Source organism: Anas platyrhynchos, chromosome 1 (genome assembly GCF_047663525.1).
Source record: "Anas platyrhynchos isolate ZD024472 breed Pekin duck chromosome 1, IASCAAS_PekinDuck_T2T, whole genome shotgun sequence".
Lineage (NCBI taxonomy): Eukaryota > Metazoa > Chordata > Aves > Anseriformes > Anatidae > Anas > Anas platyrhynchos.
Window position 1 is genome coordinate 116555080 of NC_092587.1, and position 69442 is coordinate 116624521.

The window sequence follows — 69442 nt, forward strand, 5'->3', positions numbered from 1 at the left end:
TTGTGGTTGCTCATATTTTATTGCTTAGAAAGTCAAGTCTAATTTTTAAAATGAATCCATCTTGTTTAAACTTCCAGCTATTAATTTTGGTTATGTCTTTGTCTAGACTAAAATGACCTCTTACCAGAAAAGCACTACCTAATTCATCTATCTCTGTTTTGTTGTTTTTTATGTTTGTCTGCTTCTGCTGTTACTAAACAGCAGAATATTTTTTAAGCTTTTAAATCACTTTTCTGATTCTTTGTGCTCTCTCTGGTTTTCAGTCTATTTAGACTTTAAGCAGGTATAAACTCACCTTATTTCTACAATGTATCAATGATCTTTTTTAAGTCCCGGCTGTACTCCAGACTCTTCTTGAGGTGTCTTGGAATTGCGTTCCTTCAGTCTTTTTTGAACTCTCTGCTTTTCAGGATTCAGTAATATCTTCTAGGTACATGACTTGTATTCATTAATCCTAGATAGGTAATTTTGCGTTTGGACATGTTAAGACAAATTATTTAATGTCCCATTTATAGAGTAATCCAGCCTACATGACTGCTCTGCATTATTGTCTTTTCCTCCTCCTCATTACTTACCCACTCCACCATCTTTGTCACAAGTAGCAACTTCTAGACCATGGATGGAGCTGTTGGGACAGATAACCATAACTAAGGCTCCACTTCTATGAGCAATCCAACTGATTCATTACTTCTCCCGATCTGTCAGTCCATTAGCTTTTAAACCATTTAACCTGTTACACTAAGTGAGACTCACTGGTGCACAGTGTGAAGCACTTTACCGAAGTCTACTCTGTCTACACAGTTTTGTGCTCAGGCTTCTCACCTATGCAAGTAATGAAACTCAGTATATTTGCCGAGATCTTTTTTTTTTTTTTCTTTTCTTTTTTTTTTTTTCCTTAAACCACACTTACTGGTGTTTGTTATATTCTTATCCTTTCATTCTTTATCAAATAACTCCTGTGTTTTCTGTTCTGTTATTTTAATGAGGACTGATTTTAACATGACGGGCTGGTTTATTAGTACCTGACTCAGCCAAATGGGGACTGGCCCTGATACCACACTTTCTGATATTGCTCAAATCTTTTAAGATTTGCATTTATTATTGTAAATGGATCAGCTATCTCCTCTGCTGACAAAGGAAGGCAGGAATATATTTTGAAGAATGTACCACTCTACACTTGCCCTACCCTTTTACTTCTCACTAGACATTTTCTACCGATTACTGTCCAGAAACACTTTATGAGGTCTAACAGACTTTTGGTCAGGCAGCCTTTCCTTTGTTACGTTCACTTTTAAGATTTCAGAGCTATGTGGACCTACTGATTAAATAATATCAGTAGAACAACTGATTATCACTCATACTTCCTTCATTTTCAGACATACTTTTACAAGGAATACTTTCAGTATTACTGTCCCAAATAACGCTATGCATGAAAAAAGCTCCTCGTAGAGTTGTAGTTTTACTATAAACCACCACTTTGGTTGACATGATTTATGCCCAATCCTTTCTTCCAGAGTAAAATAATTCTAATGAAGCAACTAGCCTTGCTGGGAAACCTGTCCCAGCAAAAGTTCCCAATTTAAATCTTGCATGACTGCTTTTACACTGAAAATTGCTTTATTTAATCCACATAGACTACAAATGCATTTGGTTATTTCTCCTACTTGAAAAATGGAAACACTTATTCAATTGAAAAAACACTCTTTCATCTACTGAAAGAAACATACCTTTGCTAAAACCTATTGTTCCTAACACATCACAAAGCTCTTTGTCCTCCACTTTCCTTGTCAGGGCCAGTTTTAGTGGTGGTAATAAGCAATTTAAAAACAAGAACACTAAATACTCAGCTGTTTGGAATTTTTTGAAATCCACATTTGTTTCAAATGGATGTAGTCTTTGCTGCGTATCATGTGTTGCTTGGGTGAATAGCTGAGATATTACTAATAAAGGTTAATTCATTTTTCCTGCAATTCTCTAAAAGTTTAGCAGATAGTAGTATCACAAGTACTCTGTTTTTCAGCCTCGGAATCACATGTGCAAGTTTTTGTATTTAATTACATCAAACTTCTTGTGGGTAAAAGTTAAGGACCAAACCAATAAAGGCCACCTTGTGGCTGGGGTCTGCTACAGGCCACCTGATCAAGGCAAGCCTGTTGATGAGGCCTTCATACTTCAACTACAAGAAGCGTCACACTCACACGCTCTCATCCTGATGAGGGACTTCAACCACCCGGATGTCTGCTGGGAAAGCAAAACCTGAGGCTCTAGGTAATCCACAAGACTCCTGGAGTGCCTTGAGGACAACTTCCTGGCCCAGGTATTAGACAAAACAACCAGAGAAGTGTGACTGGACCTGGTGCTCACCAGTACAGATGAACTCATTAAAGAGGTTAAGATCAGAGGCAGACTTGCCTGCAGTGATCACACCATGGCTGAGTTTGTGATCTTGAGGAATATGGGCCTGGTGAAGAGCAAAGTCATGGCCCTGAACTTCTGAAGAGTGAACTTTGAGCTATTTAAAAACCTAGTGGATGACATCCCCTGTCATTTGGGACAAAGGAGCTGAGCAGAGCTGGCAACTCGTTAAGGATGTTTTCCTTAGAGCACAGGAGCTCTCCATCTCCTGTGCAAGAAAGTGGGCAGGGAGGGCAGGAAACCACAATGGCTGAGCAAGGACCTGCTGGTCAAACTGAGGCACAAGAAGGAAATGCCAGGCAGTAGAAGCAGGGAAGAGCACCTGGAAAGAGTGCAGGGATGCTGTCTGGATGTGCAGGGATGGGATCAGGAAAGCCAAGGCCCAGACAGAACTGAGCTTGGCACGGGATACAAGGAATGACAAGAAGGGTTTCTATAGGTACACTGGCCAGCAAGGAAAGGTCAAGGAGAGTGTGCCCCCTCTGATAAATGAGAAAGGTGAACTGGCAGTGGCAGACATGAGAAGGGCTGAGGTACTTGACAACTTCTTTGCCTCAGCCGTCACTGGCATTCAGGCTGCCCACATCTCTCGTTGCCCTGCACCTGTAAGCGAGGGCTGGGGGAGCAAGGTCCCTCCCACTATAAATGAAGAGCAGGTTTGAGACCACCTGATGAAGGTGAACAGGGACAAGCCCATGGGGCCTGATGCCATGCATCCCAGGGTCCTAAGGGAAGTGGCTGACAGAGTTGTCAAGCCTCTCTCCATCATATTTCAAAAGTCCTGGCACGCAGGTGAAGTCCCTGGTGACTGGAAAAAGGGGAACATCACTCCCATTCTAAAAAACGGTTGAAAGGAGGATATGGGGAACTACAGACCGGTGAGCCTCACCTTTGTGCCTGGAAAGATCATGGAAGAGATCCTCCTGGAAGCAATGTCAAGGCACATGTGCTTTTCAATACTTGGAGGGGTCTTATAAAAAAAAGAGAGCAATTTTTTACTCAGGCAGATAATGACAGAATGAGGGTGAATGGTTTAAAACTAAAAGACAAGAAATTTAGGTTAGATGTTAGGAGGAAATTCTTCACTCAGAGGGTGGCAAGGCACTGGCACAGGCTGCCCAGAGAAGCTGTGGATGCCCCATCACTGTTCAAGGCCAGGCTGGATGGGGCTTTGGGCAACCTGATCTAGTGGGAGGTGTCCCTGCCCATGGCAGTGGGTTGGAGCCAGGTGATCTTTACGGTCCCTCCAACCCGAGCTGTTCCATGATTCTAATAGGTATGCACTTAGTTTCAGAGGTGGACCACAGCCAGCTAAAATGAAAATGTTTTTTTGTTTTTTTCCCAATTCTTTCTTTCGGTACGTTAGCAACTACCATAATTATGAAGTAAACCTTTTTACTACTGCTGTGAGCAATCTTCTTAATCCTCCTTAGTTGCTTCTTTTTAATCAAATAATTGCAGGTAAGTAATGAAGCATAAGCAATGCTATTAGTAACTAAAATAGAAAAATGTGTGACAGTTTAGACGCTTGGATAAGACAACTGTACTTCCTTTTTATGAAGCAGCTTCAAATGGAAGCAGGACAACAGAAAACTTATCTGTAATTTTTTGGTGAATACATATTAACTATTCTGGGAGAAACTGGAACCGCCCTCACCCATTCCCTTCTTACCCAGCCTCTGATTTCTCTCTCTCACTGTGGCTGCATAGGAAAAAAACTTGAACATATCATGTCAAAACACTGAGAATTTTAACTGTATAGTATTTTATTTAACTCAGTGACCACTTGTCACCAGCTGACAGGTTTGTCCAGGTTGAAAAACTGCTCCTGTTAAAGGAAACATGATGATACAACTGTCCAGTAAAATTACTCAGTACGGCTGTAGATCGAGAAGCGAACAGATCTATGTGGAAAGTCCTACAAAACAGCCAACACAGAGCTGATGACTCTCAACTTAGCATCCCATTTCTACAACCTAGAGCAGTTAGCAATGGAGGAGCTAGAGCTTCAGCAATTTGGCAGTGTTACTTGGCACACGTGTGTTTGCTATGCATGCTGGCGATAAGCAGGAAGGGTGCTAATTAAGACATTAAATAGGAAGGAACTGAGACTGAAAATGGCTTTTTCTTAATTTTTAGAATTTGTTTGCATATAAATTATCAGAAAGACAGATGCAAACATTATTAGCCATTCTGACCTACAGCCACACCAGGTCTTCCTGACTTGAGGGACACACACAGCTGGTATTATACAGATTGACTCTTTCTAAGAAAACTTAGATGGAACCTTGATAACCAATGCCAAGTAAGAAATTACTAGCATGTATCTTTGGATCTAACCCAGTGACGGCTGAATTTGAGTAGAATTTAGCAGGACATTTCAGCAAAAGCCACGGGCTCAGTTTGCTCTTGTGAGGATGAAGTCGGATACAGCAAGGTTACCTACTGCTGAGGGACAGACACTAGGACAAGGTCCAGGGGAAAAACAAACAAACAAAACAAACCAAAACAACAACAACAACAAAAAACACTGGACCACAGGTAAAACTAGTATCAGAAGGGCTCTCTTCACAGGACTGTGGAACAATTAAGCTATGAAACCTTACACGCAAGCTATATTCTGTCTCTGTATTAAATCTGACCTCAACTAATCTCTAATTAAGGTCTGAAATCCTATTGCTTACAATGTATTTTTTTCTTTTACCATTTGTGTACTCTACGCCAAAAAGTGCAAGTCACAAAAACATTTCTGCAAACACGTGAACCTGTGTTTCTACAAGGTGGTGCAAGTACATTTATTTTATCTGCAGTTTTCAAGCGTGTTCTGCCCTTGGACTCCCCTGCTAGATGTGAGAGCAGAAATGTCTGTGAGTATCAGTTGTAAACATGGCTTCCTTTCTGGCAGCTCAGCAGATGGGAGTTCCCCTCTTCCTGACCATAGCAGGGTGTTTGTGGCCTATTGGTCGGCGTCAGAAACGTTCGTGGTTGGGGATAACACTTAGATCATGGCCGTATTGAGACAAATTGTTTCTCCTTAACTCAAAAGCTGTTGGTATCTGGCTCCTGAGCAGCAGGGAACTAGGGGATAAAAGTGCAGTGGTTATATGCAGGCAGGGTAAATGACCAACAGCGACCAGACAAGAAGTTGAGTCAGACTTTCACAGAACATCTGGGCATACGCCTTTCAACGACATTATGGCTCTCCTGATGTCTCTCCTTGCAGTGACCTAACACATGGACGTGCTGCGTTTTCAAGGGTAATGCTCTGTGTATTCAGGACTTCCGTTCCACATGTGAATGACTGATTTAATTAATCGGAACCAAAAAGCTTACAGTGTACCGTGCTGTTCATTATAAACACTTTAAACTTGTTGGAAAAACTCCTTAAAAACACAGAATCACTGAAGCTGGAAGGTATTCTGCAGATCTTCTGGTCCAACTCCTACTCAGCACAGGGTCAGATACAGCAGGTTGCTCGTGGCTGTGTCCGGTTAGGTTCTGAGCATCTCCAAAGATGGAGAACTCACAGTCTCTCTGAGCAACCTGTTCCACTGTCTGATCAACCTCAACCTCACAGCCATTTTTCTTTTCATGCTTAAATCGAATTTCCAGTATTTCAATTTGTGCCACTGACTCTCCTCGTGTCACTGAATGCTACTTCATGACTGGCTCCCTCGTCTTTACTCCCCTCATCAGGGACTTCTATATAAGCATAACATCCCCCTGAGTCTCCTTTTCTCCAGCCATTCCTTCTGAGCAGCCTCAGCTCTTTGACTTTCCTCATGTATCAGATGCTCCAGTCCTGTAAGCACTTCAGTGGCCTAGCTCCTGTGAAAGCATTGCATAATATGAACGATCAGAGGCATGTTCCAGCCAAGGAACTCACCAACGCGTAAGGAAAAACAGCAATTTGAACATATTTTTTTCACTTTTCTATACGAGATCTACCTTGCTGTTGATTATGAATTAAGGTATTTTTTTCTGCTCTTGTTCCTTTGGCTTCTTCCATTCTAACAAGAATATTAACTTATTTTATAGTAATATCATAGTTATGGTCAAGATTAATAACTGCTTTTAAGGTAAATATTTTAGGACCCCCTCCTGCAGTACAGCTTGGGCTGATTCTACAGTAGTTTAACTACGACCTTCATAAAACGAAATAAAATAGATTAACTTTTGAAGTATCATGGTCAAAATTTGCACAGTTCAGGGTACACGTTTATCATATAGTACACCAAAATAAACTATAAGCGTTTCACAAGAATCGACCAAATTACTTTTTAAACTTGTGTGTTAAGATGGGAAACTAGTGTGTAAAATTGCAGCTGAGTCAAAACTGAACCCCAAGGCTCATTCTCAGCATAAACACTGCACGGGTGCTGTTCAGGGCCAGATAAGTGACATTGGCCTGCGTTGATAAGTGCAACAGTCCGTTTACTTCCAGTTTACTTAAATGGCTAACACAGCTCAAGAAGCAGTCCCTTCGAGCCCTGACCCCACAACTAGGTGAGAACTCCAACCGCGTTGGATGTACCTACTCATCGCCATGAGGTTGCTCATGGTACGTGATTTCTGGTGCCTTCAACGCTTTAGGCTGCATCTTTTGTGGGTCAACAGTGATTATTTTCTTTAAAAAAATAAAATGAAATGGGGTTAAGTTTTGGGGCGAGGAGCAGGAGGCACTGCCAGCCAAGCGCGCTGGATGTGCCAGTACCTCCTTCTCCCCAGTTCTGTGCAGTCTATGCGAGCAGACCTCCCCCCCCCCTTTATTTTATTCGCTTTTTTTTTTGTTTGTTTGCTCGGCAGGAGCGGCGCCGGGCGGGCCGGGGCGCCATGGCGGCCTCTTACATAAGCGCCAGCGGCCCTGGGGGCAGCGCCGGCCCCGCCAGGCGTGCGGGAACCGCTGCTCCGAGCCGCAAACGTGGGGCTCGGGCCGCTTTGTGCTGTGTTACCCCCGGCCCCGCTGCTCCTGCTGCTGTAGTTGTCTTTCTGCTGTAGCTAATGGCGGGGGTGCTGCCAGGGGGAGCGGCGGCCTGCAGGCCCTGGGGCTCCCCCCTTGCCCTGAGCCCCCCGTGCCCGCGGCCCCGTCCCCCCCGCGGCTTCTCGCCGGGCACCCGCAGCCCCCGGGCCCGCACCACAGCGCCGGGCCGGGCCGGGCCGGGCCGGGGCCTGCCGGCCGCGGGAGGCCCGCCATGGAGGGGCCGGGCCGGGCCGGGCCGGAGGGCGGGCGGCGGGGTGCCGGGGGCCGCGGCTGGGCTCGGGGGGCTCGGGGCTCGCCGCGGCGGCGTCGGGAGGAGCCGCGGGGCGCGGAGCGGAGCGGGGCCGCCTGTCCTGTCCTGGCCCGGCCCGGCCCGGCCTCGCCTCGCCGCCCCCCCCCCGCCTCGCCCGGCCGAGGCCCCCGGCCCGCCCGGCGGCCCCGTCCCCGGCGGGCGGCCCCGGCGAGGCGGCGGCGTGCGGCTGCCTCCCTGCCCTGCCTGCCGCCTGCCTCCTGCCTCCCTGCCGCCGCCGCCTTCCTTTTCCTGGGTCTCTCTCTCGGGCAGTGACGTGACGTGCTGACGGCGGGCCCGGCCCGGCCCGGGGAGCTTGGCCGCTTCCACTCAGCTCCGAGCTCGGCCCCTCCCTCCCCTCCCGCCCGCCCGCCCCGCCGCAGCCGCCGCCGCCGCCGCTGCTGCCGCCGCCGCCGCCGCGCTCGGCCCCGCCGCGCCGACAGAGGCCGCGCCGCGCCCCGCGCCGCCGCCCGCCACCCGCACGGTAAGCAGCCCGCGGCGCGGCCCCGCCGCCCGGCCCGGCCCGGGCCTCCCCCTGCCCGCAGCAGGCCGCGGCGCAGGCCCCGAGGAGGCCGCAGCTAGGCCGCGACGCGGCTCCGCCGACCGGGCGGGCCGCAGGGGCCCAGCCGCCGAGCGCCGGCCGCCGGGAGCGGGGGGGGCGGCGGCGGAGGCGGCGGCGGCGGGGGGGGGGCTGCGGCGGGGCCGGGGGGAGGCGGGCGAGGCGGGCGGCGGGGCCCGGGCCCGGCCGCGGGGGGCTCGGAGAGCGGCTGGAGGAGGAGACAAAATGGCGGCCGCGCGGGGGGGGGGAGGCGGAGGGCGCCGGGCGCCATCTTGAATTAATCGCGCCCGCCGCCCGCGCCTGGCGCAGGCCGGGCCGGGCCGGAGGGGGGAGCCCCTGGCCCCGCTCTGCCGCCGGGCTGCGCGGACACGGGCCCCCGCCGCCGCCTCCTCGCTGCCGGCCGGCCCCGCGCTGCGCCGCCGGGGCTGCTCCGGGAGCCGGGGGAGGGCGGCAGGGAGGGAGGCAGGCAGGGAGGTGGCGGCCCCCGGCCCCTGAGGAGCCGCCTCAGGAGCACCCCCGGGAGCCCGCTGCCCCCCAGCCCCCCTGGGGGCTGCGCCCTCGCCCCGCTGCTGCCCGGCCGTAGCTTAGGCGCCGCCTAACAACAGCCCGACAGCTCTGCGAAACACCCCGAGAGGAGGCCTCTTTTCTTTTTTTTTTTAATTATTATTATTATTTATTTATTTATTTATTTCTCTAACCAGTTTCCACGAATGCCCACGGCACTGAACTACAACAAAGAGAGAGAGGAAAAAAAAAAACAAAACAAAAAAACAAAAAACAAACAAACAAAAAAGACTTGGTATTTTTCATTTTTCACCGCTCTCCCCCAAATCGCAGTGAAACCCCCGGCAGCGGCGCTGCGCCTCCTGCCACCGCGCAGGGGGGGGGGCGCGTAAAGAAATAAACGGCTCACTGATTGCACCCTCGCCTTTGTAACCTCGTTTTTATTCTTCCAACCTGTTCGCCCGGCGGTGCTGGGGGTCATCTCCAAGACGAGGGCCGGGCGCTGCAGGAGGACGATTTTTAACCTTGCACGCGCGTGTGACTGGGAGCAGCGTGCGCGGGTGCCCAGAAGTGGGTCATGCAGGGAGAGTTGTGACACTGCAGCCCTGGTGTGGGCTGAACCCGCAGCAGCCTCGCTGGCAGCCGCCACAAAGCTTCGGCTCGCTCGAGGCTCCAGCCCGCTCGGGACGTAGGAGGCGTGCTGCAGTGCTCGCTGTGGTGCAGCAAGGCATGACGGGGGGCTCTGCCGCGGCCCTGCTCTTCGGTGGTTTTAGTGGAGGTAGGGGCCGGGGCTGCTGGGCGAAAATGGGAAATTTCGCTGTTTTTATTTTACGCTGCTTTTGTTTTATGCCTCTGTTTGCAAACAAACACACACACTGTTCTTTCTTTAGGCAGGGGGAATGTATTTCTTTATCAAAAGCATGGCTTTTCTGAGGTTTCCCCTCTTTTCATTTCATTTTTCCCCCTTTTTTTTTTTGTGAGAAAGCGGAAAAAGTGATAATTTCTGTGGCGTATTAAAGATCCTTCTCTTAAGTAACTATTTTTAAAGTTGCTCTCTCTTTAAAATGCTCATCCGTTTCTTCTCATTTCATCTTGATTACCTTGCCAGGCCTAGTAAGTCAAGGATATTTGTGTGGCAAGACCGTTTCCAATGTCTGCATTGCTTTTCTTGACTGATTGTACTCAAGATCAGATTTATGGAAAATACCCTATTTTATTTTGGGAGGTTGCTCTGTTACTCCTAATGGCTTAATACTGTTTCTTCCACAAATACGTACATATATATATATATATATATATATATATATATATGTACGTATTTGTCCTTCCACTTAAAATATTGCCTTGACATTCATGAAATCACAACCAGCCAAGTCCCTGAACAAATACATAAAAATCAATTTGTAAGAGCTACCTTTGCCAATTGCATTGGGTGTATTTCAGGGTTGTATTAATTTTAAATCCACGTGAAGCTGACAGACCCAAACCAAGCAAAAGATGTAGGTGTTTAGGTCTTTGCAGAGATAAGAAACTGAGGGGACAGGTGCCTGGGCTTTTCCCATTCTAGTGGTAGTTAGAGGAGCAGTTCCCCAATTACAGCGATTCAAACAAAGAGCCATGTAGGTTTGGCCATTGAGAAAGGAATAAATGTAGTCCTTCTGGGCACCTGCTCCTCTTCAAGAGTTTTGGTTCCCAAACGAGAACTGGAAATTGCTTCACTGCCAGAACCAGCTCCTGAGGTAAGTGCCCACTAGAACATTTTGGAAGAACCGAGGGGAGGTTCTGCCCTTCTTCAAGTCTTGCAGGAAGACGAACTGCTGCTATTGCTTCTCAGGCTCTGTGATATCACAAGGTTATCACGACAGCTATCACAAAGACGTTTTGTGAGAAGCTTTGGTGTTTGTTGTGTCGCAGAAGAGTGGCTTCATCGCAGAGCTGCCGGCTGGTGCAGAGCCACTGGGCATAACTTCCTTTGTGTGGCTGAATCTGGGGCCGCTGTGCTGGTCCACTGATCAGAAGAGCAAGCAGGAAGAGATGCAGTGTTTTCTCATCTGCTGCTTAGAAAGTTCAAACCCTGAAATGCTTTCAGGAAATGTTTAAAGATTATTTTTCTCCATCCACAGAAAAATGCCCTAATGCTTTTTTAGGCTGCAGAGTTTGATTTAGGCACCTTTATCAATTTAAATGGTTTACTTAAATTGTGTTTTAAGTGCCTGCCTCTTTTGGTCTTCTTCCCTAATTACATTGCTGCATGAGGGAGGGGGTCTGTGCCCTAGTGGAGCAGTTTTACGGCTCTGCACATGTGTAGAGCTTTGTGTACGTGATTTTTTTTGGCAGGAACAGGGTACAAAAGTTCACTGAGAAACCTTATTTTGGAAGAAACTCATTCAGAATTTTTTTTCCTCGTTTTGAACAAGTACCAAAGCATAAATTCATCGCCTTCTAAAGACTCAGTCTTGAAAACTCACTTGCCTGGGAAGCTTCTCCAGTCATTTTTTGTAGAACACGAGCCTTCGCTTTGCATAACATTATGCCCCCGTAGGTGAAAAGAGCTGGCTAATACAGAAGAGACCACGCTGGTATGCAGAATACGCAGTTGAAGGTGTGCTGGGCTGTCTGTGCTGGTGGCAGCGTCTTTGTGAAGTTGCACCACCACGAGCACCACAGAGACTTGCTGGTTGTAGCAGCTGGCGCCTGGAATCTGGGCAGCAGCGAAGAAATGGTGTCAGCGGGCTCCTGCTGGATGCTGGGGCGTAGTGGTGGCAGCCTCCGGGTCTCACGGAGGAAGAGAGAGACAAAAGGAAGACGAGGGAGAGCCTCAGCAATAGGGAGAGTGAGGAATTTGGGGAGAGGTTAGGGTAGAGAAAGTGCATGCATGAATCATAAGAAGTAGGAATTTGTGGTGGCGTGCTGGTCAGGTGGGTGATGAAAGCAGGAAACAGAGAAAACGAATGCCAGTTCCTCCAGTGGCTCGTGGTGAACTGACACTTCAAGCTGGTTGGGTTCCAGCTGATCGGGGCCAACACGTGTGATAATGCAGTCCTCAAAAGCACAGGCAGAAACAGCGTCCTGGCTTTTCCCAGGAACCTGGACAGCGAGCGCTAGCTTCTGATGTGTGCCTGAGGAGAGGGGCAGTGCGTTTCCACACAGTCAGGCCTCCCGGTCTCTCCCAAAAAATCTGTGAAACTCTGGTGTAATCTTTGCTACACACTTTGGAGTAGCATGGTGTTAGGTAAATGATGAGAGCGTTCTGTAGCTGTAAGCTGGAAAGGTTAAACGAGTGGGTGAGAAGGTAATGAATGTCGTACAGGTACAGGGATGCGAGGAGTTGGAGTAACAGGAAAGCTAAACACTGACAACAACTCAAAAGACAACGTGATTAGAACAGAAATTTGTAATGGTTGACAAGGCGTCTGCTGAGCGGATAGAAGTAAACAAAGTTGGGCATGAATAATTCTTGCTTAAATGACTGTATTCATCCTTCGTACTCTGTTCTTGTTTCTCTGGCCTGGCAGAAGTTGATGGCCATCAGTCAAGCTATATCTTAAATCTCAGGCTAAGAAATGCTTATTTTCTGCTCTTAATACTTAAAAAAAACAAAACATCTGCATGAATAGATGCTCCTGTTCATAATAGCGAGTGCCTCTGACAGAAAAGGTTGACATCCAGAATAATGGCAAGGTGATTTATGTCCAGCTGCACACCACAGCGACCTGGTAGTACCCCAGGCCCTTCCAACTGAACGCCACACAAATACGGAAATCCCTGGAAAATTATTGTCCTGTGGCTGTTTTTCTGGTAGTTTGATATCTGGCTATATTTCGTGGTCACCTTTTGAGAAGTTGAGCTAGAAGAACGGTGAAGTCTAGAAAATACTTGCCACAGGTGACAGTTGTGCGCCTTGGCGTAGTTTTTGTGTTGTATGTAGCAGTGATCCCCATGAAAACACAATGCGGACGTCAGTTGGCACAGTTTTGGAAAGGGTATGATTCTTGTGGAAGCCTTGGCCAGAACCTTAATCTTTTTTTCTAGGCCTTTTATGAAGGCATCAAAGACATGGGGAGATTTCTGTCACTGAGAAATGGTCGGAGGAAGGAGAGACGCTGAAATCCGCATCGTCCGCTTGTACGGAAACTCGGGCAGCAGCGTTGAGCAGTGTGCTGTTGTTGCCTCTGGCTGGTTCAGCACTCAATAGCTCGTTGTCCTGAGCGCAAGGGACTAGTCCAAGTCCACCTTAGACCCCATTGTACCCAAGTGGGTTTGCCTTATCCTAATGATAATAGTTTTACACAAACAGCAAGATCTAGATTGGGGTTTCAGACCTATTTGGTATTTTGACTTTGTAGTATCGTTTGGTTCTTCTGTTGAGACGACTGAAAGCCTGCATGCTTTGAAGAAAAGTTGACATTCTGTCCATAGAAACTTGGTAGAACTTGGCAATTTGGTAATTGGAGAATATTTCAAGTATAAAAACAAATAGGTACTTTGTCTTGAGGTTGGTGTTTTTTAAATATTCACTATCATGAGATTTGAAAAACCTGTGGTGTTATATTCTGGAACCAGTTTGCACTGAGGATTTCAATCCCTCAGGTGGCATAGGAGTAACTTCCTCCTGACTGTCCGAGTTGATGAGCAGAGGGGCATCAAAAGTGATGCGTGTTTCAGATTGCTAGCTGCCTGCCCTTAGTTTAACCTTCTCAGGCTTTGTTGATTTGAGAACAATGTATCCCCTGACATCCAAAAGACTTGAGTGTGAACTTGCCTGGACTTTGTCTTTTTTTTTTTTTTTTCTTTGTGAGGAAATCACATTTCCATATCCCTTTATCAGCTTTTTCTGTGCTTTCTGTATTTATGGTGTTTTGACAAGTGGCCTGGGATAGTCAGAGGTTATGCTCCTCATACTTGGCCATGGGTGTTTGGTGATTTGGAATAGTATTTCTCGAATCCCAAATGGGTTTACTCTGAGTGATTTCTGGGCCATCTTCAAGTCAAGAGGTGTCCTCTGTTCACCTCCATATGCCCCAAATTCCAGCTTTTCCTACAATGAGTATTGTGAGGGCAGAGGCAACCTTGTCTGCATAATACTTGTGAGTTAAATAACCTTTCTTCTTTACCTTCTACAGACACTGTGACTGATGAGAGTTAAAGGCCATGGATGAAGATGGGCTTGAATTGCAGCCACATGAGCCAAATGCGTTTTTTGATCCAACAGGTCTGTCAGGAGATAATATGTAGATAAGACTGTACACATGAGATGCTGTGGACTGTCGTTTATGTTGCCTTTGTTTCAAGGTGCTATGCTACATTGATGCTTTTTGTATAGAGTAGTCACCTCAGATTTCCAGCTGTTTTCATTACTCAGAACAATACAAATGAGCTACCATTCTGTGAAGTAAAAGTTGTTTGGATATTGGGGGAGATCCTAAAAATTGGTAGCCTTTTGTTCGCTGTGTTGTTCATCTTAGTTATGTTAGTATCTACTGACAACATGCTTTATCAGCTCCTGTTTATCTGCCTGTCTTAATTGCTTATGGGCTCTTACGATGGCTTTGCTAAACGGCTGCATAGTGTAAAAGTTGAAGTAAAATAGACGTAATTTCAATATTAACCACTTCACGTGAGTTCGTTCTACGATTTAAACGTTGTTTTGATTATGTTTTTCAGGAGCTGATGCAGCACATATGGACGGAGATCAGATTGTTGTGGAAGTACAGGAAACAGTATTTGTTTCAGATGTAGTCGACTCAGATATAACCGTGCATAATTTTGTTCCTGATGATCCAGATTCTGTAGTAATCCAAGATGTCATTGAGGATGTTGTTATCGAGGATGTTCAGTGCCCAGATATTATGGAGGAGCCAGACGTATCTGAAACTGTCATTATTCCTGAACAAGTGCTGGACACAGACGTAGCTGAAGAGGTCTCTTTGGCTCATTGCACTGTCCCAGATGATGTTCTAGCTTCTGACATAACAGCAGAAGCAATGTCAATACCAGAACATGTACTGACGAGCGAGTCAATGCATGTACCTGAAGTTGGACACGTAGAACATGTAGTTCATGATAATGTGGAAGAAACAGATATTGTCACCGATACTCTGGGAACAGATGTTGTTTCTGAAGAAGTCTTGGTGGCAGACTGTGCATCAGAAGCAGTGATTGATGCCAATGGGATCCCTGTGGAACACCAAGATGAGAAGGGCAACTGTGAAGATTACCTGATGATTTCTTGTAAGTGCCTGGGGAAAGCCATCAAAGTTCTTATGATATGGGTTTGGGTGATGCTTGAAATATCCAGGCAAAGGCTTACAACAGAACCAGAAACAGGTTTTCTATATTTACTGGAGTGCCAGTCTCCCAAATGTACTCAGATGGGGGTATCTTTAGGAACGTGTACCAGCTGAAAATTCTGGTGAAGCTAATGGAGAGAACTACTGGCAGATGCATGTCTGATTATAAGCTATTTCTGTAGCATTTTGCGGCGTATAAATAACAGAGCAGGATTCCAGTAAAGTGAATGCCATATACTTACTAAGAAGTGAAAGAAAATAAACGTGACATTGTATGAAAATGCATTTATATGCAGGTTACTAAAATTACTGCCGAGCCATTAAGAAAACCAAGCGCTTACTTCATGGAAAAGGGAGTCCAAAAATTGTTTTTTGGAAGCCTAAATGACAATTCGTTGTCTTTGTCTTGGTATTTTGTGAAGGCTCTCCCCTTCATGCCCTGCATAAATACAGACAACAGCATATTTTTCTATATTGTTTTTTAAGATGTCTTCTTTTCTTGATTAAGTAAAGGACAGAGGTGTGCTGCTAATAAAAAGAGTAGCTGATGCTGCTTGTAGCTGAGAAGCAATTGTGAATATCTTAGTCTTCCCTAGAAACAGTGGCACAATCCATTTGAATCCTATTTCAGAAGGCTTAAAGTAGAGGGAGGGTGGGGAAAAAACACAGCATATTATCAGTCCTTTTTCCACTGAGGATATCCATTAGTGTGAAGTGGAGCTTATTCTAAGTGTGTTACATATTTGAAGTATGTTACCTATTGTAATGTTGACTCGGTGCAGCACCTGGGAACATCAGAGTGTCACTGCTGAACGTTTGTTTGTCATAGAAATAGAAAAGCTTTGTTAGTCTGATTTGTTTAATTGCCATTTCAGACACTTCAGTTTTGTCTAGCATTAAATGACTCCATTGATGAGCCATACTTTATGCTCTGCTTCAGTTACCTGTTTTTTCCCCATGTTTTTCTTTTGCTTTGGACGCTTCTTTTGAAATGTATGATAATTTGTTTTAATTTTATATTCTGTGCTTATGGATTTTAATGTTGCTTCTCCTTACCTAGGATCACTGCATTTCTTAATTTATCATCTCTTGAGTTCCTTGCGTAACCTTGTGCAGCCATGTTTTGAGTTTATATGAGGTACAGTTAATTCTCTATTATCTGGGAAAACAATGACATGGGATAATGCAAAATATGGATATCACGATAATATGGGTAACGCAAAATACTGTAAAACTCAGCAGCAGGAACGTACTGAGGTGGAATAGAGAGAGGAGGGCTCGGGGATGCTGCTCCCTGAGGTGATATTTCTTCAGACTAATAACTGCTCTCTGTGCAGCTTGGTACCTCTGTAACTTTGCCATTCTGGTCCCCACTTAGGTCAGATGAAAGCAGCCCAAACACCTGCAAGCACCTGCAGCATAGTTAGGCAACGGAGTGGATAATCCACCCATGGAATTGGGACCTGACTGTGTAAGGGCTCTGCTGGTGCTCCTTAACCTGTTCCTTATCCTTGACTGTAGCTCTTTAAAATGCTGCTGCTGCTTCTCTGCTCACCCTCCCCCTGCAGGTTAGCATCCTGCAGCACGGAGGCTGCTGTGGCAGGATCCCTTCACAACCTGTGGCCTGCATAAATTTAAGGGAGAGGGCCGGGCAGATACGCAGCCCTTCAGCCACCGCCAGCATAGCCTCTCGCAGAGGGACGGGGACTGAAGCTGTCATTTGCATGATCCCTAAAAAGCCCGGCCAGCTAGGAGGTCTTCTTAGACGTGGTAGCCACTGCCAGCAGGCGGTAGCTGACCGAAAACAGGAGAAAGTGAGTGTTCAGCTGTGCAGGGAAGAGTCTCCATTTTCAGTCTCGTGCTCCTGCACATGCATTGCTGCAGTGTGGTACCTCCTTTAGCATCAAACTCCCCCTGACCGTCTTGCAGAGTACTTTCTCTAGATCCAGGGCCTTGGACAAGCCAGCATTTGAAACATTCATTTTGTTACCAGAGGCGCGCCTTCGCTATTTGTGTTTAAAATGGTAAATTGCGTGCTGCAGTTGGTTGGAGAGGGAAGTTCCCTGTTGCCACCTACTGCGTGCGCAGCCTGCGCAACGAGTTCTACTGGTTGCGAAGGCAGGGGCTGGTGCCTTCCTGTCAGGCAGAGGCAGGCTTCCCAAATAGTCCCTTCCTTGTGGGGAAAGGATCATCTGAACTCATTTCCATTATTTTTGCATCAGCAGTGCGTGTGTTTATTGATCTTTCCTGTTGACTGTCTCAGTTGTTCAGTTGCCCTCGGTAGTAGGTGGTTTTTTCAAAGGAAGGAAAATCAACACGGCGTTTGATTTTTCCATCTTAACCTGTGCGCTCATGCTCGGTCCTGGCAAAGCTCCTGTGGCTGCTGGGGCGGATGTCGGAGCGTACTTCTGTCTGCTGTTACAGCAGCCACGCGGAGCTGCTTCCCAGTCTGGGGCTTAGACTCTGTTCTTCGGGATGGTTTATCTTTTATCTCGTCGCTGGGAAGGCGGGCCATCACACCTCACATTCTTTCTGTGGCCATGGGTTTCTCAGCCTGTACTCTTCTGTGGAAAGCAGGCGAAACCTTTTTGCTCTCTTCTTCCTATCTTTTGACTTTCTTTACATGTTGGCATTTTTGTTCCTGATGTATGGAGCCTACACAGACTTTTTTCAAACAGGGTCATTTCTGTAGTTTTATCCCGCAAATACCTGTTTTGAAATGACTAATATATCCCTACTTTCTTAAATACTGTCTTTCTGCCTCCCTGGTTTCACACTGTTTGGTCTCTTCAGTGAGTACCGTCACTTTGACTTCCATTCTGGGACTTTCCTTCAAGACACTCGGTAGTTTCATGTTCCTTTTCCTGTTCAGATTTAATTTAGTTTCTACGTTTATATATCTTTGCTTCTTTTTTTTTTTTTTCAAGATACTGTTGGCTCAGCCTATATTATCGCTTGTCATCTGAAACACTCTCCTTTTTTCTTGCATACTTTGTCTTTGCCCTCAAGCTTCTGTTTTTTTGGTCTGTGGTGGACTTGGGACACTTGGAGCAGGGCTGAGGCGGGCATTTGTTCACTCAACAGAGACTGCAAACTGCTACTAATGAGTAGCTTGAAAAGGTTTGAAGGAGGTTTGATAAATTGGCTCTTCTTTCACGTAAGCGATAACAAGCCAGTTGGTGGGGATTGCCCACAACCTTTGGGCAGGAAATGATGAATTGTGTTCTGGCTCACACTGTTCCCAAATGTTGGGTAGCAAATCCTAAGGCTCATAAAATCATTTCTCCTAAATGAAATGGTAATGGTGAGATTAGCTAATATTTAGCAAAACCAGGAAAAAACAGGACTTGCTAATGAAGGAGAGTGGTGCCATATGATGGAAACTGAGATTTTTGCTTGTCTGATTTTTTTTTCAGTTTGGCAAAATGAGGTGTACTCTCTGGCATGAACGAGTCCCATAAAACAAAGAAGTTGTACTCCAGTGTTTTTGTGTTTAATTGAAGTAAAAACAGTGAGGCACAGAGGAGGTTTGATAAGTGGAGTCTGGAGAGAGGGAAGGGTAGCCTGGCAAAGTTCAAGCTGGAGTTTTAGGAAGTTATGTGATGTTCCCAGACACAGGGGATGTGCCGTGTCCGTATCCTTACTGTGACTGAGTTAGACTTGTCTGTCCTTGTTGGACCTGAACTAACACTTTCCATTACAGGAGTCAAAACCTGGGCTACTCAAAGAGGTATAATTATAATAGTCTTTTCATAGGTCTAGGTGAAACATCTCTGTCCTCGTCCTTGGATAACATGATTAAGGTGAAAACGTTGGATCTGACCAGCAAAGCCGTAATGTTCGTGCCTTTGTTACAGCCATACAGTAGACTTTTAGTCAGGAAAACAAAATGCTTTTGTTTGCTCTTTTAGCGTAAGTAAATACCTCACTCTTTTCCCCTGGAGGTTCTTAAAGATGCAGGAAATCACGTTTTCCCTTCTGTGAGGCAGAGCGTGTTGCTGTGCCTTCTGCTCAACCATCAGAAGGGCACCAACAGCTAGTGCAGCCAAAACTGCCCAGGCAGTCACCGTGAGAGGGGAGGGAGAGGAGAGTTCCCTTGGTCTGGGAATGAGCTGGTCTCAGAGCAGTCCCTTGTGTGGTCTGGGGAGAGCAGAATGAGAAGGATGGGTGTTAAACACTGAGGAAATGCTCCACTGATTGCTACCCTGAGGGGCATTCCCTCTCTAATGGGAATGGCATTAAAATCAAAATAGAACAGATTTCTGTTTTCCCACAGGTTAGGAAACCTACTTGGCCATTAAAGAAATAACCCGCCAGTACAAATAACGTCTTTAGTGTACCAGGAATTCTTTGCCATCAAGTGAAGTACAAGTGAAATGTTTGTATCGCAGATAACTGAGCAGTCTGCCTGGGGAACACAGCGTGCTTTTAGGCTGCTGTAGCAAAAACAGGATACTAAGCAGTGTCCTTTCTCATTAGGAATGGTTACATAGGGTTGGTTCTTTTCTATGCAGACAAATACATTGGAATAGTGCTAGTCTGATTTTTTTTTTCCTAGTACTTGAAAAGTAATGGCCTCTTATAAGCTAAACTAATACTGTGAAGGTCGGTCAGGGTGGTTTTTTTTTGTGTGTGTTTTGTAGTTTCCAAGAGGAAGAATTTAAGAAAATGCCAGTTGTGCATGGGTGAGATGGGTTTCTGCGGGATCCCTCGATGGGCTGTGAATTTGAATGAAAACTTTGAACGTCACCAGAGTTGCAGTTTCAAACACTGATCAGTCAAAGAGTATTTAACTTATGCTGTTAAAGAGTATTTAAACTAACTTTGAAAATACAATTGGATATAGAGGGAAGTCAGAGATAAACAAACCAGAAATTGTATAAGGAATTTTTTAAATCGTGTTGTTTAAAAGTTGCCTTTGAATCTTGGAGAACTTATTTCAAAGGCTGGAGCATATTTTTAAGACCTGGAATTCTTCTGTTGTGTGAATGTTATCAATGGATACTTCAATACATACTCGGTTTTTGTTGAAAGAAACCAGCCCGTTTCATATGGTGCGTGTAGGTTTGTTTTGTCTTTAATTGCTTCAGCCGTAATTTTCCTTCCTTGAGCCTGTTCCAGCATCAGTTGAACTTGGCGGCAGACTTCCCCTTTGGCTTCAGCAGCGTAAAGTCAGTCTGCGCTGATTTGAAAGCCTTCCACGTACACGTGCGTGACGCTGGGAGCAGCCAAGTTGAAGGAGAACAACTCCACGCACCTAGAGCAGGAACCAGAGCAAGTTTTCGTTTTGTTCCAGTGACGTTTGGCCTTTCATGCCCGTGCCAAAGAATGTATGAAAGTCTGCTCAATAACTGAATACGCGTACTGTAGAGCTATGTTAATGCAACTCAAAATAACATCTGGAGGCTTTTGCTTTTGAAATATTTTGGGGTTCAGCTACAGGATGTTACGTTGTCCCTCGCCACAAAATCCTTCTCTAAGGATTGTACTCCTTCAGACATTCTGTGCAGCGGCCATTGATCGTGAACTTGGAACAAGCACATTCAAGTTTTTTCTGCTGCCGTTTTTATGAGGAGAGGGAGACTAATTTATTTTAGTGTTCATGAATTCATTTAATGTCATTCATATTTCTTTGTGAATAATGATGCCTCGTTGAGAAACGATACTTAAGTACGGTTGCGTTTCAGCCACGAGACAGAGCACATGCTAGCTTATCTAACTTAAAGGCTACTTTATTGACTTCCTGGCAGGAAAACAATTGTCATAATGTTCTGAGCTTGCATATTTTATTTTATTTTTAGGTAGATCCTCACGTAAATAGAAGAGTTGCCGAGTTACTGAGTTATACAAGCTGTGATGTAGTTATGAGGGTAGTTTAGTGAGTACCAGTACAGTGAGCATACTGCATTACTAATTTTGTATGTGTTAGGCATGGTAGTCAAAAATGCTTCAGTACTTACTGGACAGTTCTTACACTTCTCTTTAGTATACATTTGGCACGTCGTTCTTATGAATCCAAGTTAAACGTGGCTCTGATGGAGCCACACCAGCCTCCAAAAGTAACTCAAAGAAAGAACAATCAAGTGACAGATTTCAAAAGTGTGTTGTTGCATTACAAGTTCCTAAATAATCTCATCACTGTGAGAAAATTCTGGAGCTTTTGGAGTTGGAAGATTCTGTAAAGGTTTTGAAATACTGGAATTGATTTAGTCAAGTGCGTATTTAGTATTTTGTCTTGAAAACCCAGGCTTGGTAAAATCAGATGGTGTGTGTGTGTGTGTATGTGTGCACGTGCCTGCGTAGAATGTGTCTTATACCTCAGAAATGTGCTCCTTAGAAACCTGGCTGTTAGCCACGCTTCTGTGGGAGGCCCAGGCAAGTTGTGGCAATCCCAACTGAAGCTGGGTGTCAGAGCGCTTCTGAGAGGAAGAGAACAAAATTGGAGGTGATGGTCAGGAGAATGTATGGGCTACACTGTAAAATCCAGTGCACGTCCCTGTTGGGAAGGGTGCTGTGAGCAATTAATTGAGGAGGTTCGCCAGGGCTGCAACATCACAGCAGCGCTTTGGAGCTGTGAGTGGATGAGAAGAGGTGGAGGTTTTTCATCTGGGTTTCCCCTCTAGTCCGTAGGAAAAAGCATTAATAACACCACCTTGCAAGGAACCAGGTTGGCCTGGCGAGAATAGTACCACTTGCATTAGAGACAGGGGTCAACAGCAGATAATTGTTAGATGTGAAGGAGAAAAGCACTTAAAAGTGAGAACAAGTAAAATTATGCCGCAGAGTAAGTACTAACGTGCTGTTCCTTGCTACCACCATCTTGCTGCAGATCACTGTTTCCCTATTAGTGTTGCCTGGTGTGGTGCTCGTGCTTCTAGTCACATCACTGCAGCACTCCTGCACTTCCCCCTTAACTAGAAGATACGGCTTGAGTTTTATGTGTTTATTGGCCATGTCAGTGATATGAAAAAAGTATTTATGGGTAGGTTCTTTATCACAGTGTAACTTCAAACCGCTTCCAACTTTGAGTAATAAAGTAATAAAGCCTTTCATGGGTCTGTCTGTATATGACTGGGTAATTGTAATAACTTGTTTTTGTAGTGGATGATGCCGGTAAGATAGAACACGAGGGTTCTGCTGAAATTACCATGGAGGCAGAGTCAGAAAGTGGCTCTTGTAAAGTGGATGGCATTTGTCCAGAAGTCATCAAGGTCTATATATTCAAAGCAGATCCTGGAGAAGATGATTTAGGTAAGACGTGCTCATTTTAGAATACTCCAACCTGATACTTGAAATCTTGCCAAAGTAGAGATAGTGGTTTTATTCTCCAGTCATCCGAAAGAAGCTGTGGGTCTAAACGTTCAAGATGTGCAACCTTTTGGTTTTTGCAATTTAGAATAGAATTTGAACAAAATGTATTAAAATATTTTGTTCTGGTTTTCCTAACTAGGGGGCACGGTAGATGTTGTCGAGAGTGAGCCAGAGAATGATCACGCAGTTGGCTTACTTGATCAAAATAGCAGTATTCGTATTCCAAGGGAGAAAATGGTTTACATGACTGTAAATGATTCTCAGCATGAAGACGAAGATTTAAGTAAGTAGGTGGCTTTCATTTGGGAACGGGGATTTTCACTTTCAGCAGTGCAGTGTTCTTACTAATTTTTTCCTGATTTCTTTTTTTCCTAGATGTTGCGGAAATAGCTGATGAGGTTTATATGGAAGTGATCGTAGGAGAGGAGGATGCAGCAGTGGCCCATGAGCAGCAAATTGATGACAACGAAATTAAAACTTTCATGCCCATAGCATGGGCAGCAGCTTATGGTAGGTAACATTCAAAGACTTCTTCCTGGCAACACTGTAACAAAATGTTGGATTTTGTTTTTGGAGGGTAGAGTGCTTTTTGTGCTTGTGCGTCTCGTTTAAGAATGGTTTCTTGGCATAATGAGCCTTAAAATTAAAAAAGAGAAGAGGGGAGAAGCTGTAAAGCTGGCTTCTTTTTATTGCTATTTTACTAGGCATTTTCCTTCATAGTGTCAAGATGTGGAAGGGGAAGTACACAGGAATTCAGCTGAAAAATTGCATCTCAAGTACATTTGTCCTTCACAGTTTCAGGACACAGAGAGAGTTGGCTAGGGAATAGAGCTGAATATTTTTATTTGGAAAGAAAAAAGCAGATGGGAATCTGTAGGATTCAGTGTAACAGTGAAAAGCAACGCTGGCCTCTAGCTTGATTTAAGTGTTTTCTAGGAGGAACGTATACATGTGAGATTTCACTGATGGAAATAACTAATTAATGAAAAATAAGCTGGAGGGATAGATCTCAAAATTATAGAAGAACCTTGAGAATATTTCTAGCATGCGGAGCTGTTTTTCGTGAGCAGTAGTATCTGGGCACCAACTGGTGCACCAACTGGTTTCCAAACCCTACATAAGCTGGTAGAGCAAAATCTCATCTTAGAAATGTTTCTGTATTGCCGCCATCCTCCTTCTAAGCACACTCAGAGTAAGTGAAGCAGAAAAAAGAGTGGAGTGGGGGACAAAACCCAGGGTATGTGTCTGTATGATGTGAATTTTGGTAATGGTGCCAGTCAACAAAGGAGAGGGAAGTGCTGAGAATGCATCATGGGTCTCAAATCATAGACGTACGTGTAAGTCAAGGGAGGGCAAGATCTCAAGGAGCAGCGCGTGTTAGGAATTGCTTAGGGGCTGGATAGAGCCTCACCTTTGGCCATATACAGGTGAGCAGAGCTTCAGTGTAGGGGAAAGGACAGAAGGCAGGCTGAGTAGGAACACAACATGAAATTAAGAGGACAGTTGTAGACAGAATGTTCAGTGACTGTGGAGAAGGAGGGTAAAATGGAGCAGACGACTAAGAACAAAGAGGTAGAATCGCAAGTGGAATTTAAGAATGTGGGAAACAGCAGAGTGCTCGTATCATCAGAAGTAAGCAACCTTCCATGCAGCATGAGGGATGGTGGGGAATGGAAGAAGTAATGAAGCAATGAGGGCATGATAACGGCAAAAGTTTGGCAGAGGTTTGTTATTTGCACTTCTCAGAACTCTCCTCCACTTCAAGAGGTATTAAAGGCTGATAACAAGTGGGATCCTAAATGTTGAATGTGTTTTGTTGCTGTAATGTAGCAAAGCCCCGTTCCACCACTGGGCTTTATATTCCAGCAAGTTCTGCAGTTTTATTCCAGTATTATAAAATGTTTCAGGCCTGTTCTGAGTTACACTTAGGAGGACTTTTCATGCATCTGTTGCAAATTGTAACTGCTCTGTGTAAGATGTGAAATTTCTTTTTCCTTTTAACATTTGTGTCACTCACCATGTTTACTGTTCAACACCTGAGCTAGCACGTAGGTCAGAATCTCCAGGCTCTGCACATGTCTGTTCCTGGCTCTGACTCTCCTTACATTCAAGCATGAATATTCATTCACAGCACTCTGCAAAGGGAACAGCCATTGAGCTTCTTGCGCTGTCTTCCACTTGAGTCTTCTGTCTCGTTTGTGTGCTCTTCTTTGACTAGGAGCTGTTGTCTTCTGTTGATTCAAGTAAATACTTGTCCACAACATTTGTTGTTAACATTTACTTAGGCTCTTAAACCACTAATGTTAAACTAATTGCCAGTAAGTACCTTCCCAAGTATATGCATATATTTACTTGGAATTGTTGTGTTTGTTTTATGTCCTGTGATACCATTTGTGTATTAAACACAGAGCTCTGTGGGGTAAAGATTGTTTCCTTCTTTGTGTTAGACAATACCAAGAATGTTCTTTGTTGCCAGAGGAAATAATTAGTGTTAAAATTTTAGGTGTGCAAATAGTACGCAGTGTATAGTGTTTGTGTGCAAGTTTATGGGCTGTTCAGAAGAACTCATTGGTCACGGCTCCTGTTTTGAAATCTGGGGTGTGAGGAGCTTCAGTCAGGTGAATTCAGATGCCCAGAAGTGAATGAGAGCACACATGAATGTATTTCAGGGCTGAGAAGACCATCGGGCACCAGAAATATTGTGACATTCTTGTTTATTGATGTTAAATGCTTTGGGCCCAATTACCAGTCGAAGGAATGGATAAAGTGTTGCACTTAAACTCGTTGTGAAATAGAAAGCCATTTACTCCTATTAATTGTCTACTCCTGTAAATTACTTTTACAAGGCCAAGGCTACGGGGTTCGTAATATCAATTATTTGAAATTATAACAAAATCATCAGTTCCATACAAGGCAGGTTTTTCGACTCATCCTATATGTTGTTATGGTTTGATTAAATGTCAAGGCAATTGTTTATCGTTTTTTTAATTATCATTCTAGAGTTTGTTGCTCAGATAATCTCCACTGTGATGACAGGGGGGTAACTTTTTAACTTATCTCGTTAGGTAATAATAGTGATGGCATTGAAAGTCGGAATGGCACTGCAAGTGCTCTTTTGCACATAGATGAGTCAGCTGGACTTGGGAGACTGGCTAAGCAAAAACCAAAGAAGAAAAGGAGGCCTGAGTCTAGGCAGTATCAAACAGGTGAGTAGTGGCTGTCTGTGTTCTCATTCATGTAGGTGCTTACCCATAAACAAATGTGGTGTGCTGAGAGGGTGTGCAGTTTCTTTAAAAAATAAAAATAGAAATTGCAGATTGCTTTGTTGGCAACACTTCTACATCATAGATGTGTGTAAAAAAATAAAAAAAAAAATAGTTGGTGTGGATTGTGGGTTTAGGGTTGTTTTTTGCTGTTCGCTTCTTAGGGAAACTATGTCAAGGGACAAGAAAAACCCCAGTGTCATAGCAAAAGGTTAAAAACTGATAAACTTGACTTGCTACACTAATTTTAATGTTTGGTTAATATAACTTTTTTAAAAGTAAGGTTAGACAGATAAAACAGCACTCTGTAACAGTACTTTTAAAAAACTTTTTGTCTTTATTGAATTACGCAGAACAATATATTGCATTATAGCAGCTCAACTAGAAAATCTGAATGTTATATGTTTACATTAGCCAATGTGAATTCTGTGCCCTTTTAATTGTGAAATAAATTGTCCTGATGTTCACTCCAGCGTTCTGGCTTGCATCCATAAGCACAGATACGCTGTTTTGGCATTATTTGGTTTCTGCTGTTACTGTGTTATGGTCTGAAGGATTTATTTGGACTGATAAAGTTGAAAACACACCATTTTTTTTTAATAGCCCTGTTTTAAATTATACTAAAAGTTTCTTTCCAAATCATGACTTAACCGTAGGAGTTCTGTTTTGTCTAGCTCTGAACTAGTAAACCTGGCAAATTTTAATTTTAAAGTTTGCTTTTTCTGTTTCCAGCTACCTACTCAGTTCTCCTAAAACATTTTTGGATAAGAGAGCTTTTTAGCATGCCTAGACAAATTCAGGATAAACAAAACAGGCTGATGGATCAGTGCAAACAAGTTCCAAGGCTTTGAGGTGTCTGTGTGTGAAATGTGTTCTCATTGATGCCTGCTCTTCAGATCTGTAACTGTAATCTGCTCTTCAGATTGTAACTGTGACAGATGGCACAAGGAGGAGGTGTTAGTTTGGGGACATGTGAATTGTAGTCAGCGATAGGTGAATAAACTGCCAAATCAAACTTGATCTGCAGATTCATGGAAAGGCAAAGATGGTGATGCGGTACGCTTACTATATAATACTCAACAAGCATTCTTTGTGCTGGCGTAGGTTTCTGCATGAATTTTATGTGTGAGCTCAGAATTGTTCAAAGTAGAATTACTTGAGGTGAAGAACAGCTGGGTGATGCTTTGGTTGCCTCCATCTAAAATCAGTATTTTCTTTTTTCTGGTGATAATAATCGTAAATGAAAATACTAATTCTCTTCATTCTTTCTACCTAGGCCACTGACAAGCTTGGTTATTACATTGTGTAGTGTACGTGTCTGACTTGATCTCATGTAGCAATTCAGCTTAGTGTTAGGTTGAAATACAAAATTCACTGACGTATAATATTGATGAAAATGGTTTTTTGTTTGTTTGTTTTCCAGCAATAATCATTGGCCCCGATGGTCATCCATTGACAGTCTACCCCTGCATGATTTGTGGAAAGAAATTCAAGTCTAGAGGTTTCTTGAAAAGGCACATGAAAAACCACCCGGAGCACCTTCTTACTAAGAAAAAATACAGATGCACAGACTGTGATTACACTACGAATAAGAAAATAAGTTTACATAACCACTTGGAGAGTCATAAGCTGACCAACAAAACAGAAAAGCTTATTGAGCGTGATGAGTGTGGGAAAAGCTTCTCTCACGCGGGAGCTTTATTTACACACAAGATGGTGCACAGGGACAAAGGAGTTAATAAAATGCACAAGTGCAAATTCTGCGACTATGAGACAGCAGAACAAGGATTACTGAATCATCACCTTTTAGCTGTCCACAGCAAGAACTTTCCTCACATTTGCGTGGAGTGCGGCAAGGGATTTCGTCACCCGTCGGAGCTCAAGAAGCACATGCGCATCCACACTGGTGAAAAACCGTACCAGTGCCAATATTGTGAATACCGATCGGCCGACTCTTCTAACTTGAAAACTCACGTAAAGACTAAACACAGTAAGGAAACGTCGTCCAAGTGCGATATTTGTTTCCAGACTTTTACAGATACCAAAGAGCTACAGCAGCATACGCTTATGCATCAAGAAAGTAAAACACATCAGTGTTTGCATTGTGACCATAAGAGCTCAAACTCGAGTGATCTGAAACGACACATAATTTCAGTCCACACGAAAGACTATCCTCATAAGTGTGATATGTGTGATAAAGGCTTTCATAGGCCTTCGGAACTGAAAAAACACGTGGCAGCTCACAAGGGTAAAAAATTGCACCAATGCAGACATTGTGACTTTAAGATTGCAGATCCGTTTATTCTGAGTCGCCACATACTCTCAGTTCACACAAAGGATCTTCCATTCAGGTGCAAGAGATGTAGAAAGGGCTTTAGGCAACAAAACGAGCTGAAAAAACACATGAAAACACACAGTGGCAGGAAGGTTTATCAATGTGAGTACTGTGAGTATAGCACTACAGACGCCTCAGGCTTCAAACGGCATGTTATTTCCATTCATACAAAAGACTACCCTCACCGGTGTGAGTATTGCAAGAAAGGTTTCCGAAGGCCTTCAGAGAAGAACCAGCACATTATGCGGCATCATAAAGATGTTGGGCTGCCTTAAAGTCTCTTTCACAGACTTACGGCTGGAATTGTAAAGGAATTTTGCCTTTCAGGCAGTTAGCTTATTTTAAAGCCAATCACCTGCGATCACCCACCCACCCACCCACCCACAAAAAAACAAACAAACAAAACAAACAAACAAACAAAAAAAACAACAAAAAAAGCATACTGTGCATTTGATTTGTTGCTGTATAAAAATAGGATTATTGCTTCTAGTTGACTTTTATACCTTTTGTTCAATAGCGTGTTCTGAATTCTATTCAGTTTGTTTAATAAATGAAGAAAAGATGGCAACAATAAAGTTGCATTTAATAAAGTAAACCCCGTCTCTTAATGAATTTTTCAACCATAATAGTTTATTTAAATATATTTATCTTACTGACCTCATTGATACTCACAGTGTCCATGTTAATGCAGTTTTGTCGTGAATTTTAAAAATATTAAATTTCTCTTGCTAAAATTGTCGGAGGTGTGTATAAAATGGGGAATTGTGATGCTGAAGATAAAGTCACTAGGGCCCACCTAATTGTCTTGCTTTGACTATACAGACTGTGGCAAGTTCACTATTTTGCGTTCAAGGAGTTACACGTCTAACGTTATTGCGGAAAGCTATTCTGCATTTTAATTCAGGTTTCAAAGATAAAACTAAAAAAAAAAAAGTGGTTTGGGGCATTTTTTATCTTTGACAAATTTAAAAGTATGCTCAAATATGTTTATTGTTCTGTGCTTCTTTGTCTTTGAAAGGTTTTGTGTGTTACAAATGAGTTGGTTTTTCTTTTCAATTTACTTGATGTTGGAAGCATAAAATACTGTCGTTCCATTTGCAGAGTTGATAGATCACAACTGTCTGTACGTGCCGGTAAACGTACCTCAGATGTAATGGTTTTATGTATATTAGTATTTCTTCAAAAGAACAGTTTGTGGTTCAAGTCACATTTTTATTCTGAGTTGATTTAGAATAAAATTTGAGACCAAGAGGTGCCTCGATTTTGGAAACTAGATGCTGATGCTGAGAGCTTCGGAGGGGGTGGAATGGAGCAGTTGCGTTCATGAGGAGCAGAGATGTTTCACTGTAGATACCCCTAACGATAGTAGCATACCCTCATGATAGTAACAGAACTGTTTCTAAATTGAGTGTTTTTCCTGAGCCATTAGCAGCTGTGTTAAGCTGCTGTTTATTAATTAGTACAGTATCCAGAATTAACCCAGTTCTTGTAATCTGTTTATAAGCAGCTGGCAGAACATTACAATTATTATATACAATTTTGCCACCTGAAGACTATTATAAAGTAGTGCTGTATCATTTGCTAATTGCAGAATAAATGTACAAAGCATGAAGTCATGTACGTTAACGACAACTCTTGGGCAAAGAACCTCAGACAAGTACATGCCAGCTCGTAGGACCTGGCCCTGCTCCCCTGTCTCCAGTTCCCCCTGAAGCCACTGGTTGGCTGTGGATTGCAGCTTTCGGACCCACCCAACCAGCAGTCAGACGAGGATAGGTTTGTAACCAGCAGTTCCCTCACGGAAAAGGCTCAGAGCCTGTCCTGGTGCTTTCTCTCCTGCCTAGGCAGGTGACCGTCCACGCTGTCCTGTCCAACAGGAATCGCAGTAATGATTGCAGGTTTGGGGCCATAAAGGGACAAAGGTTTCCTCACAGATGTGCATCTTCCAAACGTTCTGTATTTGGTTTCGTTTCTGAGCCCCGCACCGGTTTGCTCAGCCCTTCTGTTTTGCTGTAAGCTTAAATACTTGTGTTCAGTTCGCTTCCACCCGTTGGGGAGAGCCCGATGCCATGCCACTTACCCCGCTCTGCCCTGCAGTGGTTTTCCTTCCGAAGCCTGCTTGCCCGTGCCCCCAGGCTCGCACAGCCCCGCTAGTGACCCTCCCGCGGAGATGCGCTGCTCCCTGCCGTCGCTGGAGCCCACGCTGCAGCCAGCGGATTTCCTACGTGGCCGCTGCCCGCCGCTTGCCAAAGCAGACGCATTTGTGCAGACGCCGTGGAGGTTTTTCCACGCGCGTCTTGCCGAGTACCCGCGCTCAACTTCTTTTCCCCCTTAAAACGTTCCAAACATTCTCTAACTGGAAACCTGAAAAGTGTACAAAATCTGCATTAATTCCCATAGCGTTGCTGAGGACTTTTAGCCATTTTTAACTTTATTTTTTTAAATAAGCTGAAAGACAAAGAACACAACTTTACACGTTTTCTTTCTCTTATGTAGCCTGGAATCATACCCACGCTTTCTTTCTTTCTTTTTTTTTTTTTTAAAGCACAATGTTGAATTTTTTTTTAATAACTGAGGGTTTGGTCAAGTGGATTTTGTAAAATGTATTTGTCTGTATAAAGAGAAAATGAAAATATAGTTATTGTTAATGTACTGACATTAGTTACAGGTTAGTTTTAATTCTTAAATAATTTGCTTAGCAAATGCTATGAAATGGATGTTTCAGTTTAATGTTTAAAAAAGGTACAGATTTTTACAAGGACATAATATAAATTATTGTTCTGTAGAAAATACCCTGTTAAATATTGTATACGTCCTTCCCTCTGTACACTTTGTAAAAAAGACAAAAGGAAAAAACAAAATACATAGAATCATATAGGGATGTGTGACATTATTGTAATTGTGTACTTGATAATAACGTGAAAAAATAAAATTCAAAGTATTTTCCTGTTAACGTTCAGTCTATTTGATGCCAGCACTGAGACTAAGCATTGTTCCGAGGGATACGTTCCTCCCGAAATCTAATGGAAGTTGAAATCTTTCGACTTTCCCGCTTTTTCAGCTCATTTTGTGTAGTACCGGGGTACGAGCCATTAAACCCTCGTTTGGTGAAATGCACTCTCACGAGCAAATCTATGGAAGCGAGAGGCGTAGGTGACAGGTCTTCGAAATCCATCTTTGTGCTTGTTCTTACACTGAAGGTTTAATGTCTGATGAACTTCTTATAACGCCTTAATCTTTTTCAGCAAGGTGGCTACCTACTAAGTGATACTACACTGTCTTAAAAAAAAAGAAAAAAAGAAAAAAAAAAAAACACAGGCTCTGCCTGGAGCCATCTTCTCCCTCCATCTTCCACACCTCTTCACGGCTGTGCCCCGCTCCTCATCCCGCTGCTCCTTGCAGGGCCGGTGCTGACTGGCACTGGGGATGAAGGATCGTGGCTGCCGAAAACAGGTTTCCCCACTGCTCCCTTAATGCTTAAGCCTGGCTAAATTAACCCGCACACATGCCATCCCCGGTGGCAGAGCTGTGCGGGCTGTCCCTGCCCTCCTCGCCCAGCTGAGACGGGAGGAGCTGGGGCGTGGAGGTGGCGGCTGCCAGCCAGGGATGTCCGGGGCACGCAGTCCAATGCATCGATACCTTTGGGAAATGCTTGCTCACCCACTCCTAGTCTTGGTGTATTACGCAGACAGACTTGCATTGGGCAACCCTTCCTAATAAGAAGCTGTCGCTCTGAGCTGCCTGCAGTCTGCTTTTCGTTTTGTGCTCTCCATCGACCTGGTGTTCCTCAGCGGCTTGTCGTGAGGCCGCGTGTCGAGTCCCAGAGGTGTTCAGGGCACGGGGGAATAAAAGCACCTACTTCTGGCCGCTGTGAGGAAGAGACAGGAGCAGTCACCGCTTCCCCTTGCTCCCGCAGCCTACCAAACCCTACCCTCCTCTCCGATTTATTTATAGCTGTGAAAGTCTCGCTGCTCCGCTGCCAGACCCTGCTGAAGACTTGCCAACTTGGTTAGGTGTCCACTGCTCGCATGGGTGACATCTCCCTCACCAGGCAAAGGCAGGCACCCGGTGGGTGCCAGGGGACAGAAGAGTCCGGATGGTGATGGAAGAGTTCTTTGAAAGCCTTAATTGCGAGCCAAAAGGCTGCCTCACTCTCATTAGGAAAATAAGCCAGCTAACAGGTCATTGTGGTTCACTGCCTTGTTAAAGGTAGTAATTAAAATTAAATTATATATGATTACCAAGAAACAATATGTTAACAATTAGGACAGGGAGAGGACTGATCCAGGTGTGGATGTCTGGACGCCAATCAGCAATAAGTCAACAGAGTGGTTCGGGGCAAGGAATCAGCCCCCAGCGAGCACTAAATGCACAGTGCGCATACACCAATACGCATACACACCAAAAGCTTTGCACTGGGTGGAAAAGCATTTTATTTATTTATTGGTTTATTTTAAATGCTGATGCAGATAAAGGAAGAGTTTCAGTATTTTTTTCTTTTCTAAAAGTAGCAGAAGTGTTTTGTATCAGGTGAAGCGGGGGATGTTTTCTCCCGACCTGTGGCAATCAAGACTGCAATTTATTCCTGTAGGCAACACGCATTTTACAGTCACAGAATCGTATACTCATAGAATAGCCCGGGTTGGAAGGCACCCACAAGGACCATCGAACCCAGCTCGATGCCTTGTGCACAAAGCAGTTCAGGGGCCATGTAGCATGTAGGCGTCTGTAATATTTGTGATATTTACTGGAATTCCAGAGAAGCTCCACAAATACTGCCGTGGTAGGGAAGGCAGCTCTGTCCGTGCCCTCTGCAGGGCAGCAGTGTGACAGAAGCCCCTTCTCTGCCCCACGCAGCCCAGAAGCGAGGCCTGGCCCCAGGCTGCGCGCTGGAAGCCCTCAGGCCTCAGGCAGCCCTCAGTCTGGGGGTTAGGAACCTCTCCCGAAACACTTTGAAGACAGAAATTAGGCTTCAGCTGTGGTTCAGCTGTTGATTTAGGCTGAGTTAAGCCAGCACCGTGGAGCTAAGAGTGGGATGTTGTGAGCTTCAGGACAGGCATCTTCTCCAGGGCGGTGTTTTCCTCTGCTTGCCCCGTGCTCGGGGGCTGGCCTGTCTGGCCCACCGCACTGAGGTGCCAAATGCCCCCATGCTGATGCCTGACTGGGCATACTGGAAGCTAGCTTGAGAAGGCAAGCGCTTGAAATTAGGTTTTTGACTGAAAAATGTAGCATCAGTAATGAATAAACACTATAAGCAGATTGAAAATGGACCAAACACCAAAAGAAGTCATCAGAGAGCACCAGCGCTGATGAGGGCGTTGCCTGCAGGGACCATGGGCTTCTTCGTGTATTAGGAAATGTAAAAAAGCCACACAAAGTGCTCATTTTCAGGTTTTTCAACCAAAGTCTACCATGCTGGTTGGAAGCTCAGAGAACAACCTACATGTCTGGTGGCACGGGACTGCTGGGTGCTGTGCAGGACCCAGAGGCAGCACGGTGGCCAGGAGCTAGACCTCCTCCCACCGCATGTGGAGCGTATGGCAGCGCAGCCACACACTCTGGTCATGTTTCCTACTCACATCTGAGTCCTCACAAGATGAGTCCTTTGAAAAAGGTCGGGATGAAGTGACACTTAGATGGCATGCAAAAGATGAGATAACAGGCCTCATTTTTCTCTTGCACTGGCATGAATCAAGATCTTTGTTAAAGCTGATCCTGTCAAAGTAGCTTTAAGAAAACTGGGACATGTTATGTCTGACATAGCCCAGGAAAGCAAGGAATGTGAGGATTATATCCATCAGAAATGATGAGTCACTTCCAGCAAGTACTCACAGGTATGGGAGCTGGGGTGTTACAGCAGGTCAAATGATTGGCAGAGGCAGAGAGAGTGAAGAGGAAAGAAATACTTGAACCTGAGGAAATTTATGTATACGTTATATTTTTACCATACTTTAAAACATATTTATGGTATTATGAATATCATTTTGCATATCTATCATAGATGTGCTAACAGAGTACTTTTCCTTAGCTGTCATCCAGCCTCTGCCAAGGAGCAGTTTGAACTCCTTGTGGCCACTTGGAGCAATGCTGATACTCGACCAGACCCGCTGAGCCCCCTTTCAGTGGCGCCCAAAGCTGGCACCTCACCGGGCACTTCAACAATATCACAACAAAGCTGACACGTACATGGGAAATACATACACCTACGTGGCCCTTCAACAGACCTTTGCATCACCCAACGTATACCTTGTAAATAGGCACCAGCAATCTGGTGCAGTCTCACCCACAAAGGCGGACCCAAACCTGCCCCATAACGTGGGTGTGAAACGCCTGCTGTGGCGTGGCCAGCAAGCAGGATCCCCGCTTGGCCATGGTCCTGCTCATCGCAATGGCTGTGCCAGGTGGTGGGCCCTCCTGATGGCCACTTGTGGGGAAAAAACTAGCTGGATCCCCTGCTCTGGCCTGGAAGGATGGCTACAGGGCTGGCACAAAGACTGGAAGAATTAGAAAGCTGAAGGGCAACCCCTTGTTTCACTCTATGTCCCTTTTGCCATTGAGAGCTTCTGAAATGACCTGCAGGCAAATTAACGCAACGCTAGGATCTACTTAGGCACCCACCAGGGTAAGGGAGATTTCCTTCCTGCTGCAGGCAAACAAGGAGACAGTGGCTTGGGAGGGGAAATCAGCAATTAGGCACCAGCTGTACTGCATTTCCCGGCAGAGAGAAACCTCCCTCAGCTCTCCAGAGAGGGGATGGACTTAACTCTCTGCCTCTGTATAAATACACACAAGAGGCAGACACTAAGAGATGTCCCTTAGGGCACATGCACTCCTGTGAAACACATCAGTGTTAGAGGTTAAAAAATTCAAAAAAAAAAAAAAAAAAAAAGCAAGTTGTGTCTGTTCAGGGTGTCACAGAGTTTACTTGAAAGAAAATTAAACTAACTTAGTCTTGACTCTGAAACATAAAAGCAATTTTGGCTTAGACAGGAGCTTCTTAGATGTGAGATTCAAGTGCCTAAGAATAGCATTTTTTTTTTTTATTTTTTTTTTGAAGATCCTACACTGAGCAGTAATGCATATGACAGGTACCATATAGCTAGTCCTAAAGGCTCTACCTACCTTAACCAGCAGGTTGGATTGCTACAAGTGGACCTATAAAGGAAAAAGGGCAGTGCTGAGAGTGCAGTGTCCACCCTGTACTCAGTTTAATGGGTTTTGTACGTTTCAGTCTGGATGCCCATCAGTGTCACCCCTAGTCTTTGCCTTCCAGGTTTGCTTTTCCATGGCAGGCCTCAGCTCTGGTGCTGCAAAAGCAGCTGCAGGTACCAGGCAAAGTGCTGGACTCGCTGCAAAAGCCCTTGCCCAGCCTGCAGAGCCAGGGACATCTCTCCTGCCCCTGAAACCTCACAAAGAGGGGAATCCAGAGCCGCATGCTGTGCAGTGTGCCAGCAATCCCTAGGCACACACATGGGGCTTTTCTTCTCCCATCGCAGGCTTAAGTAAATTCTTGTATCCAAATCCTCATCAGACCCGACCGTACTTAGCTCGTTAGCACTAAGAGGCTTGTGAGCCCTTAATTGGTGATCCCTTTAGAGGGACCAGCAGTGGTAAATGCTTAGTGATCCTGGGAGAGAGGATGTTCCTTGTAGGAAGAGAGCTGATGTCCTGCAGCCTTATGTGGTGTGACTGCTTGCAGCCCGGCCCCGAGTGAGCTGTCTCTGGGAAACATGGCTTGGAAGAGCTGAATGTGTGGCAGAGCTGTGGCCTCGTGGTAAAGGAGGCTGTGCCACTGCGGTGGGGTCTGCCCAGAGGGGACCCCCTGCTGCAGGAGCCCCGCTGGCTTTGGAAAGCAGCTCTGATGGGAGGCTGAACAGCTTTGTGTTTTTTTTTTTGGGGGGTCCTGCAGTTTCCTGGAGCCTCAGGAGTCCTGTTCCCTGTTAGTGCTGCTTGGGTCAGGGGACAGGCAGAAGTCACTAGGGGCAGTTTTCTTCTGATTTTTCAGTTTGCCTGGCCCTGGCCCAAGCCGAGCTAAGCCCTGGTGGCTGACCAGACGATGACACAACTGAGCTTTCTGAGGAGTGCTCAACTCTTCCTCCCTTCCCACCAGTGCGTGAAGTTTCTGGCTGCAGGGATGAGGTCTGAACACCAAGCCAACCAACCAGACCCCCTCTCCTCACCCCAATACTTTGCAATCTCTGGGGAAAGGTGTTGAGGAGTGACCCCAAACAAGCTGAGGGTGCAGCGCTCCCAGCAGACGTGCACCCAGAAGCTGGTGCTGCTCCCGCTGTGGGAAGCGCCTCCTCACCCAGCCCTGCCCGAGGCGCTGCCCCCAGATCACACCCAGGGGCTGCTCTCAGGGCAAAAACCAAATACAACACCTTTATTGAAAGAGAGGAATCGCTTGAAGAAATCATCGCCCAGGCTGGGCTCGGGCCCCGTCCCCCCAGCGGCGGCAGGGCTGTGGCACCCAGGGACACGGCCACGGCTGCAGCGGCGCTGGGGGGCCCCCTGCCCGCAGAGCTGGCAGGAGCAGCTCCTGCTCCTCCTGCTGCTGCTGCCGGAGCCCTTCCCTGCCTCCAGCACGGTGCCAGCCCACCCCGGGCACTTCTGCCTCTGGCCCAGGTCCCTGTCCCCCAGCGTCCCCCCCCCGGCCCGGGGAGGCCCCATCGCTAGGTGGCAATGCCGGGCAGGCATCTCCTCACACGGCGCCCCCGGCCGGCAGGAAGGGAGGGAGGTGGCAGCTCGGCCTCAAGGTTGCACCAGGGGAGGTTCAGGTTGGCAATGAGGAGCCATTTCTGCTCAGGAAGGGCAGCCAGGCGCTGGGACGGGTTGCCCAGGGAGGTGGTGGAGTCACCGTCCCTGGGGGTGCTCAAGGAGAGGCTGGGTGTGGTGCTGGGGGACAGGGCTCAGTGGGTGACACTGGCAGTACGGTGATGGCTGGACCAGGTGATCTTGGGGGTCTTTTCCCACCTTAATGAGTCCATGATCCTACCATCACCGATTCACTATCGAGGGATGTTGGTTCATGCAAAGCGCGGGTGAGATTATGCGTAGTCTCCATCATGCAGACAAATGCGTTCATCACAGCTAATGTTGTTACAGCGAGTGCTAAAGGAATTAATGATTCGCCTCTTAATTTCCTCTTCTCCTACTCTTTTCAGCTTTCTTTTGCTTTAATAAACTGGTCTGGAGCCAACTGCAACATCAGGTCGGTAATGACTCCAAGCACCGGTTATGCTGCTATCGTGGCAATTTAAATTGTCACTTTCTATTAAAAGGTCTAACTCCAAGTGGTTTTAGCTGAAAGCATCGGCACTGACAGTGCAATTAAATAAAGAAACTCTTTTCTTGGGATGTCAGTGCACACACATTTTAAATAAGGGTTCAGAAACATCTTGCTAATTTTAACTACAGTATAGCTTTCTAGTGAAGAATAATACCTGATTCAGGGATTTTTTTCCATGCCGTGTGACAGTTTCCATTGTTGTGTTAAGAGACTTAAAGGAATGATCAGCCAAAGGAGTCCATCCATCTTTGAAAACCTCTTATCTCCACCATAAAAATGGGCAGTGTTGCATAAGCAGAAGCCATAATTTCTCAGCATGTACCCATGAAAAGACATTCATCCTGTTCCTGAAGGACTCTGATTTGCCTGCCTCAAGACAGCTTGTAAGAACTGTTCACTTTATTGCGTGTTCATACAGATCTTTGTCTACACCTATACAGGCTACTGTTCAGAAATGTGCTATGCATGGTTCACTTCATGTGTCTCACATTCTGTTTATCTACATATTTTAAGTCCTTTATAAAGTATTTTTTCAGGAGAAGAGACTCCATCCATGTTGTAGATCACACATGAAAATTACATCCAGTTCCTAAACTACTTTAAAAAAAACAAAAAACACACCACCACCACCAACAAAAACACTCCTTGTAAGCTCTGTGCAGTACCTCTATTTAGTGCCTGTGCCATGCTGGCCAGGCATCTTCTCCTTCTGCACCTGTCCAGTCTCACAATCATCTTCCTTTACCTCTGGCCCTTTCCTCCTGTGCTAGGCACAGGCTGGCACTCCTTCAGCAAACACCTCTTCCTGATCTTCAACTCCACCACGCATGTTATTCTTCTTATCTTTTGGAGTCAAATAAAATCCTTTGGCTGCAAGAGGAAAGAACGTACTTCTATTTCATGTTTAAAAAGGGCTTAACATCATAAATGAACTAACCAGTACGAATAGTTTAAATCTCATCTCAAAAATATGTTGCTCAACTTAGTTGATTTTTTCTTACTCGTATGGTAGGGGCAACCTGACAGCACGGCCTTTTATTTTAAAACAATTCCTAGACTTCAGACAGAGTAACAACTGTAATCTTTGGTGTCTGTGCCTTAAATGTGAAGTTGAAGAGTATTTGAACAGCTCTAATGGTTTGGGTTTTGTTTTAAAGGTTTTAGAGCTTCTCCAGTACATCACAGTGTACCTTATGTTATGGCCACTGTGGTTTCTCTGAAGTGTGTTAGATGTGCTAGAAATAACTGACTCATAACATTTAAGCCCTCTCTGTCCCATTCTCAGTTGCTACAGCTATTGATCTGAAGGACACAGAGACACATCTTGAGCTAAGCACCTGATGATGGTTGTGGGTATGATTTTCAGGTCTACACAATTGCTTTTCTAACTACAAAGCACTCCATATCCTACAAGTTTGCTGCAAAGAAAAAATGCAGCACTAGAGATTGATTTATGGCTGACCCTTACAAAAATGATATGCAAGGGAATAGGATCAAAAGTAATATTCTGTACAGAACTGTGAATATTGGTTTGCTCCCTTTGTTTTTAAGAAGGGGAGAACAAGGAGACAAACACACTGGTATTCTGAGGACAAATGAAATAAAGGTACTGCATAGTTATAGAACAAGGGAATCCAGGGCACACGTGGTTAGGACATTTTACTTAACAATTTTGTCATCACAAAAGCTGCACATTTGTTAAAATGAAAACTTCTCATGGGAAGAAGCCAGTTTTTCAGCTTCAATGTAGTTCTCTCTTTGTGCAAAGCTTGTGTGCAGCCTCTCCCCACTTGTCTTCTACCTAATTTTTCTGTCCTCAGCTTTGCTTTCAAAGACGTTCATTTTCTAAAGCTTGAAAAAAATATATAACAACCTTTTTCCTTTTTTTTTTTTTTTTTTTTTTTTTTTTTTTTTTTTTTTTAATAACAGAAGGTTTTTATGAGACAGAGAGAAACATTTACTGTCCAGGTTTAATTTTGGATTAGAGAAAAAAGAGATCTTAGAAGTGTGATTAGACAGAAGTACTCTTCAAGGACAAATAGTATATGCAGTACGGGCACGGGTGTGTGAAATGCCAACATGCATAGCTAGGGGAAGGAAAATGAGAGAAATGTGCAAAGAAAAGTTAGCTACCCTCCTCATTCTGTAAACGTGCGCATAGGACTGAAACCAGGAGGCACAGAGTGGTAACACTGTATGGCAAAGCAGGGCACCCCCTTTGGCAACACCCGCATAGATCAAGGCATTTCCCCGTCACTGGTGAAATTCATCAAGGCCGTGTGCGGGCTGAGGGGAACTCTTGTTTTCACAGGGATGGTAGCAAGCAAGAATTTGGCCTGGGTTTCCCAGGGAGATCTTCTGTGTGGCACTACCTTGCTAGTGAGGACTCTTCCGTGCCTGTTTCTTGGGCTTCACTGTGGTTATGTGCAGCGAGAGCCTCCCCTCTCTGTGTTCTCAGAAGAGCCCCAGGGCCTCTCCACCAGCAAAAAGTAGGAGAGGACCCTGGTGCTGGCCCCTGGGAGCCGGGTGCTTCGTGTGCGTGTGTGCATGTGAGCAAGCCATGGATGGCAGGACGCCAGATTCCCTGTCTCCATGCCCCCTGTGGTCAAGGACAATGAGCACCAGCCACCGTGATGATGATGATGGATCACCGTGACGAGCCATAATCGCCATGAGGAGGGTGATGGCCACCCCTGGTGGGAGGCAGCCTGGCTCTGCCTGCATGCGTGCGGTGGCCGCCATGTCGTGGGGCCTGGGTGTGGCGCTGCCTTTGTGCCTTTGTCCCACCTCCAGGGCAGAAATGTCCCCTTCGCTCTGCCTTGGCCTCGTGGCGCGGTATTTCCTTCAGCTGAGGGGCCGTGGTTGGCCCACTTCACACTGCCCATGTGGTCCTCAAAGCCCAACAGGCCGGGCACATGTGTGAGCAAGTCCCTCCCTGACCTGCTGGGTGCATGCAGACACATTTCTCCTCAGCCGCTGGGGTAGGAGCAGCCCCATTTGGAGTTGGCACGGCGCTAGCCCCGGTTTTGAGCCTTGCCGCTCCTTACAGGATGTCTTTTATTTTGAGACTTTACCCAGGTTGTGCAACCTATAGGCAATATTTGTTCACGCGTCCTTAACGCAGGGAAACAATGATCCCAAAGAAGTAGATAGGCTCGGTTGTACAATTAATGGCTTTATGATGATTTTGTCAGAGCAGCCCTGATTGCAGGGAGTGGTTCCATCCCGTAATACCAAAGGGACCTGCCAAAGTTAAACCGAGCTAATAGGATATGCAAGCTGAAGGTGCCTCCTTTTCCCACCCAGCCCTCCACCAGGACCCAGCTGGGAGGAAGAAGGGCCATGTTTAAACGGGGTCATTCAGCTCCTTTCCTCCTCTTCTCACCCTTCATGAGGAAACATCCCACAGCTCAGCGAATTCATTTTCCTAACTCATTCTCAAACATAAATCAGTTGCCTTAACAACATTTATTTCAGCTGACGACCAAAAAGAAAGCATTTGCAAGGTAGATGGAAAGGATAATGTTCAGTCTCTCATTCCTAAACATATCTATAGCTATTTTACACTTTTTCTTTTTTTTTTCCCCTCTGGCGGGGCAGCTGTCCCTGTGCCCTCCAAAGCAATGCTAGCCTGGGTGTTTGGGACTGCTGGCTCTCACTGTGCTGGCCCCGGCCGTGCAAAAGGCCCTTCCCTCAGCTCCTCTGTCATCTTTCAGATCACATAAGCAGCTTAACCACTCATTTCCTTGCAGCTGGCAGGGCACCCCAGCCTTCCTCAGCCCTTCCTTCCTTCCTTCCTTGGTTGTGGCTGCTGTGCCCCAGTGCTGGGGCTCTCCCCTCCCTGCCAGGCGTGCAGGCCACCAGCTGGCCTGGCTCCTGGCTTTGCTACCCTTAAAAGCTTCGCTTCACCCTAAGGGTAACTCCTAACAGAAACCTCCTCAGACCTCACAAAGCAGCATCAGCACTGCTGACACATTTCAGGCCTGCCTCGTCCTTCCGTCTCCTCTCTTCTCCACAGGATATCATTAGGGTCTCCCTTCTTTTTTAGGTTTCCCTTCCCCTCCGAAAGCCTTTCAGGGAACAGAGTGGTGTAAAGGTTCACTCTGCCTTAGACCTCTGGGTGTGCCTTGCAGGACACGTACAAGGAGAGGCTGAGAGGGCTGGGGCTGTTCAGCCCGGGGAAGGGAAGGCTCGGGGGGAATCTTCTCCCAGTAAATAAATACCCAATGGCTAAAGGGGAGTAAGGAGGATGGAGCCAGCCCCTTCCCAGTGGTGCTCTGTGACAGGATGAGAGGCAATAGGCACAAAATTAAACACAGGAAATTTCATTTTAACATAGGGAGATTTTTTTTTTTTTTTTTTTTTTTTTTTTTTTTTTTTTTTCTGTGAGGGTGGTCAGACACTGGAGCAGGTTGCCCAGCAAGATGTCCATCTGTGGAGACCTTCAAAACCCATCTGGACACAGCCCTTGAGCAACCTGCTCTTGCTGACCTTGCTCTGAGCAGGGGTTGGACTGGGCAATCTCCAGAGGAGCCCTCCCACCTCTGCCATCCTGCAGCTCTGTCTGACCCATGGTGACAGCTTGGTGTTTCCCTAAAACAACATCTCTTGCTGGTTTATGGGTGTCCTACACGTGGGTGAAAGGAGTGGATAGAGCACAGGATGGAGCACAGCTGAGATACAGATGTTCTCCATGGGCACGCAGAAGCAGCGAGTTGCCCAGGCAAGGGCACATCTTTAAGCTCCTGAACTGGGCATTGCCTTTGCTGCGTCGTGGCTTACCAGAGATGCCCTTCAGCTGGCTCCACACCGTTGCATATTGGTCAGTAACTTTCCAGTGGGAACAGCTTCCACAAAGGCTGCTACAGGCAGTAGAGACTGCAGGCAGCAAGCAAATAACAACGAGGAGACAGCCCTTCTTCCAGCGCTGCAAGAACCAGAAGCACATTAATGCATTTGGGAACCGTACTGCGTGTGTAACAACGCCATGCTTTATGTCTATTTTTAAACACCAGAGGCATTATACCTGACTTTTAAACAGGAAACAGGTTTGTCAAATGTTGGAAAAATTTTCCCAAGAATCATTAAAAGCATATTTTTGATTTGAATGTATTTTCTTCAGTATTCAGTGTTAAGCTGTTAGAAGACTGGTTCACAGAATTATGAGCTTAAAAGACATATATATATATATATATATATATCCTTTAATGTATAGATCACATGTACAATATTTTTACTAATAAAAATGTCTTTAAAATGGAATTTCATGTTGAGCAAAAGCTGAGATTATTGCAGAAAATTAAAATAAATAAATAAATAAATAAAAACCAAGTGTTATGAAGTTTCCATACTTTCTTGAGAGAGAACGATTTCCCTGAATTAGTTTTACTGACACTGATGTTCTCAGCCATGGTAAATACCATGCAAATGTTGTCAAATGTTTATATAAATTATTTTCAGACCACACAATCATGTCTGCCCTGCAGAAATCTGACCCTAAGTATTACCTGTCAGCAAGACAAGAGAAGCATTTTCTGTTGTGAGACTTGAACATCTGCCCCCCAAAAATACCCAGCTCAGCATCCAGGTGGAACTCACTCAGCTTCCACTTACAAAGTCACAAGGAACTTCTGGGGGGTGAAGGCTGGAGGGACCGGAGGCTGACGATGTAGAATGGGGGGACAGAGGAAAGAAACAAAGGGCATGAGATAACTTATTCTCTGAAAATTATTACGTGGGAATGATGTTTCTGAAACAAGACAGGTACCACATTATGCAGCTGTCAGCAAGGTTGACAGAGATGCTGGGGGAGCTGCGATCGTTGCTCCATGAAGGTGCTGGTCAGCCAGGCAAATGCTAGGAAAGAGGAAGGAAACTGGTGGCAAGAGGAGATAATACAGGATGCAAGAGGAGGTAAGACAGAAGGAGGTCATTGGGAATGTAAGCAGTGTCTGAAAATAGTGAGAATTCATCAAACTCAAGAGAAAGACATAAGGAAAGGTTTAAGTAGTGGCCAGCTCATGGAGTGTTACAAATACTTCTGCCTTTTAAGCCTACCTGCAGTTAAAAAGCTGCCTAAGGTTGCTGTGTTTGAGCCATAAATTCTCCTGGGGAAGCAAATATATCTCTTAAAATGTCACCAGCACACTGCTGTCTCAGATGTGAAGGTTCCTCACATTTGAAAGCTTTCCTGTATTTTTTCCTATCTTCCTCAGTTGGGTTAATAACATTCATTATCTGTCCCTACTAACCTTGCCTCACTAGCATGCAAAACATCTGGTTTTCTTCCTCTTTCCTTTGTATCGTTTTTTTTTAGTGATCTTTTCATAACGATTTTTCCCCCTCAGGAATTCTGGTAGCAACATCAGAATATATTTATTGCATGTCCTGAAGTGAGATGATGAAAGGCAAGAGGGATATGTAACAGCTGTCTTGAAAATGGTTCAAGAAACAAACCCAAAGCATTAAGCAGTGCTATTTCTAGATGCTCTAGAGCATCTCCCTCCTTCCTGGAGCAGATGTTGATGAAATTCACCTTGCTGGGGTGTGTGCATTTACACTGACAGGTTTGTCTGGGAGAATCAGAGAATAACGCCTTGGGAAAGGCATTAAAAATGGCTTTGCTGATACGAAAACAAGCTGGACATCTGCTGCTGCAGCTATCCTCAGTCAAGCAGAATGCCATGGAAATCAGTTTGCTAACTGCAGAGTAGCCTGAAAGCAGGGAAACTTTGGAGAGATGTGACCGGTCTTCCACTGCCCCTCGGCTGCTGGCCCTGAGCCCCAGGCAAGTCATACAGCCCTGAGGTCCCAGCCCTTGCTGGGAGCACGGCAGGCATCTCTCCTCCTGCTCCTTGGCCCCAGCCTTCCTGTTCCACCCTGTTATTCACCCGATGCTGAGGTGAATAACCACGTTCATACCATCTCAGGGGGTGCTACACCACGTGGGGTGATGTCCTCCTCGCAGGTTAGGAGCTTGCCCTTGGCCAGCTGATGCCGCATCACTGAGACATCTGCCATTTATTTTTTTCCCCACCAGGTCAGATGCAGACCTTCTGGAAATGCAGGAGTACCAAAACTCTGACATTTGGAGTGGGAATTTCTGTCATACCTGGAAAGATTTAGCCATGAACTCCCAAGCTGCCTGCTGGCAGATATTACTGCTTCCTTGTGGAAAGACTCCGAGTTTCACCCGGTTGGACAGGTGCTGGAAGCCCTTCTGAGTTAAGCCAGTTGTGATGTCCTGAAAGTCCCGCTTGGCTCTGCACATCGGAGCCTTTATTCACAGCCACTCAGGAGCCTGAGTCTCAAGTCAGGATGACCACGGTGTGCATCTATATGTGTTCACAATGAAAGGGGATGACAAATGGATATTTTGGACTAAGTGGGATGAAAGTGTACAAGGAGTGGAAGAAACCTGCCTTAAGATAAAATCCAGATATGTAGATATTAGAGGACGATACTCATTACAGCTATTCCACTTCAAATAGTTTTTCATTTCTAGCAGTCTTCTCTAGTTTCCTTAATACATCATCTTCCACACCCGTGAATCACAAGCGTTAAGTCTGTCAGGAGTCTGTCAGCAGTATGCAGTTAGGCAGAACTGCATTAGAAAGTGGCATTTTTGTAGCATATTTATTTAAAGTATCAGGAACAAAAAGATGGCTTAGATTTCAGGGAAAGGTTTGAGAGGACAGAAGCACACAGAAACTGAAACTTCTCTCTCTATATATATATATGCTCACTACAACCATACAATTTCTGCTAAGACTGGCATGAATCAATCTATTCTTTCAGTTATTTGGTGGTGACTTTTTGTATTAGTTCAGACTCCATTTTACTCTTTGGAAAGTCGCAGGTTTCTTGCTGTAACCCTTGAGAGCCGCTAAGAAACAGTCACTGTGCTTCATTATGTTAAAGAAATGGGCCGATCTGAACCCATCTTTTGGCTACTACATATAGCAGAGAATGCACAAATGTGGTGTCTCCTTCCCTCTGTAACTGAGGCCTTTAACCCTGTACTTTGGAATAAATCATAGCAGTCTGCCCAACAAATCTAAATATTTGAATTTGGCAATTGCTTTTTAAAGAACTATTGAAAGACAATAAATTTACAAATAACAAAATTTACAAATTTACAAATATCAACAGTGTCAAAGGAATTCACCTGCCCGCTAGTTTGGCGATTAAGAAGGATTTTAAAGTTTCCTGTCCTTTTGCAAAGCATTGCAGACATCAGCTGAGGAAGCCTCCCTCTGCTCTGCTCTTTTGGTAAGTACAGTTTTGCTATTACACAGACTGAGACTTAGACTGGTTGTTTGACTTAGGATAAAGAAGTCCTTGCCAAAACCAAAAAGCCACCATAGCTACCACAAGATCTCCTTCATTGTATTCACAAGACCCATATTTATGTCTAAATGCAGATGCATTTAATGCATCAAAACATTTGGACTTATTTCCTGCCTGCAAGGTTTTACACTGCCCAACCCTCTGTTCCTAAAGACAGATTTCTTGTAGTGCTCAACACGGTGGTGGCTCTCCTGTTTTGTATGTTGGGGAGATCTCAACTGAGGTTTTTATTTACAGCTCTTTGTGTGTGTGTGGGCAAGCCCATTAGTGCAAAGGATGTTTAAGAGAAAATATCATTAAGCAAACCAACCAACAAACAAGAACAGTACAAGTTATTCATTATCAAGGCAATACCAATAAGATGTGAATATTTTCCTGTCATACACTGGAAAACACAAAAATTGGCCATCCCCTCCTATGCACCAAGTCCATACAGTGGAACCCCTCACGTGCTGCGACAACTCGTTGCACATGGTAAAAAACTTGTAGTGGTACACTGAAGAAAGCTACGGGGTCTTTTCCAAATTGGTGTTTTGTGTGTGTTTTCTATTCTGTAGAAGCACAAAGAGATGACAGGATCATGTAGAGGATGGACCATCCGTCCTCAAGACAGGAGATGTCCCTGGGCATTTGTCCAGCACACAGAGATCAGAGGTGCAGGCACTGTTTGCACAAAGAAGAAAGAGGGCTATGCTACAGATGTCTACACAGCTTCTCACCCCATGCTTGCTAACAATTTCATAGTTTTTTTCTAGTTTTCCAGGACCTCTGAATGATTTCACATCTTCTCATACCATCCAGTTGTTCCTGTTGAGTTGTTTTATTTTTTTTTTTAACTGAAGCCTAAGTTCCAGTTCTTGTCTGGAGACAGTAAATCTTTCAACTATTACAAATGTGTGCCTAATGTTTATTTGACTGGTTTTACTTTTCCTTTCCAGACAAGCCGTGTTCCAGACAGTCTTGCATCTCTACCAAAATCTCCCCCGCTGCTCCTGTTGGCTCAGTTTGTGTATGAACTGCAAGACAAAAATTCAGAACTGAATGCCATTTGAAACAGAGAATCATAGAATATCCCGAGTTGGAAGGAACCCACAGGGATCATCGAGTCCAACTCCTGGGTCCCCAAAGGACCACCCAAAAACTCAGACCATGTGTCCGAGAGCATGGTCCAAACACTTCATGTCTGTGCTCTCCTTTTACCTTCAGCGCTCAGTGCAAACTCAGACGTTGCCTATGTGGTTCCAATGCTTTTAAAACCACGGACTTCCCTTGCATGTAGGGACAGTTGTAAAGTTGAGGTAGCTTTCAAAAAACATCAAACTGAAAACAGCATTATTCTGATTTATGAGCTCATCTCCAACACTACTTGGAAACCAACAAGGTTCTTCGTTCTGGAGGAGGAATAAGCAGACACTGTAAACACTCAACATAATTTCCCTAACATTTACTTGTAACATTTCTTGCAAACCGAGCTTCAGAATGTCACAGGCTGTGCTTATATAAAGGTAAAAAGTGAAGCTTTGGGATGTAGCACTGATTTTGTATGTATGCTGTCCAGGCTCTTGCTTGTGTTTAGGCTATTGGCACAGGCAGTGTCCCTGACAGTGGCTGACGTTTTGCATTCACACATGTGCATTTGTTTCTCCTTGTTTTCTGGTGTGTGGTCTGCTTGTTACAGAAGTCAACATACCTCTAATATTCAAGGCTGCTCTGTCTTGTTTCCTTTATTATTATATTACAATTTTGGTGTTGTGTGTATGCTTTTTTTTTTTTTTTTTTTTTTTTTTTCCCCTCCCAGTAATAGCAATACAAAAGGAGCAAAAACCATTTCTGTCATGTTACAACCTGTGGGAAGAAATGCATGACCTATCTTGCCCAGCACCTGACTGTTGTGGTAAAAGCAGACTTAGTCATTAACTGCAGTGTGCCTGATGACGTCTCCCAGTCGGAATAACATTGCTGCCTTCCGAAGAGACCCCTACTTTCCCCTCCAGGAAGCAGCTGTAAATCATGAACTTGAGCATAGCTGTGTTGATGCTACACAACCTGTTCCATAAAGAGATCCGTAGTTTTTGTTGCGGTCTGCTGTCCCGAATCAAGTAGAAAAGCAGAAACTTTGATAAACAGGAAATAAATAAACTGATTGGTGTGCATTTTGAAACATTGCACTTTGATTTCCATCACTTTTACATTTTTTTTTTATTTTATTTTAAGGGGTTTCAAAATGTTTGAGATTTCAAAATTTGTTTTTGAACAGCCGGTACAGAACAGTTCATGCAGGAAGTGTCCAGTCAAAATATTTCCACATAATCCAAGGTTAAAAAATAGTTTCCCATCAAGAAATCGTTTAATAATCGCACCTCCTAAGCTTCAGTTCAGACAATATGACACTTTTGACACACAAAAAAGTAAATCTCAAAATTCTTGTCAGCTCTCATCTAGAATTTGGGAATCATAAATCAAGACTGGGAAGGAGAAAATCTACAGAAACTTACCCTAGTGAAAGAACTTCTTAATCCTCGTCTATTCTCTTTGATGCTGAAGGTCCGAGAGGTTTGTCTTTACCCATCACTGCCCTTGGACACATACGAGATGCTCACAAAATGGCACTTACTTGGTCCTTAAGACGTACTTGTCTTACTGCTCATCAACACTCCTTTGGAGAAAAACCTCTCCCAGTGCTGAAAAGCTCTGCAATCAAATATATGTACTTTATCACAGCAACGGCAGAGAAAATGCACTTCCTGCCTCCATTCTGCCTCAGGATGCTGATTGTTGGCTACCCGCCCTCACCGCCAATTTAGGGTCCTAATTTTATAAGGTTCTTTCAGCTCTTTGTTCTACTGTGAAGTGCTGTGAATTTCCTTTCTCTTGTTCTACCACCAAATCCAATGGCTCATAAGTTACCTAAAAAAGGTAAGACACGGCAATAATTACTTATATCTGGGTAAAAGTGTAGCAACATACTACAAAAATAAGGGTTTGATTGCGCGTCTTTGTATCTCTCACATACATTGACTGCCAGAAACCAATTTGCTATTTTGCAAGTGAGACAAAATAAAACTCTTGTTTAGCTTCACCTCTAATGAAAGCCCCTCTCTTTCCTCTTTCACTGCTTCTGTATTGATGTAGAATAAAAGTCTTTGTCTAAGCTTTCCTATTAAAAGCACAGATGTAAAGCTTCTGGCACACCTGATATATATATATATATACACACACACACACACACACACACACATATATATATATATACACACATATATATATATATATTATTATTTTTTAAAGTGGAAATCTGTCCATCTGAATAGGCATGACAATTGCGGTTTTGTTTTGTTATCCTGATTTATTTCATTGTAGTCGCTGTACTTCTTGATTTTTACAGTTGCTGCCAGGAGCCAAATAACAAGCAAATCCCATTATTAATTTATGTAACGGTGATAGAGGTCTTATCTCACATTAATGAGCCACCCCTTCTAAAATTGCCAACTTATTACTGGCAGGAGGTGAAAAGTTGATGGGTTTATAGTGGAAAAGGGTAAGTTACATTTAAGCTCAACTGCATAGCATGCTGTAGCTGAGAAATTGGGTTTAATTTCATTACTAGACTTGTCCAGGCTTTTGGAAGCTGGAAAATTTTAGCTGACATATCTTGGCTGGTTGGGCATCCAAACTTGGGAGAAATCCGATGCACAGTCCTATGGCACTAAAAATTATCAATTTATTTTTCTAATGCACACTTTTCTTATTAGCTTGAACTCAGATGAACATAATTTGTCTCCCAGAAAAGGTCTTTGACTGCACTGATGACAGTGACGTCTGCTAGATTTCCCTACTACCAAAACACCCTATCCTATCCTACATATCCTATGCAGTGGAGCTTGGAGCTTGTCCTTTGAGAGCATGTGGGACCTCCTGCTGGTCATTTCATGAGCCAGGACACCTGCGTACAGGCTTGGCCCACCAATACCTGACAGGGAGAAGCACAGCTAGCATCAGGCACCGCGCACTGAGAGGGCAGCAATCACAACAGTGTGCTCAGCTCAGGGGAGCGGAGAGAATGCAGTTATTCCTGTGAGGCGGGTGAAAGTGAAAGCCATCATCAAAAGGGAGGAAAGATAAACATCTGGGCCGACCTTTGAAAGAAGAGCAGGCTGGCAGCAGCCAGGGGGCATGTTCCTTAAGGAAGAAATCTGAGCAGTGCGGTGCTTGGAAGGGCGCTGAGCCATAGAGCACTTGAAAGCCCCCAGTAAACAGGCATGGGGAGCTGTATTCACAGGTGGTTTTTATCTCTTGATGCATCTAAATTGACAGGTGACTGGTCTATAAATACCTCTCTACTGCTGAAAGTAAGATTGTCTTTTTTTTTGGTGGCAAATGCCACGTATTAAACTAAAGGGTTAAACTAAAAGGTGGACTAGTGGAGCCGGGAGAGAAATGCAGTTCAGCTCCAGGGGATTTGAAGGGTTTTGCATTGGTCTCAAGGCCCAGCATTTGCCTTAGAGGCCAGTGCTGAGAGGGCACTGATGAAGCACAGGGGCTAAGGAAGTGTGCACAGAGCAGCAGACCTCTGGCTGTGGGAGCTGAGGCATTATGGTGTGCTCTTCAGTCCAATTTATTAAATTTAAGGTCTGTCAGGCAAGTCTTTTTCCTAAGAAAGAGCCCAGAACATGAAGAAGAGATGATGTTTGACCCAAACACAGCAAATGGTGTTTCTAACAAGAAGAAATTACGGAAGATACGTGGTTTTTAGACTCTACCCTGTGTTGAAGACACCAGCAAAAGAGAGGAGGATGGATCTTTCACAGTAGCAGTTGATTAATCCTTAACCTTTATATTTACAGCAGTTACATCTCTATAGGTTCATGAGGGGAAATTCTCCAATGCCACGTTTAGTGTACGCTGCAGTAGTTGTTCCAAACTGGTGTTGATGAATAACTGAAACATGACAGTCAAATCCAGAATTGTTACCATATGAATTCTTCAAGGAACTGTGAAGTCAAAGCAGACTCTGGGTTTCTTCTAAATACAATAACGTAGCCATGAGGCCTGTCACTCCCATACGCCATGTGTGAGTTTCCTTAACAAAAGCATTGACAAACCTGCCTCACTCAAAGAAAGGATTCCCAGGAGAAGAATTGTTATTTTTAGCTTTCAGGGAATGAGAGAAGCTGGCAACTAAAATAGCAGCAGATGGGAATCCTGTTATCTCTGCTCAGGGAGAACCTTCAAAGACCTTCAGCCACCTCAGCAAAGGCTAACTTGAGCTCCCAGTCACATTTCAGATTGTGATTAGCCTCAAACATTTGGATTAAAAATAAAATCGAGAAAACTAGTGAGAAAAAGTATGGTGCATTAAGGGTTACTAATGGGTATTTCCCCCTCCACTAGCAACTGTCTCTGCAGGATGAGCAAACGGGCTTCTGAACAGAGAATGTGCTGGAGCTGTGCTTCACAAATATTGCCTGCATCTTTTCGGCATCTGGACGGCAGAAGATATTCGTGCTGTTGGATGCTCTGGCAAGCCCATGAAGGCTGAGCAGACACCACACTCCAGCAGTCAGCCGCCACTGCAGCCTGCCTGGTGAAACTATGAGGCACGCTTCAGCGCAGTGAAAATGAGAGCGATGGTAGGGAGGACTCGCAGTAAATCGTCCTGCCCTAAAGGCAAGCCCCGCTGACAGCAACAGAAGAGGCTGTCGGTAGCCTCGTCAGTCTGGCTCCCCAGCCTGCTGCAGTGGAAGGGCTCTGCCTTGTCTGGATCGAGTGCCTGCTGGCATTTAGCCGCTGAGCGGGGCCTTTCCTTGCATCCCGGTGCCCTTCCTGTGAAACCTCCGGGAATCCTCCAAGATGGCAGGGTTTGCCACAAGGGTCTGTGGCGCCTATCAATGTCCTGAAGTCCTAAAGTTCCTAAATGTCCCGAGTTCCTCAATTCCACCCCCCATGCACTTTGTTCATGAATACTACCCTGACGAAGGGGGGCATCTGTGCGTGGTTGGACCTCCATGTGAGGTTGGGCTGGGTGATCTTGGAGGTCTCTTCCAACCGGGATGATTCTGTGCTTCAGCTGCTGTGTGTGCTTGGGCCTGTGTCCAGCAGTCCCTAGCTTCCCCTTGCACTTGCAACCACGCTGCCATTTCTGAGGACTCCCCACAGCGTCCCCAAGCCCCCCACCCTGAGCGGCAGCAGCTGAGCACGGTGCATGCAGCTGGAGCACCCAGCCCGCCCCGCTGCAGGGGGGTGCCCGGCGGGGAGGCCCCGTGAGGCGGCGGGAGGCCGGGCCATGCCGGGAGGCCGCCCGCCGGCCCGGGCTAATCATTAATCATCAGCCGCCCCTCGGCTGGCACTGCCCGGCCCCCGCTCGCCAGGGCCGGGCTCCCACCCGCCGCCATCTCCCCGTGCCCGGCCCCGGCCCCCCGCGGGCGCCATGGAGGGCGAGGGGAACGCGACCCTGCCCCCGCCCTGCGGCGCCAGCGAGCCGCCCTTCGCCTGGGAGCTGCTGGGCAGTGAGTGCCGGGGCTGCCGGCCGGCAGCGGGGGGAGAGGGCTCGGAGGGAGGGGACGGAGCCGGGGGCTCCCTGACTGAACGGGGCTTTTGCGGGATGCTTGGGGAGCGTGGAGGCGTGTTCCTCCTGTGTGCTGCCGGAGGGTCCCGAGGAGGTGTATTTATGAAGTTAAATTTAGGTACTTGAGCTGTCCCGTGGGGTCAGGGGTCCCTGTGCGTGGCGAAGGATGAACCATGCAGAGCCGCAGCAGGGCTGGGGCTGCCAGGGACCCCTGGAAGTGCCCCACTCCCAGCCCTGCCCAGGCAGGGACACCCAGCGCAGGCTGCCCAGGGCCACGTCCAGAAAGCTTTTGGAGATCCCCAAGGAGCCCCCCCAGCTCTCTGGGCAGCCTGTGCCAGGGCTCCTCACCCGCCCAGCCCAGCAGTGCTGCCTGCTGTGCGCCACTTGGTGCCCGCTGCCTCCTGCCCTGGCACTGGGCACCACAGAAAAGCGCCTGGCTCAGCCTTCCTTGCACCTCCCGTCCGTGCAGCGCTTTGCAGGAGCAGGACTAAGATTCCCCTCCAAGATGCTCTTTTTTTTTTCATAAATGCTTGGATGACATGAATCAGATTTTTTGTTTGCTTGTTTTCTTCTCGCTTGCTGCAGGCCTTGACCTCGCTGGTAGATTTCTCTTTGCAATCTTGACTCTGATGACGCTAATTGCTGATCTGGTATTTATAGAGGAAGTGATCTACATCTACAGGAAAATCCCCTCCTCCAAAAGATCACTCTTAATTTGGGTAAATGCTGCGGCTCCGGTAAGTATTATGGAAAAGGCATGAACCTGAATGTTGAAATTAACATTTCTCTGGAAATCTGCATGAGGCAGCTTTATCTCTGCCTTTCACACAGCCCTCCTCCCTTTCTCCATAGGTGATTGCTACTACCTCATGCATTGGCATGTGGATTCCTCGCTCAACAATGTTTACAGATTTCACAGCAGCAGTGTGAGTATTCTGCTTGTTCTAGATGTTGCCCCAAACCCTGCATTTCTTCCCTTTAAACATCTGCTAGTCTTGGTAAACACAGTCATTTTGTAAATTTAACAATTTAGTAATTTTTGGTTTGAGTTGAAATCTCTTGGCAGCTCTTTTACGGGAGGTGGAAAACGCTGAAGCGGTTCCCCGTGCTGCAGCCCCCTAGTGTGGGAACGTCAGTATGAGAGATCTGTGACTTGCATGTAATTGATCGCCTTGACTGACGGGAGCTTTGAAGTAGCACTCTTTGCTTTTCTCTCCCCGAGTGTCATGTGGAATGAGATTCTGACCTGTGGCTTCTTCTCGGTGCTTTTATTAATGACGAGCCCTGTAGGTCTGTTATTAATGGTGGCAAGTGAACCTCCAATGACTATATCAATGTGAAAATGTTCTGCACTTGTCCTGATAAAAGCACTTTCTGTGCACGCATGACAGCTCTGACATGCACAGAGAAGAGTGGAGAAGCGCGGTCCCTGCTTTGTGGAGGTGGTGGGGCAGCCCTCGAGGCACAGCCAAGGTGGGGGCACACTGCGGCCATGGGCACACCAGGAGGGCCGGGATGGTTTTGGAAGCCACTGTGGGACACTATCGCAGTCTTATGAATTGCCCTACCCCATGTCACAGTGCATCTGCTAAGTGAGGAGATTAAAAACGGATGGAAAGCAAAGCAGTGGGACTTGTAGCATGCTGCAATTTATGCAGGTAGTGCAGGCTACAAGAAACTTCTCAGGATCCAGTCCTGTGACACGTTGAGCCTATCTCAGTCCCGCTCCTCCCTTGCCCAAGCTGCAGGTCCCTGTCCCTTCCCTTGCCCCATTGCGCTCACTTCTCCAGCTGCTCAGCGAGCTCCTTCAAGGAGGCAGTGCAGCTGGAGAGGACCTCTCTTATTTGGTGGGGTTGGATTTCAGTGAATCAATTCCCTAAATCTGCGTGGGGCCGGGAGGAAACGGTGTCTGCACGATCCGTAGTTCCTGGGAAGGGCTGAGAAAGTGCAGCTGGTGAAGGAGGGAGAGGAGGGGCTGCAGCAGACACTGCCTGGATCCGCTTGGGCTGCAGAGGAACCGCACCCTGACTGGGGCAGCACGTGGTGCCCCACTAAATGCATACACAAACCTAGCCCTGTGTTGTTGTTTTTTAATTTTGTGGGTTTTATTGTTATTGGTTTTTTTAAGAGGAGGAATAGGACTTGTTTTGAAAAGGTTGCACTGGTCAGGACTAGATAACTGATAGAAAAATACGGCTGCAATGACTTGGGCTAAAAAGCCTGTGATACTGACTGCCACCAGTGTGCCTTGGGGAAAACCATAAGGTTTAAACAACCTGGGCAGAAAGTTTAAAAAACCCGGACAGGACTGGCCCGTGCAGGCGTGTGCGAGAGGCAAGCAGGAAGTCCGTTCAAGCTGGCGTTTTCTTTCTCTCCTAGTTTTTTTGCCATAGTTATCCACAAGTTCCTGATGATGATGATTAAAGAGTGCGGGGGCCAAAAGATGTTCCTCAGGTGGTTCGAAAATGGTCGCTTCAAGATCAGCACGGGGCCCTGCTGCTGCTGCTGCCTTTGCCTCCCCGGCGTGCGCATCACTAGGTGAGTTGCCCTTTAAGGTTTCCCAGCTGGAAAACCGCAGCTGGAATCCAGCCAGCCTGGCGAGCCAGGCTTGCAGCAAAGGGCCTCCCTGCTTCCCGACAGCCACTCTCAAGCTGTCTCTCCAACGGCGCTGTCACTCGGGGCTGTGCGCCGCCACTAATTTCTTTCATTTTTACAGCACGGAGCTGCACGGGAGAGGTGAGAGCACAGCAAAGCTCACTTTAACCCAGTGCAGTGTTCCCACTCCGCAGCAGTGCTGAGCACTGTGGTGTCTCCCCAGCTAATCCTGTTCTTTTCCAAGAAACCATTTGTACTGTAGGCAGTGGTGTGTGGGAGGAGGAATTTCCACTCTAGAAAAGCCGATAGTTGGGATTTTGGTTTCTTTTCATTCCAGGAGGGAATAAAAGTCTCCAGACTGGGTGTTTTTCACAAACAAAATCGTCAAATTGAGTCTGTCTTGAAAGAAAATTTCTCTTGCTTTGATGGATTGAAATGTTTCTTTCTGATTTGGTCTTTAAAACTACTTCAGATTATATTACTTTTTTAAACAAAAATAGATGTAATTCCTGGAAAGCTTTAATCTCAGTGAAATGCTGTTTTCTGGTGAGGGAGAACCAAATATTTTCTTCTGCCAAACTAAGTAGCAAGGCACCTTTGAGAAGCGTGGTAAGTATGGAGAGCTGCACCTCCAGGAATCACCAAGCGTAACATAAACCCTGCCTGGTGGGGCTCCTCTCCTGGCAGGAGCTCAGACCCAGATATTTACATGCTGCTCCACAGCCCAAAAGCCTCATATGTTCCAGGGCTTTCCTACTGGCACAGAGCATGAGAACGGTTCTCCCATTAACAGCAAAATCTCGAGGGCTGAATGTGCAACACGGAGACGTTTCTGTGAGAGCCTGGATGTTCATATCAGAAGGGATCTTAGGGACTTTTTGGTCTGGTTACGAGGAAGTGGCAAACAGAAAGCAGTGCCGTGGTTTGTGAGGGATCCTGGAACGAGCAGGAAACAGTGCTGAGGGAGAGGGACTGAACGGGAGGTTTACTGAAGCAGCATAAGCTGCAGTGCAAAATATGTGAAGAATTTAACTTACAGTATGCTTTTGAAAAAATCTTCATTTTTAGTGTAATGATTTTTCCTTAAACTACCTCATTTGGTATTATAATTTTAACTCTTATTTCCATGAATTTATTTTAATGGCAAACAGTATTTATTTACATGGAGGGGACACCAAGAAAAATAGGTAGTACAAAAACCTTAAAATATACCTCCAAAAATAGATGTGATACAATGATGTAAAATGGGTAAGTTATGCCAAAGAAAGATCATATTTTCCTCCCATAGATACCTCCTAGGGAAACAGAGTTACTCCAAGGGAGGGATTTGTTACTTTAAAAAAAAACATAGGATCAGAGAATATCCGAGTTGGAAGGGACCCACAAGGATCATCAAGCTGTTATTCCCATTTCCTTTGGGAATAACGGGTCTTTGAAAAGGCACAGGCATGAGATGGCCAGACAGCGGCAGGCCCTTCCCCATGTGTTTGTGCTGCTCATAATCCTGTGGTTATTAGCTCTATTAATTGAGCAATTCATGCAGTTCCTGGTTCGTGTCTGTTCCCCGCAGCACACTAACTGGCAGCCTGTTGTCTGCTGAGGCACATCTGATGGCAGTCCCAAGGGACCGAGGAGCTAGAGTGAAGACAGCAGTAGCAGTGGGGGAAGCACGTAGCAGCGGGCTAAAACATGAGCAGCAGTAGCTGCCACAGCTTGTCCTGTGAAGACTGGGGGAGAGTTTGTGTCAGTCAGCTTTTGTGTCCTCAGTTTGCGAGGGCATCTGTCCCTTTTCTTGTGACCTTTAATACTGGCCAGGTCATTGTGTATGGGCTGTATACTGAGAGACAGTAGTAGGGAAATCCTGAGCTGTGCTACAGGCTTTTTGCCAGTTTGCCCAGTGAAAGATAGGGCCTTTCTCCTCTTCCTGTACAGAGGAGCAAACCCAGATGCTTACATGGCAGTACTCATGATGCACCGAAAAATTACTCGTCCTTTCACCTAGGTCTGTATGATTCCTTGTCTTGATCTGCCACAGGACTGGCAGACCAGTCCTGTCTGAGCATGAAGGTGGAATCTGACAGCATCACTGCTGAAGGCAGGCTGGCTGTGTCAGGGATCGAAGCTCTGCAGTACTTTGCCTTTCAGCTGAAGGCTGCTCTGCCCAAGCTTTTTTGACAGAACTTTTGGCAGAACTGAAATAGCAAGGCAAGAAGGCAAGAGCAAGTGGCATTGTTCAGCAACTGGGTATGCTTCTACCACTGCTGTGGTTAGAAAAGTATGGCTTTTGGAGAGACTTTGCTAAATAGACAACTGGGTAATTCTTGGAAAGTTTTTTTTTTTCTTTTTTAATCTTGAAGCTGTTTCTCCCCAGATTTTGGCCATGTGCAGTAGGAGTGGAGAAGTTTTGCCACTTAACAGCATCCAAAAATGTTATTAATGTTGCTAATAAGATTTTGGCCTCTGTGATTTTTATTTTTTATTTTTTACCAGGCAAACCCTCTTTTGGCTGAAGCTGGGCACCTTCCAGTTTGCTTTCTTTCGACCTGTGTTCATGTTTCTGTCAATAGTGCTTTGGACCAATGGCAATTACAGCCTTTCTGATGTAAGTAAAGGTTTCAAACAGAGATGGGCCATAAAATCCATGGCTTTTGGTTTGATTTTAGCATCTTAGCCTACAACGAAAGTCTGGAGTTTGGGAGCATTTCCAAGTGTGTCCTTGTCATGTTCTTTTGAGACCCTGAAGCATGTACTGCACTTCTGCTTTGTACTGTGTAAGCAGCAGGCTGATGGAGAGGTCTGTTTCTGCTAATAACGTTGCACCTCCTGGATAATTCAGATTAACAGAAGTATTTTTGCAGTTGATGTTTCATGGTAGTAAAATAAACGACCCCTCTGAGCTGTCATGCTGAGTACACTCTAGTGAGCTGCTGAGCATTCCCACGTGCTGCTGGGTCGGACGGAGGGGCTTTGGCACCCATTACAGCTCCACGGTGGCAGCACTCCAGCCAGGGCTGTGCAGCTTCCTCCTGCAAGCCCCAGCCACTACCGCTGGCATCAGCTTTCATGGAGGTAGCAACACACATTTTATTGCCTGCATCATCCCATTTGCAGCTTCTGCCTGGAAATAGTAACATCTGCCCTGTAAAGTTTTATTGGTACATTTGTTTGATTTTCTTCTCAGTTGTCTCCTGAAGGAGCTGCGATATGGATTAGCTGCTTCGTTGCTATCCTGACCATTATTGCTCTGTGGCCAGTTGGAATCATGTTTCAACAAGTCAGGGGTCTCCTTAACTGTAAGAAGATCATCCCTAAATTTGCCCTTTACCAGGTGAGAAGTTTAATATTTCTGGTAAGAATTTCTCTTGCTGTTAATGCAACACCATCTCCCTGTTTCTTGACCCTTTGCTTAAAGATTTATAGTATTTTTTTCCATTAAGTGTATCATGCAAAGGCATATTTTTACCTGATTATTGCTGCATCCCTTTGAAGCACTTTCCTTGGCTGATGTTCAGTTTCAGTTTGAGCCAATTCACCTCTAGTCTTTCAGGAGTGCTGGAGATGTGAGAGCTTTGTGAAATCCATTCATCTCTGGGCAGCTGGAATCAAAACAGCACCTTCTGCAGGGCTTGAAGGAAGCTTTTTCGATGCTGTATCCTGAAACACAATGTTAAAAAGCTAGTGTGTACTTCTAAAAACGAGGAGAGGATGTGGAGCATTGTGTGGGTGGCTTTTGTTTGAACTGTTTTGGCATGTCATAATGTGCTGTTTTGACAATATTTTTCTTGGCTATTCTTCACTACAGAGTTAGATAATAATGAAAATACTGGCTGGGACTCATTACATAGTAAGGAACAGACCTGAATAGGTTGTGGGACAGGGACAAGGCCACCCTCTCCCACGTCACACAGAAGAGAGAAGGTAGAGTGGAACGGTTGGAAATGCAGCCTGCTGGTACAGGACACAGAGCACAGCTGCTGCACTAAGAGCTCTGATAAGTAGATCATTAAACCCTTATAAAAGCAATCAGCAGGATAGTCGCATATGCAAAGCTGCACCAAGGTGAATCCGGGTTTAAGGTGGCAAACTCTGTGCTTGTGAGGGTTTATACTCGAGTAGTTGCACCAGAGAGACGCTCTGGTATCTCTGAGACAGCGAGGGCCTAGCTCAGTGAGTAGCAGGCAATGTGATGTGTGATTATTGCTGAACCCAAGCTGCAGAATCCTCCAGCCCCTTTGGCAAAGAAAGCACTCCTGTATATTTTGGGGACTACTGCATCTCCCTGTTGCAGCAAAAAGATGAGACAACCCCCAGAAAAAAAAAAACATTCTTTGAATTCTTCCTCCCTCTAAGGGACAGCATAGCTCATAGATTAACAGGAAGCTTTCAGGACATTGTTCCTTACTACTCAGAGCTCAGTATTGCTTAAAGTCCCAGCTGGGAGCTCTCTGTATATTGCACCTCCCAAATAAAGGGTTGGGAAAACACTTTTAAAACAGAGGTTTAATTTAATGCCCACATTCAGAGCAGTATCTTCCTGGCCTAAAGATGAATTTTGCAGAATGGCAGGTGGCCTGGTGGTAGATGGAGGAGAGGGAGGGCAAGAAAGTAGGAATGGAGTGAAAGAGGGTCTGTGATGAAAGCAAAATTGTTGTGTGAACAATAATCCTTTTCCTGGTAGCTAAGGCATCTGCTTTCTCTTCCTGGCACAGTTTGTCCTGATTCTGAACCACCTGCAAACAGCTATTATCAACATCTTGGCCATGCAACAAATTATCCCCTGTGCTCCACCATTCTCCTCCTCAGCAAGAGGAGCGTGTAAGTTCTGTTGGGGGGGATGCTCTTCATTGACTTATAAAGGTGTCAGTTCAGCCTTACTAACTGCAATATCTGGTGTTTTCCCAAAATATTTATTTCCTGGGATTATGTAGCTTTTGGAGAATCTCAACTTTTATGTAAAAAACGACACAACTTTTATAGCCATCATAGTTGCAGAGCAGAACTTTAGTTGGGATCAGAAATTGAAGAAAAAGAAATCAACATGCACGATCACTCTTAAATCTCTTGTGTTTTGGATGCCTAATTAGCTGCATGCTTATTGATGGGCAACACTGTAACTCTGTAACTGATTTTATTGCCTGGTGTCAGAGACAATCTGTTATGGATGCAGAATGGTAACTTTTGTTCCTTTTGCACAGAGGATGGTGAATAAGATAGGTATTTATTTCTTGTCTGATGGTCTTTTTTTTTTTTTTTCCCTTCAGATATAACCCACCAGGTCCTCATCATGGAAATGTTTCTGATAACCCTATTGTCAAGGGTGGTTTATCGGAGAAAATATGATGAACTAGAGCCTCCAGAGTGTGCCTGTGAAGAAGATGGGGACTGCAAGCAGACTCCTAAGATTATCTTCAATGGTGCAGTTAGTGAAGACAGATTGCCAGGCTTTTAAAAGCCCCCAGAGCTCCTGTTCTGCAGGAGCTGGAAGCTGAGCTTCAGGAGCTTCTTTCACCACAAATAGCCACTGCCCATGTCAGAACAACTTCTGACATAAATGCCTGTGTGCTGCACTGAAGGGACCAACGACTGGAATGATAACCCTATTTATTCCCCAGTGATACACACATGGTGTGCATGCTTTCACACCATGTTCTCTTATCCTGTGATTGAGCACTTGACGGTAGCCAAACTGTCTCATAATGTGATTTTTTATTTTATTTTTATCTATTAGAATTGCTGTGATTTAGAGTTAACCCAGCGCCATTTTTCTATCGTCTCTTGAATTCTTCTGATAGCCTGGTTGCTACCTTTCAGGTAGCCTGGTTTGCTGTCATACATCCCAAAACGCATTTTCCTATCCTTCTTCCATTAAAATTTATCATCTCTCACTCTGTCACAAGGTCACCATAGCTAATTCTGATCAGTAAATACATTTGCAAGTTTGTTCTTAAATCCCCAAACCTCCCTAGGCTCTCCACCTACATAAATGGAAATTTCCATTTATGGGAAGACTTTTTGCATTCCCTGTCAGTTCACTTCCTTACTTGATAAATACACAGTTGCTGTTTTTAAATATGTCATTTGCTCACGTTCCTCCTAGAGAAGGGAGATCTCTGTCACTGGTGTAGAAAAAGAAAGTAGGAGTCAGTCTGAGATGTGTTCTGCCACTGCTCTGGGACGTTACATGGCACTTTGGTTCTCTGTGTGGAAAATGGGCAGTGTGATACTCAGGGTCAGTGTGTCTGTGGGGATGAATACTGTTGAATATTCCGTTCTGCTGAAAACAGGTTTTAGTTTTATTTTTTCCAAATGATCCAGATGTTCTTGGATAAACCTAATTGCTTTGGTTAAGCTCACTGTAATTTATAATATGATACCATATTTAGTAAGCATTTGGATAGGCTGGTTATTGGGAAAGGAGGTGCAGCACCTCATGCTAGCACTTGTCTCTCCTCATCGAGTCTGACCCCTAGAAGTAGATGCTTCATCTGTATAGCAAGAATGGGAATTCCCTATATAGGCTGGGAAAATGCTCCATGCTAGAAAAGATGTTAATAATATCCTTTACCTATAAGGCATCAAATACAACATTCCATCAGAGTGATGCTAGGGAGATAGTGGGGCTTTATTTGTACTTTATAAGGAATTCCAGAAATACTTTCAGTTTGGGAGTTGGCTGTGGAAAATGAAATGTTCTGAAAACCTCAGCTAGTCAACAAGCTGGGAGGAGAAAAGGGGGTTGAATTAAACAAAATAGTTTCTTACTGATTGGGGTAAAAAATATTATTTTCTTTAAAAATAGGATTCCATTGTACCAGAAAAAGAATGAGTTATTTTTGGTTTGAAGTGGTTGAAACAATTTTGATACCTAGCTTTTTTTCTAAGCAGACAATCTGAGAAACTATTACAGATTTCTTAACTTCATTAATGTGAATGAATCTGCATTTTTCTTTGAAAAGTAATTTAGGTGATAATTTTCACTCTGCTCTAGAGTGTGACAGTAGAATTAACTGGGATCAACTAATATCTTCTTAATATAAGAAATCTTCCTAATGCAATGTAACATTTTGGCTATTAGCATATTCCTAATGTTGCCTTATATCAGTGTACTCTAGGCTGCAGATATGTTTGTAATGTTGCTCTTACAGACTTAATTTCAGAACAGCATTGGGAATGGTTGGCTGCGAGTCGAAGAAGCTTTAAAACTGGAAAATAAAATGTGTTGAGTTGATATCTCTGTGAATTGCTGTGGAAAAGACTTTAATTACTGAAGCAAATGAGCACTGCTGGAAAATGTTTTCTGTAGTGGTTCTGTAAAGGTGATGTCTTGGTGAGTGGGATTTGTCACATTAGAGGAAGAGTGGATCCATGTGCCAAAGCGTGGACAACGCATCTGAAAACAGGTGGAGCACATGGGGAAATGGTGGGCTTTGTGTGTCCAGCTGGGAGGCTGCAGCAAGAGTCTTCACCCACCCTTCCTTGGAGGGCTTGTTCACCAGACAGAGGCCTTTTCTTCCATGGCTTTTGGTCTGGGATCTGCCATGTCTCTGAAATGTCTACTAAATATATCTTGTAAACATCAGCGTGGGCCTGATTTAGCTGCAAGTGTCACTAGCTGGTATGCTTTGGGACAGGTACTTAGTATTTATTGTGATACTCATGTGACATCAGCAGTAAAATGTACTGTTGGGTGGTGATCATCAAGCAGACAGACTTAGCAGCAAAGGCTTTCCTTTTTGCTATGTACAGCTGTGGCTCAGACCAATACCCCCTTAATGCAGGTGCCCCTACCTAGCAAGGGAGGCATCCGGGGCAGCAGGTGGCCTGCACTGCAGTACGTTCATTCAGGGATTCTTGAAATCGCAATATTGCAAATCACCAACCTTCAGGATGGACCTCAGGCAGTCCGAGTATGGAGAAAACAAAGTAGGAAGGAGGAAATTCCTCCATGCTCAGCTCTGATAAGGGCCTCTTTAAGGTCAGTGAAAAAAACTGGTTTTCAATTGAGTTGTGATTAAAGCACGTGAAAAAGTTTAACGAAAGGTAGAAGATAAATTTCACAACTCATTTTATACTGCTGCTGTAATGTAATAAGTGTGAAGGTGAGCACCTTATCTTTATGCTAGCTTCGCTTGAGATTATCTTGTCAGGAAGGGTAAAGGTAATTTTGTTGGTGTCTTTTGCGATGATAAAAAGGCCCTGACATTATTAAATAGGAAGAGAGATAGGTGATCAAAGGTTGAGAGTATAGGCAATCCATGATGACACAGAGGAGAAGATAAGTTGCACATTTTGGGTGGCTGTGCACTAAAAATACAAGTGTGGAGGTGAACACTGACATGAAGCTTACCTGGGTACGGCGTATGGTTATGCAATGGGAGCAGCACATGCACAAAGGGGCACAACTACTGCCAGCAACCACTAATTTTGCATGAGTTGCTTGGCCAACAAGAGCTGCTCAGTGCTCTTCTTTTTCATCGACCACTCAAGCTACTTGTATTTTTTTATACATATATTTAAAGACATGCCTTTGTGTTTTGAGGGTCTTAGCAGCAAAGGCAACGTGACTTAATACCCAAGGGGGTTGTTTCAAGTGTTAAGAGCCTGCTCTGTTGATTGTAGACATTTTTGTCCCTCCATCCCTCTGCAAACTGTCCTGTCTGTTCCTGGACCCTCACTCGTGCCCCTGCCTTGTCCTCCCTGATCAAGAGAAAGAAATGGCGTGCTCCTGAGGCTGGCAGGGTGTAGGCTCCCAGGGCAGCCAGACTATGAAGCCTGCCCTCTATGAAGAGTTTGTAAAGAGGGACCAAGGAAGAAAAAAATGAGTCAATGCAAGAGGTGGATTCTGATCTCAGAGCTCCCAGAGATGGAGCAGGGGAAAAAGAAGTTAGACCATACAACAAAGATGCACACTGTGTTATAAATTGAACAAGTTGGGGGATAGGTTGGTTTAGAGTAAGCAGTAGGGAATCCTAGGAGACTATGGATAACAGAGGAAGATACTAGCCATTTGCTACACAGAACACCAGAATAATACATGTAGGTCTGTTTTAACAACTGCACCTATTGGATACACTGACATTTGGCTTCCCTAGTCTTTTAAACAAAGTCTGACAGCCGCTTACTGTTTGAATGCTAATCCTTTTACTGACAGCCATTCTCTTCAGGTGATCCTTCAGGACAACTGATTAATCTGCTTGCACCTCCACAGCTCACAGGTAAAATGGAGTGCTATTTCTAAGACGATCTTTGGGGAAAGAGGTGAATGTGAGAACTTGATCATCTTTGCTTCAGCCAAGAGGAATCAAGGCAGAAAAACCTAATGAACTTGCCCAAAGAGGCAAGGGATGCAGGAAGTTTTGTACCAGCTACCATCAGGCTCTGGAAGGTATCCAGTCTTACCTCCCTGGTCTTAAAATAGCTGCCTATTAACCCCCATAAGATCACAGATCAAGCTACGAGTGTCTGAGTTAAATAATGGTCAGATGATGTTTAGATGTGGCCACCCCAACAACACAAGGAGTTGCTCTCAGCGTTCGGAACCTCACCTGAGTCAGAGCTGCAGGTCACAGCACCTCTTCGCAGCTTGTGGGACTGGTGGGAAGCACAGGCCTTCCCGTTGCTGAGCTGCAAGAGAAAGCAAGCAGAACAGTCTCAGGCTATTTTCCTTGCTAAGTCACACCTTAGCATCCAGCTGAAGGGCTGTAGTGTAGCCTCAGTAGTAGATACACCTTCTCCTTCCACAAACTCACTGCATTCTTCACTTCTCAAAACCCCAGTTTGTGTTAAAATGTCTCTACATGAGCACAATCAAAGCAGCAGATTTAAATAGCTCAGAACTTTCTTTTTTTTTTTTTTTTTCAGAATATTCTTTTCTTTCCCCCCTCAATTATTGCAACCTATTCTCTCTGTTCAACGAAACCTGTTAGGCTTACACTGATGCCACTCACAGCCACATAATAAAGCAGCAGGTGTGCCAGCACAGCACTCGATGGCACAGGTGCTTAGAGACGTACCTTAGAAGGCAGCTTGAACTCTCGAAAAATTCATCCTTGTTCTTCAAATTAGAGAAAAAAAAATACTAAAGAATATGCACTGAAAAATAGGAAGAATCTTGGATGAATTTAAGACTTTTTTTTTTTTTTTTTTTTATAATGGGAGAAATCAGGCTTAAAATCATGGCAATATTTTGGACATTCTTGGTCAGTTCCACAGAGAGAGAAAATTGTCCAAGGCAACCTCCCTTAGTGACTACGAAGAGGCCACCATCTCTAAGACCCGACTGCCCAGCACACGTTATGCAGATAGGGTCATGGTGCATGGAGAAAATTAATAGTAAGATAAAAGGACTTCAGTCTAGCTTAATGCAACTGAGCAGCTGAAAAGCATCAGTTTTCCCTCTAGAGCTTCAGGCATCAGATCACAGATATCTCCTGGGGTCTGTGGCATAGTTTTTACAGGCTGCACTGGGCTCCGATGTCCAAGAAGGCCAAGCCGTGAGGAAGCACTGCAAGGAGTTCTCCAGGGTTCAGCCAAGGCAAGGAAGGTATCACTGCTGCCAAAGGTGAGGGTGTTGACGCAGGGGTAATTAGCAGCCCAAGGCTTCCTGTGGAGAAAAAGCACCATGAAAAGCATACAAAATCCTCCAGAAAAACCTCAGGCAGCCCCAGGATGTCAGTTTGGTGATGAGCAGCCTTTCCAAGCATCAGCTGATGCTGGCCCTTCCCAGCTTGGCTGAGGGTGGCCTTGGGTGCTCTGCCAGGGGCAGTGAGCCCAGTAGCTTGTCCTACCTATGGACAGTGTATATTGACCAATAAAACACAAGTTTTACTCTTCTAAGCTGAGAAATACTCCTTGCATAATCTTGGCACGTGGCAAAAGCCGTGAAAATGAACTGACCCATGGGGGGGGAAGACTACAAAACAAGGGGAAGCTGTACAGCACGGGCAGCACCATCTCCTGCGTCATCCTTTGAGAATCGTGGCTCTAAGGGCTAGAGGAAGAGTTGGAAATGGCACAAAAACAACTTCTGAACTTACATTCCTCCTTTACAGCAAATTACAGGAAAAGATGTATTTCCATGTCTCCTCATAGCCATACCCAGCCAGCAAAGGGTGTGAGCTAATTGTTAAATTCAGTTCAACAAGTTCCTCATTAGGGGAAAATTACTTGAGTTTGAAATATGCTAATTTTCCAATCAGGGTGAGTGTTTGCACTTGTGATTTGGAAATAATTAACACATGGTATAACATCAAAACCAACGTAAAGGCTAATGGTAGAAGGACTAATTTCCTTGGCATGAAAGTGGCGTGCTTGGTTTCCCCAGAGGTCTATTACTATCCTTTCAGTATAGGGATCTACTACGTAAGGTGTTCTGTTATTTATTTAGCTTGATTCTCTAGAGAGTTGTACGCTTTAGTGTTAATTTTGAAAAAATCAAATTTTGTTTTCGAAGGCTTGGGGTATTTTCTTGTTTGTTTTATTTTGAAGGGAGCTATTTTTATTTCTCCTTCTCCTGTCAACACAGACTTTTCCAGAATGATTAGCTTCAATTATCTCTAAAAAGAGATCATAAACTGTCATTTCAGGCTGTGACTTTAGTCTGAGTTTTGCAAAGTTTAAATGCACGCTCCCTGGAGAACCACGTTCTGATCCTTAAAAGCATTCCTGGAACGTGGAGGCACCGCAGCAGTTAGAAAGAAAGGGCGTCCAGGTGGGACCATTAACTGGGAGAGCAGATTTGTAGGTGGGAGAAATAAATGCAGTTGCAAAATACCAGCTGAGTTTCTACCTTAAAGTTTCAGCCGCTGATATATATATCACATCATCACCAGCTCGATGCGTTATCAGATAATATTGGCTAGCGTAACCAGAGATTGTTTCTGGCAGATGATGTTACCCTCACACCTCACAGCTCTGCAGCAGTACAGCGTGGTGCGTTAGTCATCTCTCACCACCAAGCTTGCAAGGGAGAGGAAGGATTTGGTCTCCTGTGGCCAAGTCAGCTCCACCCAAGGGTGGTGTCAGCCCTGCTGGTGTGAGTACGCTGCAGCCCGTTGACAAGAAGGGTGTGACTTGCCACCTGCAAACAAGAAGAGCCCGTGCCCTGCGAGCAGGCAGCTTGCTGCAGAGCATGGGCACGCTATCCCTGCTAATGCCTAGTCTACGAGTAGTCCAGTTTTGGCTACACCCAGTCACCCAGATCACATGTATGAGCTCTGCTTGCTCGCTGTTAGCATAAGGTGCTTTGCCTTGCCTTTAAACCCCCAAAATCTCTCACAAAAAAGCAAACCAGGGTAGGGTGGTTTTAAGAGGCATCTGATCTACCAATGCTTTGTGGTGTCAACCAGCATCCTTAAAGTAGAAATGCTGCCCTGCAAAGCATGGGGAGGGAAATGTGGCCTGGGAACAGCTCTTTCTGCATTGCCCTGTCTCCTTTTGTGTCCGCAGATATCTATGGCAACAGTTCTCACCGAGATACCAGTTGTGTTTCAGGTGTATGTGACTCAGCACATGGGAATCCTGTTGCTGGATTAATCTCTCTGGCTTAGGTATCCTGTTTTGAACACTTCCAGTATGTTAATAGTTTGGAGCTTTTTCTTCTTACTGCATTTTTGGATGGCTGTAGACAGGACTTGGGTTTCTTCCTTTGCAGAGGCAGCATTTGTGTGTTGCATGCAGGTTTACCAAGCGACATTCGTGCTACTGGAAATGCTCCACGCAGGCGGTACGTATTTGCATTCCCAGGCAAGCTGACCATGATTCCCTTTCTCAGTCAATTTTACTTTCTATAGCTTTTTGCCTATGAATTACTCTCTTCTGCAATTGTGGACTGCAGTTCCCATTTCCATTTTTTTTTTTTCCTGTTGCTCTGTTTCTATTCACCTGCCTACTTCTGTTAATGACATCAGCTGCTATTTCTGTGCTTGGATAGGAACCGTTCACATATGAATTGGTTGCTTTGGTTAGAGGCAATGTTTTGTGTGTCACATCCCCAGAGCATCTCGCCTTCTCTCTCCTGTGTGGAGCATCCCCCCCCTCTGCTGCTCATGTGTAATGTGAAAGAGAGCATGAGCAAGTGAGCCTGAGGGGCTAATATGTTAAAATTCATGGTTCTAATTGGAGATGCATCTTTATTTTTCTGAATCTATGTATTATCCCTGTATGTGCTATCTTTTACTTCCACGGAGGATCAAGTTCTGGTCAAGTAACTCATATTTTATAAGAAAAAAATGCAGGTCTTTTCACTCTGGTTCTTCCTAAGCAGCTATTGTGTTACAAATGACACACCTGGTAGCTAAGAGATAACGTTTTCTGCAGTGCCAGCTGCCTTGGGAACTGGTGAGGAACCTACACTGCTGGAGCAAGGAAGAACAAAGCCACTAGGTCATCTGTCAGACCCAGTGCTGCCCATCACCTGCCTGTGGATAACGTTAAGGAGGTAAAGCTCAACCAATTCCCTCTGTTTGTTTCTTTCTTCCTCTCTTACCCTTTGGCTACTAGGCAACCTCATCTTGAAAGATGCTCCCTCCTCCCTTTGAAATTCTCTTCTTTGAGGCCTGGAGGTCTTCAACATCCTTTAGTCTTGAGTTTTAAAATAGCCTGGATGCCTCCAAGACACATGCAACAGGACAACACCTGCTGTTTAAATCCTGTTTTTGTGCCTGGTTCTTCCTCTTCTCACCTGTCTGGGGCTTCTGCTTTTGCCAGCCTCTCCCGAAGAGAGGTGCTCCGCTGGCCTCCACAGACTCTAGCACCGGGGTAGCTGCATGCTCGCACTGAACTTCTCGTGGGCTGACCCAAAAACAGGCTGGGGAAAAGGGTTCTCAAGCATTGCAGTGAGAGTTACGTGGCAACATCCTCTGGTGAGCTCTTTGCTGTCTGCTGAGGACCTAAGGCAGCTCTGAGCCCCCAGGTGGCTGACTGTGAGGTTACGAGCAGTATTTGCTGTCCATACAGCTCTGCATCAGACAATCTACCAGCTTCTGGAAGCTAGGATTTGTCTCTCAAAAATCATAAGGAGTCAAATGCTAGTTGGTCTCTTACCAGCAAATTGTGGATGTCAATTTTCAGGTTTTTAGTACTGTTTGGTAGCAAAGTAAAAACAAATAAAAAAAATGATCAGCATTCGGTGATTCTGTCAATGTGTGCACACACGCGAATGCACCAACTTCCATCCTACAAATTCTCTATTTTCAGCCCTTTACACAGATTTAACTGAGCAACATGCAAATCTAGTATCAATGCTGTATGAAGAAAAACCTGTGTACACAAGGCTGAGAGAGCCAAAGGATGATTTTTTGGGAGCTGTTTATATACAATCCAACATAAAAGCTATCTGACTACACTTTTACCAGCAGTATTTACAAACGGCTGTCTGGGCTGTCAAGCCATCCTCTATTTGTGGCCCAAACCAACCTGTTGTTAAGCATTGGCCCAGCACACCACATCCCTATGGCCTGGATGCTTTGCTCAGCTCCTTCGGTCCCATGCACACAGTGCAGCTCGTCCCATCTCCTTGGCTGGGGAGCAACCCCAGGTTGTCTTATGCTGCCCTCGACTGTGGCTTCTTGAGTAAAACTGCCTTAGCAGATCACTGCCAAGGAATTAACTCCCTTCTTTTTATTGTAATGATTTCAGCGGGACTTTGAATTCCTTCTGTAATTTTAAACAGAAGCCACCGCTAGTATCATGTCTACAGCT

At 45.2% G+C, this 69442-nt stretch overlaps 2 protein-coding genes and 3 long non-coding RNA genes across 12 annotated transcripts in view; 3 read left to right on the forward strand and 2 right to left on the reverse strand.

The window, feature by feature from the left end:
- Nucleotides 1–5185: 5185 nt before the first annotated feature.
- Nucleotides 5186–8033, reverse strand: LOC139999378 (uncharacterized). Of its 2 annotated transcripts, XR_011804772.1 has the most exons (3): nucleotides 7901–8033; nucleotides 6954–7042; nucleotides 5186–6243 (listed from the first exon to the last, which is right to left on the reverse strand). It is a non-coding gene; the product is annotated as an uncharacterized lncRNA (long non-coding RNA). The 2 variants fall into 2 exon arrangements; XR_011804771.1 differs by lacking the exon at nucleotides 7901–8033 and having other exon boundaries at nucleotides 6954–7850.
- On the forward strand, nucleotides 6952–28325 carry ZFX (zinc finger protein X-linked). Of its 3 annotated transcripts, none has more exons than XM_005010754.6 (8): nucleotides 6952–6976; nucleotides 13869–13957; nucleotides 14410–14976; nucleotides 22137–22286; nucleotides 22486–22629; nucleotides 22722–22856; nucleotides 25412–25552; nucleotides 27033–28325. In XM_005010754.6, the coding sequence occupies exons 2-8, from the start codon at nucleotides 13897–13899 to the stop codon at nucleotides 28217–28219; spliced, it is 2385 nt and encodes a 794-aa protein (XP_005010811.1). In that variant the 5' UTR covers nucleotides 6952–6976; nucleotides 13869–13896; the 3' UTR covers nucleotides 28220–28325. The 3 variants fall into 3 exon arrangements, with proteins under 3 accessions (XP_005010811.1, XP_027304847.1, XP_071883444.1); XM_027449046.3 differs by lacking the exon at nucleotides 6952–6976 and adding an exon at nucleotides 8030–8166; XM_072027343.1 differs by lacking the exon at nucleotides 6952–6976 and adding an exon at nucleotides 9014–9523.
- A 23499-nt stretch (nucleotides 28326–51824) lies between these two features.
- LOC101796588 (organic solute transporter subunit alpha) lies at nucleotides 51825–61978 on the forward strand. Of its 2 annotated transcripts, none has more exons than XM_027449045.3 (8): nucleotides 51825–52088; nucleotides 52733–52884; nucleotides 53000–53073; nucleotides 54527–54685; nucleotides 57233–57344; nucleotides 57924–58070; nucleotides 59452–59557; nucleotides 60004–61978. In XM_027449045.3, the coding sequence occupies exons 1-8, from the start codon at nucleotides 52010–52012 to the stop codon at nucleotides 60189–60191; spliced, it is 1017 nt and encodes a 338-aa protein (XP_027304846.2). In that variant the 5' UTR covers nucleotides 51825–52009; the 3' UTR covers nucleotides 60192–61978. The 2 variants fall into 2 exon arrangements, with proteins under 2 accessions (XP_027304846.2, XP_012963878.3); XM_013108424.5 differs by lacking the exon at nucleotides 51825–52088 and adding an exon at nucleotides 52137–52265.
- Nucleotides 61979–63582: 1604 nt separating this feature from the next.
- Nucleotides 63583–65849, reverse strand: LOC110354389 (uncharacterized). The gene is made up of 4 exons (XR_003494671.3): nucleotides 65693–65849; nucleotides 64756–65345; nucleotides 64288–64366; nucleotides 63583–63986 (listed from the first exon to the last, which is right to left on the reverse strand). It is a non-coding gene; the product is annotated as an uncharacterized lncRNA (long non-coding RNA).
- Nucleotides 65850–65989: 140 nt separating this feature from the next.
- The window catches only part of LOC106020015 (uncharacterized), an 18076-nt gene continuing 14623 nt past the window's right edge, over nucleotides 65990–69442 (forward strand). The window contains exons 1-6 of one of the 4 annotated variants that reach the window (XR_002406261.4): nucleotides 65994–66108; nucleotides 66328–66452; nucleotides 67190–67290; nucleotides 67395–67466; nucleotides 68060–68125; nucleotides 68243–68930. This is a non-coding gene — a long non-coding RNA (uncharacterized lncRNA). Of the gene's footprint in view, nucleotides 66109–66327; nucleotides 66453–67189; nucleotides 67291–67394; nucleotides 67467–68059; nucleotides 68181–68242; nucleotides 68931–69442 lie in introns of those variants that run through there. The other 3 variants (XR_001195325.5, XR_011804790.1, XR_011804791.1) reach the window with 3 other exon arrangements.

What these genes read in the sequence shown, in the direction of transcription:
- ZFX (XM_005010754.6), top strand. Translation starts at nt 13,897, where the DNA reads ATGGATGAAGATGGGCTTGAATTGCAGCCACATGAGCCAAATGCGTTT. An exon ending in TGCGTTTTTTGATCCAACAG is followed by an intron (nt 13,958 to 14,409) that starts GTCTGTCAGGAG and finishes TATGTTTTTCAG; the next exon opens with GAGCTGATGCAGCACATATG. An exon ending in AGATTACCTGATGATTTCTT is followed by an intron (nt 14,977 to 22,136) that starts GTAAGTGCCTGG and finishes TTGTTTTTGTAG; the next exon opens with TGGATGATGCCGGTAAGATA.
- LOC101796588 (XM_013108424.5), top strand. Translation starts at nt 52,184, where the DNA reads ATGCTTGGGGAGCGTGGAGGCGTGTTCCTCCTGTGTGCTGCCGGAGGG. An exon ending in GCAATTACAGCCTTTCTGAT is followed by an intron (nt 57,345 to 57,923) that starts GTAAGTAAAGGT and finishes TTTTCTTCTCAG; the next exon opens with TTGTCTCCTGAAGGAGCTGC. An exon ending in CTCCTCAGCAAGAGGAGCGT is followed by an intron (nt 59,558 to 60,003) that starts GTAAGTTCTGTT and finishes TTTTCCCTTCAG; the next exon opens with ATATAACCCACCAGGTCCTC.